Source organism: Tenrec ecaudatus, chromosome 10, assembly GCF_050624435.1.
Source record: "Tenrec ecaudatus isolate mTenEca1 chromosome 10, mTenEca1.hap1, whole genome shotgun sequence".
Classification (NCBI taxonomy): Eukaryota; Metazoa; Chordata; class Mammalia; order Afrosoricida; family Tenrecidae; genus Tenrec; species Tenrec ecaudatus.
Genome location: NC_134539.1, coordinates 114,936,411 through 115,006,863, shown reverse-complemented (window position 1 = coordinate 115,006,863; position 70,453 = coordinate 114,936,411). Strand labels below are relative to the sequence as shown.

The 70,453-nt window shown below is 53.7% G+C and overlaps 1 protein-coding gene and 1 non-coding gene across 2 annotated transcripts; both read right to left on the bottom strand.

The window, feature by feature from the left end:
- Positions 1–12,800: 12,800 nt before the first annotated feature.
- TRNAT-CGU (transfer RNA threonine (anticodon CGU)) lies at positions 12,801–12,872 on the bottom strand. The gene has a single exon. It is a non-coding gene; the product is annotated as a tRNA-Thr (tRNA).
- Positions 12,873–22,465: 9,593 nt separating this feature from the next.
- On the bottom strand, positions 22,466–65,801 carry RAB11FIP4 (RAB11 family interacting protein 4). Its single transcript, XM_075561362.1, has 13 exons — positions 65,549–65,801; positions 38,567–38,805; positions 34,655–34,849; positions 33,887–34,021; positions 33,557–33,592; positions 32,695–32,794; positions 32,376–32,479; positions 31,319–31,459; positions 30,002–30,083; positions 29,303–29,440; positions 29,070–29,228; positions 27,963–28,106; positions 22,466–27,594 (listed from the first exon to the last, which is right to left on the bottom strand). Exons 1-13 carry the CDS (start codon positions 65,576–65,578, stop codon positions 27,478–27,480), a joined length of 1,620 nt encoding a protein of 539 aa, XP_075417477.1. The 5' UTR covers positions 65,579–65,801; the 3' UTR covers positions 22,466–27,477.
- Positions 65,802–70,453: the final 4,652 nt, after the last annotated feature.

The window sequence follows — 70,453 nt, the reverse complement described above, 5'->3', positions numbered from 1 at the left end:
CCCCGACGTTCCGGGCGCACGCCGGGCTGGCGGCCGTGGCCTCCAGCAACCTGCCCGGGGCCTGGGGGCCGCCGCCGCCCCCTCCCCACGGAGGGCAAGCCCGGCGCACCCCGGAGAGGCGCGGGCCGGTGCGACCCCTTCGGACGCGACCCCTCGAAAGTTGGGGGGGCCCGGCTCGCTCCCGCGGACCGAGCTGGCTCCACGTGCTGGTGACACATCAGGAAGGCTGCGCACCCCACGGCTCCCGGAGGGCGGACGCGACCAGCGCCCGCCGGTACCGCCTCCCGGAGCCGAGGGGACGGCGCCCCGCCCCGGCCCGCCCTCCGCCCGCCCCTCGGCGGCGCCGCCCCCCAGCCTCGGAGCCCGCTCCAGCCTGCGGCACCCCAAGAAGGGCGTCGGGCTCGCGGGGGGCGGGGGGCGAGGCGGGGCCGAGCTGGGTGCCCCGGACCCGCACCGGGAACTGGGCACCCCGCCCCCGACCCGACATTACTGTCCCGAGTGCCTGCCTTCCGGTCACGCAGCCCTTCCAGCGCCAGGGTCCCTGTAATTTTCCCCGTTTTCTTCTCTGACCTGTCCGAGCCGCTGCCAGCTCGTCCTCCCGCGAAAGCCAGCGCGCGGAGCCCTCTGCCGGCCGCCGCGCTCCCGGCCGCCGCCCCCCATCTCCCCTTGCACCGACCTGGAAACCAGCCCTTCCCGTAGGGCTTTTTTTTTTACAAGACATCATCGAGTTAATCAATGCAAACCACCAAGTCTAGTTGGCTGGGGCCCTTGAGATGTTAATTTTGTTTTCAACTCCCTAGTTCCCCGGCTCCCCTCTCCCTTGCTTGTGCCATCCCCAAACTGCAATTTAAGGAAACTGCATTGGGCTGCTAATCCCAAAATCAGTAGTTCGAAGCCACTAGCCACTCCATGGAGGTAAGACGAGGCCTTCTACTCCTGTAAAGAGTTATAGTCTTGAAAACAAACTCACTGGGAGGGGGGGCTCTACCCTGTCCTATAGTGTCACTATAAGTCAGAATCCATTCGATGGCAGTCAAGGAATGGGGACAGAGAGCCTCGCAGGCTGAACAAGAGCTTTCCCAAGATTGGCAAGGGGTTGGAAACCTTGGTGGGAACCCGTGCCCCTACTCTTTCTGAAAACAGCAGGACACGGGGCCAGCCGCACCATCCATAGACCTCTGCCAAGATTCTCAGCTTCAAGAGGGACCAGCGTATCAGGGATCATGGGACCAGAGGGTGAGGGGAACACCCAAGTAATGACTGAGTTTGAGTGTCCCCCACTAGCCTCTCTGCAAATGAAGGCCAGGAGTCAGCTTTAATTGAAAGAAAATGATGTGATCTTTTTCTGGGCCTTACCATCCCAGGTGGTGACTTAAAACCTAGCAGCTGAGGTTGCAGTTGAGTGGTTTGCAGAATGTGCTGCTCCCCGCGTGCTCTGCCCTCTACACACACTCACCCACTCGCTTCCTCCCTCCCTGGGCAGGACAGTGAGAACTGCTCATAGTGGTCAGACACCTGCCAAGCTGTCCACCGGGCCCCTGTAATTCCCGTTTTGTAGGAGCTGGGATTAGGAGAGAAAGAAGGGTGCCCTGACATTGCCAGTGCTGCTACAGGTGCTGGAGGGGGGCCTGCAGCCTGTGCTAGACTCCCTCTTCCCCCTTTATTGCTCTCTCCAAATCTGGCAACCCCTTGGGGTCTGGGAGCCTGGAGGAGCTGGAGTCCTGGGGGGATAAAAGGACAGCGATGTAATGGGTTTACTCCAGCTCAGATCCCAGAGAGGCCCTCCAAAGATTAAGATTTGCTCCCAGAGTCTGAGAGCTCCCGGCTACCCCCTGACCCATCAAAGCACACAGCAGTGGGGGGCACCTAATCCCATCAATTGAATCAAAGCAGAACAAGAAAGGAGAGTCTGCAAAGTTGGGGCAGCAGCAGGACCCTGCTCTCAGGAGAAATGCCTGTGGCCCTGGCCTCCTGCACAGGCAGATCAGGCGACAGGCCCTGTCCTTTGCTTCTTGAAGTGGTCATTGTGGGAAAGCCAACCACAGGGGCTCAGGAAGCTAGGAGAGCTTAAATGACTAGGTTCCCCACCCCCTGCCTCCCCCCCTCGTGTACCGAGCCAGAAATGGATGCACAGAGCAGGTGGGGATCCCCAACATCACACAACTCTGCCTGCTGCAGGCTCACTGCAGGAAAGAGCTTTCACAAAGATACCTCTGGCCACGACCATTTTTCCAGAGTCTTGCTCTGCAAGATAGTTTTAGAATTTAGGTAGAAATGCATAGCTCCTTACCATTTTATTTTTAGTGTTCATTTTGTGAACACTGTTTGCCGATGATAGAGCCCAAAGGCAGATATTTAGTAGTTGAGGACAAATTATATTTTCTGATTTGGTAAATTCATTCAAAACTCACTGTCACGAGTTGATTCCTAGTCATTGTGACTCTTTAGGACAGAGCAGAAGCGCTCCTGTGGGTTTCCCAGACTGCATAACTCTTTGTGGGCATAGCATGCCTTGTCTTTCTCCCAGGGAGCAGCTGGTGGCTTCAAACTGCCAACCTTATGGTTAGTGACAAATGATGAGCATTAGGCCACTCCTGCAAACTGTCATTAGAGATATACTGCCTTAGAACTTGGGTTTCAAATGCTTAATCATGCTGCATGCTAGGAAATATGTTTTACACCACGAGACACACACACACACACACACAGTGGCTGTATTTGTGCATAAATATGTACGAAGCAGCCTAGGTGGTGCTCAGGGCTAGGTGATGGGTTGCTAGCCACAAGGTTGGCAGCTGCAACTCATCAGCTGCTGCACGAGAGAAAGGCCAGGCGATATACTCCTAGACAGATCTTGGAAACCCTAAGGCCGGGGTCCTCAAACTTTTTAAACAGGGGTCAGTTCACTGTCCCTCAGACCCTTGGAGGGCCGGACTGTTTAAAAAAAAACTATAAACAAATTCCTATGCACACTGCGCATATTTTATTTTGAAGTAAAAACACAAAACGGGGCAGAAACACCCGGCAGGCTGGATAAATGTCCTTGGCGGGCCACATGTGGCCCGGGCCGCAGTTGGAGAACGCCTGTTAAGGACTAGTTCTACTCTGCCCTATAGGGGCACTGGATTGGAATTGTCTTGATGGCAGTGGCTTGGGTTGATGTGTATGAGAATTGACTCCACAGCAACTGGTTTAGGGGTATGTTCCTTTATGTGTACAGTCAACAAATGTTTTATGGGACAACTCTATGATCACATTTTCACTTATCCTGTTTATTCCACTTTAAAAGTGTTGTGTGTCGAAATCAAGATGGTGTATGTTATGATAGGTTATGCCTCTTTGCACCATAATGCACCCCACCCCCAGGGCTGCCTGTGACTGGTGGCATGGGTTTCATGCATGTAAGGATGGCCTCCTGCAGCTTGAGAAACACTGCCGTAAACAAATGCAGCCTGTTGATATTGACCATACTCCGGGACAGACTGTTCCTCCTTACAGCCTCACAATGACCCTAGGGAGGTAGGCTGCCCTCAGCCCCATGTACAGATGAAATGACTGGTGGGCACCCCTGCACCAGTCAGAACAGACCTGGGGCCACCACCTCCAATACCTCATGCTCCAGGGCACTTTCCAGCCCCTCACCCTGTCCCCCGGTCCTCAGCAAACACCGGAAAGGCCCAGCCACTAAGTCCTTTATGCCTCTTTTTGCCCTTCCCACCACCTTTCCTGCCCAGCGTCTTCAGCCCTTCTGGTCCCCAAAACTGACCCCCACCAGGCAGGCTCCTCAGCAAGCCATGCACAGACCTTGAGGTGAGGGTGGGGGCTGTGTGCTACGACGTGGACAACTTTAACCCACGTCCCTGGCACCTTTCCCACCAGGGAACCAGCGAACCCGAGACACACAATTCCCAGAGCCCGTGGGGCCTACAGGGCCTCTCTGCGGCGGGAGAGCAAGAGACTCTGCAGGTCCCCCATCCTAGATATTTTTACCCGTTTCCCTGCCGCTGATCTCTGCCCTCAAAGCTCAGCAGGTAAGTTCTACCAGGGCAGGTGTTGGTGTCTCCTGCTCACACTGCTGGCAGCTGGTTCCCACTGGGGATCAAGTCGTACCTGCTGGATGCACTTCTGGGCTGAGACGCTACTGCAGAGCCCCGCTTTGCCATCCCGGGATGAGCCAGAGCCTCCCCGGCAGCCCCTACTTACTATGTCTAAGCAAGAGAGACGGGGGCGAGGCCGCCTCTTCTGCGCGTGTTCCTTCACCAGGCTATCCGCACAGGGTTAACCACAGGCCCCCCAGGACGGAGGGCAAACATTTGCTGTGGCTTCCCAGTCCCGGAGCCACACCGGCTGTACACGCGCAGTCTATCAGTCCTGTGCTAACGATGAGCAGACCTCTCCCAGCGAGGGCAGAGCCGGCGGTGAAGGGCAGGCAGCAGCGAGAAGCCCTGTTGGAGGGCTGGGGAATGAGATGACCAGACCAAGGGTGGTCCACGCTGCCTTCTTCTGGACTGTCCAGCCTGTCCAGTCTCACTTCTGCATTAGGCTCGTACTGTACTGGGCTTTTGCCCCTTTTGAATACATCCATTCGACGGGAGATGGGTGGGGGGGAGAAAGGGGCGAGAATCGTCTGCAGTGCTGTGTAGGGGTATATCCGCATGTTTTGCTTAGATGGCAGTTTATCTGGATGTGGATTCTCCGACCTCAGAGGCTTTGGACCTCAGGCGTAAGACCGGCAGGGGATGAAGTCTTCATTGCAGAAAAGCCACACACATGGCAACACCGGTGGAGAAGTACAATTCCCGCCCTCTTGGCCACAGGTGGAGTCCCTGGATGGTACAGTTGAGTGCTTAACTACTAACAAAAAGGTTGGCAGCTCAAATCTACCCCGAGTCACCTGGAAGAAAGGCCTGGTGATCCACTTCTGAATGGTCACAATCTTGCCAACTCTTGGTGTGTTCTATTTGTATTATCATCACCACCCACCTGGCTATTAGGTTTCTCAGGTGGGAGATACACCTCGGTTCTTGGCTTCGCACGAGAGAGAGTTCATGGAGAAGCCTCTCGCAGACAAAGGAGTCCAGACAGCCTCTGGGTTGTGGACTCTGAAGGTCTGTTCAAGGGGTACGGGAATCTCAGGGCAGCTCAGAGCCCGCATAGCCTCTTGGTCACCAGCCTGGTGCCCTCGGGGATCCCAGAACTCAGGATCCTGGACAGAGCAGGTAGTCCAGGCAGTCCCTCGGGCAGGGAGTTTATTATTATTTTTTTAATCAAGAAAAAAACCCCGAGATGACGCAGATCTGCAGCTTCTAAAATGTGGTCCACCTTTAGGGCCTTCGGCTGAGAGGCGTGGTCTACCGGACTGGTTGACCCCATTGGCTTGATTAAGCTCACCTGGCCTAGTTTGGACCAAACCAGGTAATATTGCCCACCTCCCTCTGGCTTGAATTGGCGCATGCCTCTTAGCCTTCCTTGGCTTCCAACCTCCTATAGGGGGCCTTAGGCATGGAGAGGAACAACCCCCCTATTCTGCTACCTAACAGTTGCAAAGTGGTTTTAAACGAAAACCCGAAGCAGCCTTGGCACATGTGGGGTGACCATGAATCTGAATCCACTTGACAGCAACTGGTTTGGTTTGTGCTGTCTCCACAGCACTATACTTCTCCGCTGAGTTTGATACTCCATCACAATGGCCACACACAACTCACATGGTGATGGGCGCCTCAGAGAATTTACCAGGTGACAGTTCAGTCAGGACAGTTTCTTCTCTGCAGTGCCCACAGACAGGCCTCTCTCCGACCTTCAGTCTCTTGGCTGGCCTCTGCCTTGATCATGCAGTGTTACAAACTCTCTTAGGGCTGCCAATACATGCCAAGAGGGTATGCCACTCCATTTTAAGCATCAACCGAAGGCACTCAACTTCAGTTCTATGGGTCAGCAAGCCCAGCTGCCCCAGTGAAGTGTCCAGAGGCAGGCACCCCCACTCCACAAGCCCGGATGCAGCTTAAAAGCATTCAGCGTTCTTTGCTCTCTGGGCTGGGACAACCATCGCGCTCTCTGGCTCCACCGTTGCTACTCCTCTGAGGCTCCTGTGGTGTCAGAGCGACCTTCTGGATTGAGGAGGTTCACAGTGCAGGGATCTCGGAGTCCAAAGGACCTGCTCTACTCCTGGCTGCCCTCTCTTGCTGGTGGTGAGAGCCTCCTTCCTGCTCTGCAGGCTGATCTTCCCAGCAGGATGGCAATCACAGTGAACTTGCTAACAAGCATTCATAGCTGAAGCATACACTGACTCCAGTCAGTATCCCTCCCACCCCGTCTGACCCAGACCCATCAGGAAGACAGAGGTCGATGCGCACGAGCAATGTGGGTTCAAACCCGATGGACTTGAACAACAGAACTGTATGTGAATGGATATGTTGGAATGAGTAAGATATACCAATAAGTACTATAAAAAACAAAATTAAAATCCCCTGTATTTCCCAGGGCCTTTGCGAAAAGAAAACCTAGCCCTGCCCTCAGGGAACAGCAGAGGGTTAATTCCTTACACAGGAGCTCTCTCCAGGTAACAGTGGCCACAGCAATGCCAAGGTCATTGATCAGTTCAGTTCAGTTCCTGGACTGGAGTGGGCAGGGGAAGGCCAGGTGGTGTGAAGCTCTCTGCTTCAGCTACAATCTCTGAAGGTGGTTTAAGGAGGGGAGCTGAGGGTGGCAGTTGCCCTGAGAGAAAGTAAGGTCAGTCAGAAATTATCTATCCTGACACAGGCTCTGTGTTAGTCTGGGTACTTTCTAGAAACAAATCCACAGAAACCCATGTAGGAGTTTCCACGAAGTCCTCCTCCAGCTCACAAAACACACACTGTGATGCCCACTACAGGAGGAAAGCCGAGTCAGTGAATGTGTAAGCATCTCAACACTGGCAGGGGTCTCCATACAACTGCTCCAGTACCCAGGGCTGCATCGGGGCAGGTCCATGCGGCTTCTCCTTGGGGATGTCTCACAGGAAATGAGCCCCGCCAGCTAAAGCAGGGAACTGGCTAAGGGAGCTGCACCCTAGTCTGATCATCACAAAGCAAGAGACCTGAGAACTAGAAAGGAGAGACTCACCAAGGCATTTATCTCTCCACCCTTCATTTAACCCCACCTGTGTTCACTGGCCAGGTTGGCACAATAAACTAACTACCTCAATCCACCCTTTGCCAACTTGGCACGTGTACATTATTCTTTAGCCTCACAATTGCAATTAAGTAACACCTACACCTTAATCCTATAATCCTGTGACTATGTTCCCCCACCTATGAAAGTTAGTAAGCCAACCACTTCATGCCTTTATTCCCCCAATTTGGGGTGTCCAATGTATATATTGCCCACTTACATCAACCTAGTGCTCTGAGGAGACAATCATTTTCCAACATGAAGAATCTTCATTTCAGTTGGAACTTTGTGAAGTCTGCATCCATAAGCAAAGTCAAATCTGGACAGGCTATCAACAATATGCACCAGTTCACAGGCTCAAAAATCTCCATCTGGTCGGGTTCTGGTCAACTCAATGTGGGCTGCCTCACTCAGCCTTCACAGGTGCCCATTGGTCACCTTGCCTTTAGACCATGGGCTCTCACCAACGCTCAACAAGTGTTTCCCCCTGGTGCTAGGTCATGAACTTTAGACCAGTCAACCCGCTCTCATCTTCTCTTTTTTCCTGTAAACAAGTCCACGGGTGTCAGTGGCCAAACTCAACCCTTCTCTTTATTGCTGCATTTCTCCCACTTCCACTCAACAAGTAGATCCAGGTGGTCATCTAGCAAGCATCTCAGCCTGCCCACAGGCTCCCTTTAACATTCAGTCCCAGAGAGGATCTTTCTTCATGATTCCAGATTTTTTCCACATTCTGACAAAGACCATTGGTTCCTGAGTACGCCAAAGCACTAGGTGGGGCATATCTTTTCAAAGCTTTCCTTGTAGGTATGGCCTAAACCCATCTAAATATCAAATTTTAATGGCTGAAAGCAAGTGGGCTTACACACTTTTTATTTTCATACTTCCCATATTTTCCTCAGAAAACAACCAAGTAAAATGTGGCTTTATCTGACCTCTGGCTAGACAAAGAAGAAAAACTACCATGAGGGAGAGGTCAAACAAACATCTACTCTCCGTCTTATGATTTGTTTCTGCAGTACCCCGCTCCTAAGGTATCATATAATGTGATAGTCTGGATACTTGAGAAACAAATAAATATAAAGGTTAAGTGCAGAGCAAAAAAATCCCACTTCTGACACCTGAGATTAATGAATGGCTTGGTGAGGTTTGGTGATCTTTCTATAAAACTCTCTCTTATACATGAGTTTCTGTGGATTTGTTTCTCTAATGTACCCAGACTATCATAGGCTCCCAGTCGTCTCTCTCACCTGCCTGCACGGGAGTCTCCCGAAGGCTTTCCGTGGTACCAAACCCACCCACCCGTAGCGGCCCTGTCTATAGGACAGGAGAGAGCTGCCCCTGTGGGGTTTTGAGACGTCAACTCTTTATAAAGCATTAGAAACTCTTTAGAGTAGAAAGCCTCATCTCTGTCCCAAGGAGCAGCTGGTAATTTTGAACAGCTAACCTTGTGGTTACCAGGCCAGCTTGTAACCATGATGCCACCAGGGCTCCTCCAGGGGTACCCAGGAGGGTCAGAAAGACAAGATCCAGTTGCCCTCCAGTTGTTTCTGACTCATCGCCCCCTGCCTGTGTATCCCAGTACAATTGTGCTCCACAGGGTTTGCCGTGCTGTGATACTTCTGCAGGCAACCACCAGCCCTTTCTTCTGCCCAGCATGGAGCAAGGACCAGCTGACAGCACCCAGGGGCTCCTGAATGCAGGTTAGATATCTGGGAAGCATTACAGCCCTTGGTGCAGAGTCGAAGCCTTGAGCAAGAGCCACAAGTCTTCTCTTGGCTGGCACTTACCTTCTATGACCAAGCTACATCCTGCCATTACATCCCCTCTGTGTACAAGGTCACCCCCAGCTGCTGGGGGTGCTGTCCAGACTTCCTTCTATTCCCTGTCCCTTCAGGGACTGCCTCAGGAGGAGAGAGCCCCTTGGTCCAAAGTCAGGCCCCTTCCCAAGCAGTCACGCCCAATGAGTGCTGGGAGAGGGGCATCTCCCACCTAGGTCCCCTCCTTCCACAGGTGGGATCAATAAGACGCCACATCAGAGTCTGCCACCTGGAACAGTGTGCCTGTATCCCTCCTCATCCCCACAGCCTCAACATCATAGTCAAATAACAGGATCTGGGTCACTATTTCTTCTCCTATTGGTCAGGAATGAATATTAGACAGGTTGAGTACCCTGCTGCCAGGCTGACCGCGAGAGGCCGTCTCCTGGGTCTGGGTCCTGTTCACAGTGAGGTGTCTCTCCCAGCAGCTTTGTGCCCATCCCGGGAAGAGCTCAATGTGTTTGGGAAAGGTGGGGCTTTCTGGGTGGTGAGCCAGAGAAGGACACCTCCCTCCTCTTGCTGGGCCTGTTTCTAGGTGTGTAAGTGAGAGGGCTGGACGGTCCTTTTCATTCCTATCCCTCCATTATTCCATTAGATCACCCCATATAATTTTTGGCCCCAGCCTTAAGGGTTTGCTATAAAACCATCTATAGAGAATGAGTCTTTGTTTATTATTCTGAAGCCACATTTGACGTGCAGCTTAAAGGGGCAGCAGGGCACAGAAGAGCACCTCAGCTTGCTTAAGGGCACACTCATGATCCTTGAGTGTGAAAGATGACTGAGTTACAGCAGAAGTACTCATCCTGCTCTGAGAACCCTACCAAGAAGCCATCTCCCCAGGGAAGGCTTTCCCGAGGCTCCCAGAAGGGACCCTCTGGTGGCAGGGCTGGGCCCCAGGCAGAACTACAGACATGAGTGAGAGCCCCACAGCCTTGGTGGGATCCCAGGGAGAAATCAGGTGACTCATTGCCTATGCAGGTTTTGCCAAGGCTTTGAACCAAACTGCTAATTTGCAGAAAAGACCAAGGACAGAGGAACTCATTGCCCACGGTGGGAAACTCCGCAAGTCTAGTGACCCTGTGCAGGCGAAAGGGGAAGAAAAGAACCCTAGTGATTAAAACAAAACAAAACTGAAAAAAACCCCAAATCACTCACTGCCATCGAATCCATGCCGACTCACAGCAACCTTAAGAGGACAGGGAAGAACCGCCCCTGTGGATTCTTGAGACTTTAAAAATCTTTACAAGTGTAAGCAGCCTCATCTTTCTCCTGAGGAATGACTGGTGGTTTCGAACCATTGACCTCGTGGTTGGCAGCTCAATGATGCCAACGCAGCTCCTTATTGATGATGATGATGATAAAGGTTTAAAGGGTGTCAATAATACACGCTCAACTGTTGCTAGTGTCCCCGTGAGTCCACCCGTGCGGGGCTCAAGAGGGCCAGCGCACAGCAGGGTGTGACCACTTTGATCCATGCGGTTCTCATGTGCTGGTCTTTGGAAGGAGATCACCAGGTCTTTCTTAATGCAGGGCAATGATTTCTGGTTACAGGATTGGGGGCTCGGGGGTCATTAGGAACACCTGGAAAGACTTCTGGCAAAATTCTCAGACCTGGCTCGCGGTCCCCTTGATCAGCTGTTATGCCCTTCCTTTGGCTTGTGAACCTTGAATCTGTGCTTTCTTTTACAATAAAAGGTGTTTTAAAAGTATGTATCTATCTCTAGTGTGGACTCTCAGGTCCAAACAGACAGCATGAGGCATAATGCATATAACTTGCCAAATTCTACTTTTAAGTTAAATAACATTCCTGCGCAGGAAGGGAGAGGCCCAACCTAGTGTAGCTTATATTTTAACAAATATTCTGGAGGTTTCTGCAGCCCACAAATGACTGTGTCTGCCTCGGTGGCTTCCAAACGGCAGTACCAGAGGCCCCTGTTCTGTACAAGACAGGGTCCGGAGGCAGCAAAGGGGAGGCCCTCTGAGTCCATGCAGACTGGTGATAGGGGTCGGGTGGAGTCAGGGTCATAGAGATCCCTTCCCAAGGTTGCAAGGCCAGGCCAGCTGTGAAAGGAGCTGCTATGGTCCACCACATTGGCAGCGCTGGGTGGGGTGACTTGACGTTCCCTCACCTCTCCCATGATCCAGGCCCTGCAGGAGAAACTGAGAATTTCATGCTTGTCTGAAATGTGCCCTTCACCTGCGGATTTTGCAGAAGCGGAAAGTGATGTCCAGGGAATGTAGGCGATTGGGACAGGGACCCTGCAGTGAGGCCCACACAGGAGTCCAGCCAGGTGTTCCTTCTGCCTCAGCTGAAACTCCACCAGCCTAGGGTTCCCATGTTGCGCTGGGCTCCAGGGCTGACCTTGTAGGTGCTGCTGGTCTCTCTCCCTGCCACTGACGTCAGTGTAGATAGCTGCTAGCCAATCCCAAGACCTTTCTCTTTCAGCTTCACCTTGATGCTTGTGTGAAAAACTGCCTGCACTTTCCTCTCTCCTGGATCTCGAACCGGGATCCATGCTTGCCCTCTGCCTACAGCCCTTCACCTTCGGGAACCCAAATTCCCCCAGTTTCTGTAGGTTGACCTCTGTAGCTTGACCGTCTTATGTTACTTGCACCTGGCTTACCGCCTCCCCCCTTGGAGTGGAGTTCTCTGCTTCACCTGGTCTGAGAGACTCAGTGTGTGCGCCCCCTGAGCTTCTCATCGGGGATCAGGAGAAAAAATTGGAGGCAATGTCCCTTCCAAGCACTTGTCAGAAACAGATTTGCCTTTCAGTAACAAATCCGTTGGGACACTGACCCTAGCTCAGCATTCTAAAGGTCAAGAGCATATTTCTTCCATGTATTGGAATCCGAATTTCCCTGCTGCGGAGCTCATCTCCTGTATTCTGACAGTCCTAGAGGCAGCCCCTAAGAGACCCCACCGGCCTCCCACCCACCCAAGGTTCCTCATGGCCATCCATGGGACATTAGGTAAAAACAAAAAATTAAACTCACTGCCATCGTCAGAGTGACCCCCTGTGGGTTTCCAAGACCAACTGTTTACAGGAGCAGAAAGCCCAGTCTTTGAGCGGGAGCTGCTGGTGATTTAAAATTGCCGAGCCATGCCGATTGCAGCCCAACATGTCACCACACCACCATACCCACCACCAGGGAACGTGAGCTTGGCCCACACTAACCGGAGCATGGTGTGCACACTAAGGGAGATGACGTTCTAAGTTCTGTTCTTTGCCGAGTGTCACACCTTAAAGCGGAAGACAGCTACCTGGGCTGTGTCAAAAAGAGCCTCGGAATGGGGACAGTCCGCAGAGTCGTTTTAAATGGGGCAGTTTATCCTGGAGGGGATTTGAGGCGTGGCAGCGCTGTTTGGGAGCCAGATTCCGCGGGTCAGTACACAGGGCTGGGAAAGCAATCAGCGCCCACCAGCTGAACAACGTGGCTGGGTTCCTGGACAAGGAGGCAGGAGGCCACATGGCCTGGAGAGCTCACATGAAAGGGGCATCCAGAAACACCATGTCCGAAACCCACGCGCCCTTTCTGGAAGGTCTTCTACCGCACTCGTAAAAGGCGTCGCTGCTGCGGGCAGCGCCACTGCTAGCCCGGGTCGTCAGCCCAGGTCTGTGTCTCTACCTTTCCGCGACACCGGGAGGCCCTGAGGCTGGGGCCAGAGAGCAGACCCCGAATTTCTGCGGAACCTGGGAACGGCGCCCGCGCCAGACGGACCTTGCAGTGTTCCGAAGCAGGATTCGAAAAGTTAAAAAAGCGCCGCAGAGCGGCCGAGGCCCCGAGCAAGGGCACCCCGGCATCACGGTTAAGACCCCGACATCGGGAATCAGGCACGGACGGGGTTCGAACCCGCGATCTTCGGTTTACGAGACCGACGCCTTACCACTTGGCCACCGCGCCTGACAGCCGAGCGAGCGGTGGAAGCTCTCAGTGGAGGGAGGTGGCGGCGGGTGCGCGCAGGGGCTGGCCCCGCCCCTGGCCCCGCCCCCGGCGGCCGCCCGCCTTCCAGACCGCCGCGCTCCGACCCCGGCTCCCAGCGCCGGCCCAGGCCCACCCACACTTCCCGCCCGCGCCCGGCGCCCGGCGCCCGCCCGGCCGGCGGCGGGGCCCGAACCCGCAGACTCGCGGGAGCCCGGCCCGACCGCCGCTTCCTCTGCGGGCGCCTTCCCTGCCGCCTTCCCTGCCGCCTCCCCCCACCCTCCCCGGGACCCGGCGGCCGCCGAGACGCCGGGAAAAAGACCAGCGGGGAACTCAAAAAAAGGAGGAAAGAGGCCCCGAAAATGGGAGAAAAGCGGCTCCTAACGCTTCGCTAGACGGAAGCGGAAGCAGGGGCTGCGGCCGCGAGTGCCCAAGGCCAGGTTGGGCAGCTCGGCGCCCGGGCGAGTGACCTTGGCCGCGTCCTTTCCGCCGTAGCCGGCAGGTACACTGGCCGCGTGGGTGGAGGCCCGGGAAGGGCGGATCAAGGTGCCCGAGGCCGATGCTTAGAGAAAGACGGCGGTCAGACCAGTGCTAGCGCAGGTCTTCGCTGACCCTCCTCTAACGCCTGCGTCCATCCCGCCCCCTCCCGCAGCCACGTGTGGGGTGGACTCTGGACGGCTGTTTGGACAAGATGACCGTGTACCGCAGGAACATGGTCGCACAGACATGTCCTCCCAGAGGAGTTCCTACGACTGTGCGCAGAGCATGAGTACCTGGAGAGAATGAATGGCTGGATCGCGAGCATGGATTCCAGGAGTGGTCTAGGCGCTAACGGATGCGTGTCCACTTGGACGGAGCGCAAAAGCACAGGAGCTTAACCGGAGCAAGACATAACGGTAACATACATTTGTTGAGAGCCAGGGTAAGGCACACGGAGTATGTCAAGGTAGGAACATCTCTTGGGAGAACAAGGCAGAGAAGGGGGCAGGCAGGAGAGAGAGACATTTGCTTTGCGGGTAATGTTTTGTTTCCACTCCAAAAAGAAGCGACGCAAATAAATTAGTGTTGGCGGTGGAAACATGAGAGTTTATGTGATTCTTTGTCTCTTTTGCAGATCTTTTATTTTCTCATAATTAAAAAAAGGAAATGAGGCCCCTCTGCCCTTTAAGGAGAACTTGAGAATGAGAATGGAGGCCCTGGGAGGGAGTGGGGACTGTTGGACTGCTGACCACAGGGTCAAGGTTTGAAACCACCAGCAGCTTAGGAGGAGGAGGCAGAAGCTGTAAAGAGTGACAGTCTTGGAAGCCCTCCACTGGGTCCCTGTGAGTTGGAATCCCCTCGGGGCAGGAAGTTTGGGTTGTTTGTTTGGGGTTTGCCCTTGTTGACCTGTGAGCACAGTCTCAGGTGGAGGCAGACTGGGTCAGGGAGGAACTCAGGAGGAAGGGTCTGGGGCTTCCTGGGGGCTGGCAGAGGGTGACCCAATACCTGCCTCCCGTGCACCAGCCAGCCCACACAGAATCGGGTGCAAACCAGCTGCCAACACCACTAGCAAATGCCTCAAGTATCCTTTGGGAAGGTTTTGGAAGACCTAAGAAAGCGTTTAAAAGCACAAGGAAGACCATTCAAAGAACCCGAGATCTTTCCATCAGAGAAAAGTGTATTTGTGTGTGTGTGTGACACACACTAAAAAACATACACCCCCACCCAGTGTCATCCAGCTGGTCCCAACTAGTTCTGAGGCTTTAAATCTGCAGGAGTTGACAGCCTCATCTTTCTCCTTGGAGTCCCTGGTGGGGGTTGAACTGCCAGCCTTACAGTATAGTTTCCCCAGCACCATCACCAGGGCTGTGATTAGTTTATTCAGAAATGCATCTTTTTTCCCCTTTCCCGTCTTTAACAAACTGGAAATCAAGATGACAATATCAAATGATGATGGAGTCTTAACAATCGGCACTAATTCTTTCGATATAGATTTGGTGAATTTGTGAGAGTATCCTAATACAGCTGGCTTCCCTCCCACCTTTGCCATCCCCTCTGGCCTTCCCTTGGTAGTGGCCGAGATAGCAGGACAGATCGCCATCCCTGGCTTAGCAGGCCAGGGAACTGTGTTCTCAGCAGTCTTCCCCCAGAGGGTCACACCCCGATGCCCCTTTGTTGTTGTACATGGGGATGTTGTAGTGCCCGAAGGCCCTGCTCAACAAGACCACCACCCTGGTGCAGGTGGCAGTCAGGCCCAGGTGGCCAGGAGCCTCCTCAACAGGCACAGCTGCATGGGAAGCAGGTGTGCATTGCACTATCCAAACAGGAGGACCGGGACCTGATTGAGGACTATGGCAGCAAATTGGGCTCTGAGAATGTCCAGAACTACCTGCCTGCCTGCACCTTGCCAACACCCTGCCCTCAATTTCTGAAGAGGACTTTCGTTTTCTCCAGTAATGGCGGCTCGGTCAGTGGTCACCATCCAGGTGCCGATCGTGATGCACCACACCACCCTCGGGAGAGCCACCATCTGCAGGTGCCCTCCTCCACAGCCACCTTCTGGGGCTGCCTGTGTGCCAAACCCATAACCGCTTGCATCAGTCCAGGGACTTGCCACCTGAAAAGGCAGCTGGAGTGACCTTGCCACCAGAGATTTTATTATTAATCAGTTGACCTCTTTTTTTAATCATTTTATTGGGGGCTCGTACAACTCTTACCACAATCCATCCATCCATCCATCATGTCAAACACATTTGTACATTTGTTGCCCTCATTATTCTCAAGACATTTGCTTTCTACCTGAGCTGGTGGTATCTGCTAATTTTTTCCCTCCCTCCCGACTTCCCCCTCCCACGTGATAATTTATAAATTATTGTTTTGTCATATCTTACACTGTCCCAACATCTTCCTTCACCCACTTTTCTGTTGTCCTTCCCTTGACCTTTTTTTTTTTTTTAAATTAAAATTAAATTAAATCCAGCCTAGTCTAACCTTGTGGTAGAGGGTCTCACTGCCTGGCACCCGGCCCTCAGGTCTCACTGGGATGGGTCTGGAGGCCCATGCCCACAGAAGAGACTGGACAGGGCAGTGCCCCTCTGGCCCATCTAATCCCCCCTCTCCCCCTCCCCGACCTTACTCCACACCTTCCTGTCAGATGCCCTTCAGTGTTATTTGTGGGTTTTTTACTCCCTTACAAATGGTGGGTCAAAGTAATTTCTGTTTTCCGTCTGTCTCTGGGGCTGGGGGTGGGTGGGCCAGTTCTGTCTGAACTGGCTGCCCCCCCTGCCCTGCCCGCCGTGGGCATCAGCCATGTGGGTTCCACCAGCAGCAGGGACCCCCCATGCCCTGTGTATGCAAGGTGAAACACGGTGTGAATAGTTGTTTTATACTTGTGCGATGTTGGGGCAGCGGCGGGGGTTTTAGCGGTGACACACATGCATACTTTGATAGCAATTACAGCCGCAGCATTGTAACGCGGGGAATTGCGCCCACTCCGACCTGGGGCCACCAGCAGCTGCCATTTGTGAGAACAGAATGATTTCATAACACGGGAATCCCTGAACTCTAAAGGGGCAGGGGGAGATCATAGGTGCATCATGGGATACTAGGCCTCTTCAGAACCCCACTCCCGACAGACAGGAGCTTTAGAGGACATTGCCCCCAAGCAGCGACATCCTGTGATCCCTGAACATGACCCAGCTGTGGTGGACAGACAGGATCTCCCAAGGTGCTCTACTGGGCTGAGGCCAGGGTGCTTCAGTGGACTCGGCCACTCCCCACGACTGTCGGGTCTTGCTAGGTTATAGATAACCTCCAACTTCCGATGATTTCTTATGGTTTAGTGGGTTGACCAGGCCTTGCTGCTGCAGCACTGCAGGTAGCTGGGGTGCTGGGTCCCTGACACAGCTGGCACTGGCGGGCTCAGCAGAGGCCCTGGTTCCCCAGGCGGCTGCTTGGGTTTCCTCTTAGCAGGGCATCTAGGTCCCAGCCAATGTCCAGGGGAGAGGAAAGAAACCCACCTCTCAAGGGGTCACGGTCTGTGCCTACAGTACCACCACCCCGCTGCCATCCCGTCTCCTCACAGGAGCACAGGACCGAACTACTCCTTACAATCGAAATCTTTCCAGGAGCGGACAGCTGCATCCTTTGAGGTGCAGCCGCTTTCCTCGCTGCCCCACACCAGTCGCTCGCTGGCCGGCTTTGTGACCCGGGGCAGGTCTCTGTCCACTGCTTGGTGCTCAGCCCTGGGCTAAAATAGGAAGCGGATCCTATCCGTTTCCATCTCCACTGACTAGTCAGACAGACTAGACTTCCTTCCAGCCCTGGAAGCAGGACGAGTTACCCAGGCAGCTAGGTAGACGCGCGGGCTGACTTCCTAAGCGGTGGTGACCAATTCACCTTTGCCCACCACATCAGAGATCCCGCTTTCTAGGTCTGGCTGGCGTCCGTCTCCTACTCCCACCGCACCTTTCCGATAGAATACAAGCCTCTCTCCAAATTCACAGTCCCTGACAGGCACGGAGGATGCAACAAGCAAGCGGAGCACGAATCTGTAATGAATCGTTACATGATTGCTATGATTTACCACATGGTGAAACCCATGTGAGATTGTACCCTAGAGAGTAGTCTCAAGTGAATGAGCCCCATGCAAAGACAGAAGGCTGGCCCAGAAGCTGCTGTGAGAAACTGGCAGAGCCTGACTTTCCATCAGGGGTAGACCGCTGGGAGACCGGTTTTCAAATCATGCTGAAGTTTTGTTCTCAGAAGGGACCCACTGAATTAGAAAGCAGAAGGTGGGGCTCCCCTCAGCTTGCCACCAAACAGGTTACTGGATGTGGGCTCAGACCCCAGTACCTTTGCTCCCTTGTTCAGATCTTTCAAGATCACTAGTGGGTTTGTTTGTTTGTTTTTAAGGTTCAAATCAGCCCCATATAAAAGTCAGAATTTGAAGTGTGGCATGGGGGCTGGGGCCTCTCCAGGCCTGGCAGAAGGGAGGATTCCCTACAGCACACCCCTACTTACTGGTTTCCAGCTTGAAGCTGGCTCCTGGGTTCCTGGGCCTAGCACCCCTAACTTTGCCCCAGTGGGCTTGGAGAAGCACCCATCTTTTCAGGTCACCTGGAGGCAGAAAGACCAGCAGGCTGTACAACCACTGCTGTGAGTTGTCACCATGTCAGGGGTTGGCTGAGGGTGATCCCTTGTGCCACAGAGTTGAACTGCTCTGCAGGGTTCTGTTGGCTGTCATCTTGAGAAAGACACGATTTCTACTCCTGTCGAGAGTCAGTCTTGGATGATTGCTGAAGACAAAGTGGGTACATAAGCAAATGTGAAGAAAGCTGATGGTGCCCGGCTCTCAAAAGAGAGCATCTGGGGTCTTAAAGGCTTGAGGAGAACCAAGAGGCCATCTAGCTAAAAAGCAACTAAGTCTGCATGGAAGACGCACACTAGCCTATGTGATCATGAGGTGTCGAAGGGATCAGGTATCAGGCATCAAAGACTCAGAACAAAAAATCATATCAATGTGAATGGTGGGGAGCAGAGTGGAGACCCAAAGCCCATCTGTAGACAAATGGGCATCCCCTTACAGAAGGGTCACAAGGAAGAGATGAGCCAGTCAGGGTGCAGTATAGCACTGATGAAACATACAACTTTCCTCTAGTTCTTTAATGCTTCCTCTCCCCCACTATCATGACCCCAATTCTACCTTACAAATCTAGCTAGACTAGAGCATGTACAGGGGTACAGATAAGAGCTGAAAACACAGGGAATCCAGGACAGATAAGCCCCTCAGGGCCAATAATGGGAGTAACCATACCATGAGGGCTAAGGGGAAGGTGGGGGGGAAAGGGAACAGATCACAATGATCTACATATACCCACCTCCCAGGGGGACTGACAACGGAAAAGTGGATGAAGGGAGACGTTGGGCAGTGTAAGACATGACAAAATAATAATTTATAACTTATCAAGGGTTCATGATGGAGGGGAAAAATGAGGAGCTGATACCAAGGGTTCCAGTAGAAAGCAAATGTTTTGAGAATGATGATGGCAGGAGCCCTGCTGGCATAGTGGCTATGTGTTGGGATGTTAACCACCAGGTCAGCAGTTCAAAATCACCAGCAGCTCCTCAGAAGAGAGAATGATGATGGCAACAAATGTACACACAATGGATGTGTGTACTTAACACAATGGATGGATGGATTATGATGAGTTGTATGAGCCCCCAACAAAATGATTTTTTAATAAAATGATTTTTTAAAACATTTTATTAGGGGCTCATACAACTCTTATCACAATCCACACATATACATACATCAATTGTATAAAGAACATCCGTACATTCTTTGCCCTAATCACTCTCAAAGCATTTGCTCTCCACTTAAGCCCTCTGCATCAGGTCCTTTTTTCCCCTCCCTCCCCGTTCCCCCCTAAAATGATTTTTTTAAAAAGAAAAATTAATTTATAAATTATCAAAGATTCAGGAGGCAGGGAGAGAGAAGGGGGGAGGGGAAAATGAGTTTATACCACGGGCTTGAATAGAAAGAAAATGTTTTGACAATGATGATGGCAACAAATGTACAAATGTGCTTGACAAAATGGGTGTATGTATGTATTGTGATAAGAGCTGTATGAGCCCCCAATAAATTAGTAAAAAGAAGAAAAAGTTACAGTTTGGGCAACCGGAAGGAGTGTTCTACCCTGTAGGGTCGCTATGAGCTAGACTGAACCCAGTGGCCATGCATGAAAGTTGGAGACCCATGCTGGGCACTGATGGATCATTTAAGGACTGAATGAGATCTGCTCCTGGCTCACCCACCAGACTCAGCTTGGCCTGGCTGCAGCCCCCAGTCCCTCATCCCTTCTAATTCCACCCTTCTGCCCACCTCCTAGCCACAGTGCCTGAAAAACCGGGCATTCTTTCTACAAGGTACCCCACAGCTGGTTCCCCAAATCCTTCAGGGCTCTGCTGAAACGCTCCTTCCTTGGGGAAGTCATCTCTGATCCCAGGCTGCAGCCATGCTCTGCAGCCCCCAGCTCATTTCCTCAGCCCCCAGGAAGATAAGGCCTCCCATTTCTCTGCCAAACCCCCAGGCTTGGCACAGAGCTTGGCATGCACGGAGGGTGCTCAGAAAATGTCCTTGGGTTGGTTGAGTGGCCTCTGTGCCCAGGAATTTGTTTATTCATTAGGAAGACTTCTGCCTGAATTGTGCAGTCCAGGGTCTGGTTGGATGCTGGGCACCGGAGGTGAAGCACCTTTGTGGAAACTGGACTCTAGGGGGCGCAGGGCGACACGTTTGGACCAAGGTCGTGGGGTGGGGCCCATGCTGTGCCAAGGGCAGGACTCATGCCTACAAGCCATGCTTGCCCCCACTGCTCTGAAGAATGGTCAGCCGAAGCCGGCCCCCAGGGAGACTTTGCTCGTGGGCCTCCAAGTACCATTTACGGGATGCCTGATGGTGCGCCCGTGTGCCACAGAGTCAAACTGCTCGGCAGGGGTCTGTTGGCTGTCGTCTTGAGAAAGACACGATTTCTACTCCTGTCGAGTTAGTCTTGAAGCCTAAAGGGGAAGTTCTACTCTGACAGGGATCGACTCGGTGGCAGGGAGTTTGTTTCTGAATTTTCGTGGAGGCAGATGGCTAGACCTTTCTCCCACAGAGCCCCTGGTGGGCACCGACCAGCTGCATTTGAGTCAGCTGGGCCGCCCAGTCCCTGGGGCTGAGACTCAGGACATTTCCCCAAGAGTCTTAAGACGCAGCCAGTGCTTAGAAACCGTGGGATGAGGAGGAAACTTCCATTAATCAGTGCAGCCTCCCCCCCAAACCACGGCTCCCTCGACTAGAGTCCATCCTGTGGTGTCCCCGATCTGCCCAGGACCCAGCTCTCCACACACCTGAGCAAAGGCCAGGGGGGCACTTTGGGCAGGCCCCTTGCTTCCTTTGCCACCACGGAAGTTCCCAATAGAGCTCAGGAGCTGGGGACAGAGACACTGACTAATGGCATGGCTGGGTGGGGTGGGACCTGGCAGGCCGGCTCTGGGAATGCTGGGAGTCTAAGAGAACCGGAGCTGGTGAGTGAGAGCGGCCTTGGCCACAGGGAGTGTGCAAACGAGGAGCAGCATTCATTTGTTGGGGTGCCGCAGAAGCCTTCCTTGCATTGGTGGTGGTGGGGGCAGAGGGGGAGAGCTGATGCCTGGCTCTTCCCTCTGGAGGTTCTAGAAGCCCGTAAGGTGCAGTGCATGAGTAGGCTCTCTGAACGGGCCCACCTGAGCAAGCCTGACTTAGCACCTCCACCTGTCATCAGGGCCTTATGCCGCAGACACTGCCAGCGAGAGGACACATTTCTTACACTGAACATGCGCGACACCCTGCCAGCCTCGGCCCCCAGAACCATGCCCGACGTGTGGCAGGGACTGAGTTGGGCCTACAACTTTTGGCGGTCACCCGCACTCCCAGGGCCCTGTGTCCCCACCCTGCAGCAGGGGGTGGAGCACCTACCTGGCAGGGCTGGTCCTCAATCAGTGCTGACACTCCTCTCCAAATGGAACCGAATGCAGGAGTCTCTGCCACCTCCCTTCCTCCAGCTACAACCCGCCTTTTAAACCCAGAAGGAAGCAGAAAACGGATGCCCCGCCCTCCATCAGCCCTCTGCCCATTTTCTTAACACCCCTCAGGTGGACTCCGGCCTTCCCTGCAGCTGTTACACTCCACCCCTCCTTGCATGTAGGGCAGCGAGAGGGGGTGGCTCGGTCGGAAGCTCCCTCCACCCACAGCTCAGAGGATGAGCTAGCTATCGAGGGCCATGCTATCAGGATCGTTTGATGGGGAAGCTTCCAGAAAAGGTGCCCCGAGCTTGGAGGACAGGGTAATACCCCCCCGCCCACATTGAGCAGGTCAGAAGGGCGGGCTGGGTACAGGGTGTCCAGTTAAAATTGTATTTCAGAGATACAGCATTTTCCTCCCAGTACGATCTGGGGCAGACTTAAAACTACAGTTGTTTTCCCTAAACGCAAGTTTCATTATGTATTCTGTGTGTTTATTTGCTGACACTGGCAATCCCAGCTGGGACGGGCAGGTGCTTCAGAGGGAGGGAGGGCTACACAGATGAGCCCCTGGGGGCAGGGGCCTGGTCCTGCCTGGGGGTCTCAGCCAAGAGGGCAGGTAGGCTCAGCTGCAGATGCCAGGCTGCAGGAGCCCCTTCCAGACCTGGGACTAAGCTGAGGGACGAACCCAGAGAGGGCATCTGGGGATTTGGGCCCTGCAGCCCAGGCACCCGTAGACCGTGGGACCTGGGGAGATCTCGCTGATCGTTCTGATCAGGCTGTCGGGGAGGAGTGTGGGCACTGGGATCCTGCCACAGGACCCGGATCGAGCAGAGCCTGGGAGAGCTTGGGGGCCACGAGAAGCTGGCTACAGGGAGGACAATGCTGCCAAACCTTGTAGCCCCATGGCCAACAGTGGGATGGCAGGGCATCTGGGAGCCACCCCATCTCGGCTAGAGGCAGTGGCTGAGCCCGACCCCTGCTTCACCCTGTCCTGGGCCACGGCCCTCACTTCTCCCACCCACGACCCCATCACAGAAACCCACTTTTAAGTCGGGCAAGGAAAGCAAACTGTTTATTTACACCTGGGTCTCTCCATGACAGTTTACTAGAAGGCCCTTGCTTTCAGAGTCTGTCCCTTGGGGACAGCAGCTTTGGGGTCCTCACACCAGCCCCAAAGCCAAGCTTGTTTTCAGATGCTGCCTTTTGAGGCACAGTTCAGGGATACCCAGGCAGTCCATAGCCCAGCTGGCTGGCAGCGGAGGGTGGAGCATCTGGGGTGGGGGTGGGCAGAGGGCACGGCCTGGTGGCAGGGTCGTTACCGGTGGGGAATGTAATGGCACTCTGGTTTGAGCACCGCAGGTGCTGGGGGGAGCTCGGCAGTTGTGAAAGGCAGGCTGGGGTAGCAGCCCAAACCTCTTCTTCCTGTCCACATGGGGCCCTGGGCAGCTGAACCCCACGACCCTAAACACAGGCCCCATGCAGAGCTATCCAGCGGGGCCTCCTCTGGGGTGACCGGGGAGCTGCTGCAGATCTAGGTGTCCCCCGTGGGAGCATCACCACCAACACAGGGGGTAGCGGATCTGGGAAGGGGTGCTGGGCAAACTGTACCCCCTGCTGGAATGACAGGCTTCTAAACTAGCTTCAGGCTGCCTGTGGGGCAAGGTGGGCCTTCCCCTCCCCACCCCCCCCCCACAGGTTAAGACAATGAGAAGTGTGTACAAAAGTACCCACTCTGCCGGCCAAGTGCAGGGGGTAGGGGCCTGCTGGCTCTTGGGGGCCACATGCTGGGAGTCCTGGCTGGGGCGCAGGTTCCTGGGTCACTTGGCTCCCACCGTGGTGGCACATGGGGACAGAGCAGGGTGCTGGAAGTACACACGTATGGGGCTCAGGGAAGTCGGGGTAAACTTGACATAGAAGAGGAGCAGCAGGGACCATGGGTGATCCTGTAGAGTGGGGACAGGGCGGAAGGCACAAGGACAGACCCCGAACCATGCAAAGACCTGGTGTGTGCAGGGCAGCGGAGCAGATGGTGGGGCGGGGGGTGTCACTGAGATGCTGCACCAGCAGCCCTCGGAGGAAGTCCTTCTCGGCCACTACGCGCTGCTGCTGGTACAGCCACCTTGCAGAAGCGCCCCCACCCTCACCCCAGGGTGCAGGGGCTGGCCAGGAGGTGGCACTGTGCTCCACCAGGGTCGACACTTATCAAAGAGCCCCTTTTCTGGCAGGCAGCAGAGCGGACTCGTGGTTCAGGTTACTCCTTGGCCCTGCTCTGTGCACATGCAGCTCAGCTCGGAGACCCGAGGATCCAGAAGATCCCTACTCTGGAACAGGGCTCGGTCTCACGAGCTGGAAGCTTAGGGTGCCTGCCATCAAGTCCTAAATGGTACAGGACTCACCTCAGCCCTTCACCCATCTGCCAGGCAGCCCTGACCTGACCGCGACTCCTGACCTTCCCACCCCAGCCACATCTGGCGCTCATTTTCACTTTGGACTAGTGCACAGCCACACAAAACAGGACCCGAGAGGCCACCTCTCCCAGGCTCCCCCGGCCCCTGGGGACCCATGTGCCACTGAAGCACCCACCCTGTGCCCTGTTGCAGCACCAGGACCCATTGGCTTGGCCCCGTTTTGGAATGGGGACATGGCCAACATATCCCCATGCCTGCCACCCCCAGGCTCCACAGACACCTGGGAGGGCTCCTGCCCAGCCTCGCAGGGTTGCTACGTCCCAGCTGGTGAGAGCACATGGATTCATCAGCTCCTGAAAGCACCAGGCCACCTACCTACCTCACCATCGGCTAGCCGAGCTCTGTAAACTTGCCACTACGCAGCACCTGACCTGGCTCAAGCAGCCAAGCCCAGCAGCCTGGCATCAGCTCCACCCAGCGGCTGTTTGTTCTCGCCCTCTTTCCAGCACACCAACTGCGAGGAAGGCAGTGGGCTCAGTCTGAATCACCTGGGGTTTTAAAATCTTGGTGCCTGAGGCCTGCCTCACACCATAAAATCAGAATTATGCCCGAATTAACAGGTCTTCTAGCTGATTCCAGTGCCGCAGGCAGGAGCGGGCAGGCTCCCTAACACCAGCACTCTGCTTAACGGGTCAGAAATGAGAGCGGGGAAAATGGAAGTCTTTCCCTCCCCACCCCACCCCACCCCCAATTCTCAGAGAGAATAACCTCTGGTCCGTGCAGTTAAAAAGAGTGTTGTGTTTCTTTCACTTCCATTTTATTCCCTATGCCCGCCCATGGAGCAGGGTTAGCTGACCCTTTCCCATCAGATACAGAAGACCCACTGGCTGCTCCGGCCAGTTTGGTTTGGCTTGTCCTTGAACTCAAGCAGAGCTCAATGCAGGCTGACAAGGAAGTCTACAGCAAGGCCTCCCAAGCCCTGGAAGCCAAGGGAAGTTCAGATACGCTCGTGCCTGGCCTGCTGGGGCTGCCAGGTGTCACAGCAACAACTGAGCCCAGCCAGGGCAAGTCAGACTCACCTGGGGACTCTCAAGACCCTGATGCCCTGGCCACACCCTGCACCGGCTACACTTGAACCTCGGGGAGTCAGCCTCATGGCCCGGATTTTAAAGATATCTTTATTTCAACTATGGCTCAGACGTTGCGCGGAGCACTCTTCTTAAAATAGGTATTCTTTATCTGAGAGGATAACTGGGCACACTGATGACCCGACAATCCTGCTGCCAGAGGGGCAGAACTCCCAGCTGAGAAAGAGGAGGAGTCCCCCTCCCTTGCTAACCCTCTCCCCCAGGGTCAAGTCGGGAACTTGCCCAAGGCTTGTGGGAGCCCTGGAGTGTCTCTTGCCCCTCCCCCAGGTTGGATGTCAAGCTCCAAAGAGAACTGAGCGCAGACATGATCTAACACAGCCAGTCTGACGGAGGGGTCGGATGAAAAGTGCCTCTGGACTGGACTGTGGGTCAGGGGCACTCAAGTTCCCCTCCAAGTCTCAGACCTGACCTCCTTCCTCCAGCATGCCTTAGCCCTCACTGCACAGTCTGGGAGTTTGTCCCCATGGGACCCCCTGGAGGGGAAATCAGCAGGCTGGCTCAGGCCCCAGCTTTCCTGTCCCCTCCCCTGGCTGTGCTAGAAGTCAGTTGGCACCAGGCAGGCATTCCTCCCTCAGCTGACTCTATTACTTGGGCCTCGGCTGCCTTCTCTGGGCCTCTCCACCCAAACAGACACTCAAACCAGGTGTCGTCTGAGTTTTGATTCCAACCCAGAGACCCTCATTGGTTGCAGTAAGGCTGTGCTCCACAGAGGGCGCTCCAGGCCTTCCCGACAATGACGTGCCTCTGGGGGCTTTGATCTGCCAACCTTTTGGTTAGTAGTTGACCATTAATTAGCTCCTGAAGCGCACAGGAAACTTCACATGTGAAATGCATCTCTGAACTTCCCCTCACAGGCCTCTCCCTTGACCCTGGTGGCCACTCTGACACAAGACCTCTTCGGACACTAAACCCACACCAGTGCCACCTCCTAATCCATCTTCTTTCCTTTATTTATTCCTTCCTCCTGGTGCACTCTCCGGAGACCCCTCCCCCTCATTCCTGCTCTCTACTGCCTACATCTTCTCAGACTCTTGGAGAGCCTGGGAGGCCAGATCGCAAGGGACTAGACTCCCAGAAACTGACCCCTTGCCTAGTGGTCCTGCCGGGCATGGCCTCAAACCCGAGCAGAGGATTCAGCCCCACCACGGGCAGCACGGAACAAATCCATACACAGGCTTGAAGAGGAGCGGCCGAAGCAAGGCTGACAGCATGAAAGGAAGCCTGGTCCCGACGATGGCCCTGCCTTTGGGAGCAGGGGCACACCCAGCCCCAGGTCCCTCTCGGCCTCTCCGCCCTCCTCTCTCTCCCCATACACCGCTCCTTGACATGCCCAAACCTGCCGTCAACTACCAGAAGTGCCCAAAGAAACCAGGACCCACAGGGGAAGTCAGACGGAGGGTTTATGTAGAAGCGATGGTGAGGGAGGGGAGCCACAGGCCGTTAAGACGGAGCTGTCCTAGGACGCTGCAGAGTCCCGGACATGCCCCAAGCACACAGCCCTCGTGTCGGGAGGTGGGGGACGGGGAAGACTTGGCTTCCGGCTGGGTCTGCCACCGTGGCCTCCCCGTGAACTGGATAAGGGTTTCTGTAGCAGGCACGAGGGCTCCCACTGCACAACTTGGCCCAGAGCCCAGGTGTTGAGGCCTGACACTAGCCACGGCCCTCAGTAACCTTACTCCTAGAATGCCACCACTGCAGGGAGGCGACTGACGGATGGGGTCCTGGTCCTTCCCCAAGCCCCTTCTTTGGTTGTCCGATGCCCACGGCCACCATAGACACTCCACCCCACCATCACCCCGCTTCTCCGGCCTTCTCCATTTTCATTCGATGCCACTGTTTTCCTCCCAGTGTCTTAAAGGATGAAACGGAGGGAGGTGGGTAGGCCGGAGGAGTCGTGCTTGGGGAGCAGACGCAGGAACCCCGCAGAGAGCTGCTGTGCTTGGCAGCAGCGGGGCCTCAGCCTGCACGGGGCCCTGCCACCCAGAGGGTGCCAGACCTGCTGGAACAGCGACGTCCCTGGGCACTCTCCCCTCGCCTGGACCTGAGAGGTGGCCTGACCCTAGTCACCGAGGTTGGGAGCACCCAGCTGCTGGGCGGTCAAATGGCTGAGAGGCTGACTGTGCGGGCCCCTGTCCCGGAGGGGCCGAGGCCGGGCTGAAGGGCTGCGCTCCTTCGGGTGCTTCTAGCTCGTCTCCCAGAGGTAGTCACTCATCCAGTCTGCACACGGCCAGCATCCAGCTGGTGGCATTACAGTACCTCGAGAGAGCAGGCCCTGTGCCCCCTCCAGCACCCAGGCCCCTTGCAAAGGGCTCACAAAGTGCATGTGCCACCCGCCGGCAGGGCACACAGCCACAGCCCAGGAGTGGGCACGGGTGGCCCCACAGACACAGGACACGTCACGCACAGTGGCCAGACACATTTACAGTGGGAGTGCGAGGCTGGGCCTGGGCCCCTATTCTCAGGTGGGGCCTGCCCCTGGGCCCCAAGGCTGCTTGGCAGTCAGCCCCCTGCTCAGTGTTTGATCTCCAGGATGGAAGGGTTGTGGTCCAGGATGGCGAGGATGATCTTGTCCATGTACTGTCGCAGGCGAAAGTTGATCTCCTCCTGCTCCCTCAGGGCTTCCATGAGCTGCAGGGCACAGGAAAGGCATGGTCAGAGGGGCTGGGCCCAGGCTGGCAGGCTCAGTACTGGGCTGCAGGGGAGGAGTGTGACAGTAGCTCAGTCCAACGAAGAGGACAGGGTCTATAGAGGCCAAGCCCCAGGGGTGGGTGGTGGTGGTGGTGTGTGTTTGCCCAGTCTGGAGTGGCCCAGCTCCTAGTGTGCCCTGTACCCAGCTTTGCCCTGTCTTGGGGTCACTGCGGATGGTCTGGTGTACTTGCCCTGGGCAGCTAGAGCTGGCATTACAGCAGGTGGGGAGCAGCGGGAGGGGCAAGGGGGCCAGGACTTGCATGAGGAGGGGGTCTGGCCCCAGCACAAGAGTCAGAGAACACAGCTACCTCATCGCGTGAAGCTGTGTCTATTTCTGCAGCCAGAGACTGGGCTTTGGTCTGAGTGGCAAAGAGGTTCTTGGCTTCATAGAGGCTGAGGCTCAGGATCTGTCCATTCAAGTCGTCGTTCTGATCCCGTAGCTTATGGTTCTCCTGTCATGAGGGCGACAGGAGAAATCAGTTTCCGGGCGCATCCCAAATCTCCCTTCTGCACCTTTGTCTGCTTATCTGATCCGACCAGCCGCCAACACTTGTGTGTGTCAGACTGAGAGAGGAGGAGGGCTGGGTCCTGGTCTTGAGACCAAGTGCCCTGGGAGTTCATGTGCCTCCAAGGAGCTGGGCTCCTGGACAGGACATGGCCCTGGCTCCTTCCTCCTTGGGGATACACGAGCCACAGCATGAGCCTCCGAGGCCCATGGTGGGGCAAGTCCAGCTGACAGCCATTCTCCATGCAGCTCCCATGGTGAGGACACAGGGTGGCCAGGGGCTTGCGGGCAGCAGGGTGCCTTCTAGGGATGACCTTGCTCCACCAGCCCAGCCAGCCCTGCTGACCAGCTTGGCGCTCCTGTTTTTATTTGCAGAGGTTCTCAACCTTGCTCATGCTGCGACCCTTTCATACAGTTCCTCATGTGGTGGTGACCCCCCAACTGTAAAATTATTTTCGTTGCTACTTCACCACTGTCATTTTGGGAGTGTCCCCACCTGGCGAGGAGGAGAGCTCTGGGTTTAGGATCATGGGGGGAACCCTCCACCCATGCCACTAAGTTGCCTACCCCAGCGCACTCCTGCCCACTTGACCCCTGCCCTCCTCATCCCACTTCCCCACCCTGCGCTGGTGCCCAAGGCTGGCAGTGCAATCCCCAGATGTGGACGCTCAGGCTCTGCTCTGGGAGAACCCACTGAGCCTGGCACGTACCCGAGGCCAGCAGAGCTGTACTCTTGACCCAAGTGCCAGGACAGGGGATTCCCTAGGGTAAGCCCCCGGCCTGTAAAGTGAGGTGAGCAGCCCAGACATGAGTAGGGAGACATGGGGGTGGCAAGTGGGTGCCACATTCTTGCCGACTCACCAGGCCACAGACAGGGTAGCCTCACCACTGGACAGGCCCCCACACCCACCTGCCTGAGCCGCTTGACCTCATGCTCCAGCTCCACCTCCCGGGCCCTGGCACTGAACTCGCCCAGGCCGGATGAGGCGCTGCGGCCCCTGCCCGGCCGCTCGCAGTCCAGCTTGTACATCTGCAGGTGCTCCAGCTCCTTCCGCAGGTCCTCGATGAGCTGCAGGGGGAGAGACTGGTCGGCGGGGCGGGGGTGCTGGGAGGAGCCCTAGAGCCCTCTGGCTGGGGACCTACCTCCTGGGTGGCCTCGCGCTCCTTTTGGAACTCCAGGCGGTTCTGCCGCAGCTTGTCCATCATGCGCTTGTACAGGTCCATCTCATCCTTGAGCCGCAGGCTGGTGTCCTCCAGCCGGTCTGACATGCGCTGCCGCTCCTGGGCCAGGGGACCCCGGTCAGGGCTGAGGGCCCAAAGTCAGTTCCCAGAGAGGAACCACCTGGGGCATCTGCACCCCAAGGTGACAAGTGTGCAGGTGGCCCGGCCTCCCAGACAGCCCTCCAACTCGCAGCTGGGCACAGCCAGCCTGCAGGAAGCCCAGGTCTTTGCGCCACGGTGCTGGATGGAGCTTCAAAACATAGCAAAGTGAGCCTCTTCCTCCTTCCATAAAGACAGGGATCCCCCTGCCCCACCCCCTAGTATGTACAAAAATACATGCACTGTAGTAAACCTGAAGGAGGCCCGGTGGCACCGTGGGCTAGGCACTTGGCCGCCAACCACAAGGTTGGTGGTTCAAGCCCAGTTTCCATGCCACGGAAGAAAGATGAGGCTTACCTGCTTCTGTAAAGCACAGCCTCAGAAACCCTAAGAAGCAGTTCTGCTCCGCCCCAAAGGGTCGCTGCAAGTCAGAACTGAGTGGACGGCAGCGGGTGTGGGTGGGCACCAGAGACACACGAGAAGAGCTTGGCATGTGCTGTGTGGCGCAGGCCGGCTGCTCACCTCATCCAGCTTCTCCGTCTGGGACTTCAGCCGGGTCACGGTCGTTCTCAGTTCAGCGTTTTCTTCCTCGAATTGCTGCACCCTGGGGACAGGAGGGGACACAGCTCAAGCTGGAGAGTAGCTCACTATGGACCGACAAACCATGCCAGTGCTATGCTCAGACACCACGCACACGCACATGCACTCACACGCACACACGGAGGGAGAGACAGACTATGGACCGACAAACCATGCCAATGCTATGCTCAGACACCACACACACATACATACACACACACACACACACACACACACACACACACACACACACACGGAGGGAGAGACAGAGTGAGACTGAAAGAAAATAGAAACTTTCCCAACTGGTAGTAGGGTCCTGAGGAGCCTGACATCCAAGGCAAAATGCTCATGGATATGAAAGGCCATGCTTATTTTTGTGATTGGGGTGTTAAAATGTTAATTTGTGGGCTCGAGCATAATTTGGCTGCCGCCTCAGCAGGACCCGAGATATCACAGGGGCGGCCGTGTCCTACAGGTGGGAGGCTGCTGTGGCTGGTTGGGCCCCAGGCTGGCAGAGTGAGCACTGGGCCTCACTCCCCACGTGCTCATCAGCTGACTGGGTGCTGTGGGCACTGGGTTCCCCATCCTCCAGGGCAGCGGTCACAACGTGACTGGAGGAGCAGGTAGATTTGGTGCCCAGGTTGCTCCAATGACCTGAGGGATGAGGTGCAGCAGAAAGAGCCCATCAGTGGCACCAGACAGTGCTGGGTCATGGCTGGACACCCATTCCTGCAGGGTATCCTTCCCAGCCCCGCACCCCATGGGCTCCAGGAAGCTTCAGGAGGACCCTGAAGGGTCGGTGGAGATGCATTCTGGCAGCTGTTCTCTCTGTGGGCACCCAGTGGCCCTGGGGCATCATGACAGGGCTAACCCGTGGGTAGGGCTCTGTTTTGCAGCCACCCTTGTGGGGGAGACAGGGAGGGGATGGCATGGGAAAACCAAGGCCTGGGGATGTGACAAGGTCATGGAACTACTGGGTGAGCAACCAGCTCCCAGGCTCTTTGTCCTGCCTGCCCGGAGGCTCCAGCACTGAGGTCAGACCTCTCCCCAGAACCAGGGAGCCTGGGGGAAGGTTTTCCATTCAATCCAGCCCCTGGGGCCCTGGTTCCGTGGGCCCAAGTGTCCAGGGTCAGGGAGAACCTGACAGCAGGGGGAGCTCCAAGCCTGAACAGAACCCTCCTCTCCAGGGCTTCAGGATGGGCTGCACCTGGCCTGAGTGCTGAGTGGTGGAGGCCCGGGCACACCACCCGCCCAGCGCACCTGGTGTTGAGCAGCTCCACCTGGGTACTCTTCTCTCGCTCCAGCTTGCTATAGGCCTCTCGGTGGCGCCGCGCTGCTTCCTCCATGGCCTGCTCGGCAGTGGTCTCCTGGTCCTTCACCACCTCCTCCAGCTCGTGCACCCTGAGGACAGCAACCGACTCTGGTACCAGGCGAGCCTGGGGGCCCAAGTCTTCTTGTCCCGCCCAAGTTGTGGCCACAGGGAGCCCCTCTTGTGAGTGTCTGTGAGGCTCCAAAAATGTAAACAGATGTGGCCTGCCATGGCGATGCAGAGAGGGTGGGGTGTCCGGATGGGGGGGAGGGGGGCTGCAGCTGTAGGGGTGAGCCTCTTGGTGGCAGGGCAGGGAGGGACAGCAGACCTCATCTTGCCCTGGATGACAGTCTTCAGGTCTCTTCTATTCCCCACTGGCCTGGCTGGTGGCCCCAAGCACAGCAGGCCCTTAGGCAGGCATACACTGGCAGCCCATTGGGTACATCCATCTTCGGACAATGGCAAGTCTCCCCACACCCCATGCAGCCAACATGGGAACACAACAGGGTCCATCCTTGGGTCTGACCAGGCAGAAGACCAGACCTCAAGGCAAGGAAAATTTATGCATTCCATGCCACCTTGTGAAGGCAGCCAGCTCCCACCCACAGCTCACTGGCTGGCGTGGGGAATGGGGGCAAGGAGGAGGAGGAGGAGGAAGAGGAGGAGGAGGAGGACAGCAGAGCAGTGACTGGCCCTTCCACACAGGCTTATCCCTCTGCAGAGCCTGTCCCCCAGCAAGGGAAGCTAGGCCCTCATCACATGTGAGGGAGACAGGAGAGTCCATTCTGACTCCTGCTTCAGACCCTGTCTCCCTGGCCCCCAAAGACCTGCCCTCCTACATGGTCCCCTACATGGGCAGGATCGTGGGACAAGGGGCAGGTGGGCCACAGGCCCTCCCAGCTGGAAGAGACAGGCAGGTTCCCTCCTCCTGGGCCTTAGCCATAGGGCTGGGCCTCCCATTCCCAGGCCCAGGCCCAGCCGAGGGTCTAGCCCGGGCCCTGGCCTGACCTGTGCACCAGCTGTGTGTTCTCTTGCTTTAGCTTGCTCTTCAGGTCCCCGTTGGTCAGGCTGTCATTCTCCAGCTCCGTGACCTTCTTCTCCAGGAAGCTCACCTGCAGCCGGGGAGGGGGGGGGGGTGAGGGGCAGCGACAGAGACCTTGGAGGCAGTCCTCAGCCCTCTGAAGGCGCTGGAAAAGCAGTCTCATCTGGTGGGGTCAGGTACCTGGCCCACCTCATCAGCGCCACCTACTCCCTGTTCCTGAGCAAGAACCAGGGTCCCCCGACAACAGCCCGACAGGGAAGCAGCATGAAGCCCTTCTGTACCCACCTTCTCAGTGATGTCGTTGTCACAGGAGTCAATGCTGTCCCGGAACAGGTCCTCAGTGCTGCCCTGGCTGCTGCTGAAGTTGCTGTTGTGCAGGAGCTGCCTGCGGGGGCGGGTGTGTGTGTGTGTGTGACCAGGGACCACTCTAAAAAGGCCTGACCTCTGAACCTAACAGACCTCCCAGCTCAGGGACTCCCTGGCAGGCATGGCCAATCATAGCGCTCTTCCTGCACCCTTAACAACCTGCATCCAGTGGGGTTCCACCTCTCCCTGCAGGGCCCCAAGTGGCATGAACCCCCGGCCCCCACTCTCCGGCTCCCAACTGCGCCACAGATCTGAGAGGGCCTGGCTGACCTGAGGGAGGGAGAGCGCCCCACCCTGCCCTGGTAGAGACGGTTTGTGGGTGGGAGAGGAAACAGGTAGTGGATTGTTAAGATGATTCTCAATCAGAGGTGAAATCTACCTGCTCCCTGAGCCCGTCTCTGATGGGCCAGGCCCCAGCCCTTCTTCCTGAGAACTGAGCCAGGGTACTCAGTGCCACCTCCCCAAGCCCTGGGTGCAGTCCTGGGGCTGGGCTGCAGGATGCCACCTGGCAAAGTGTCCAGCTCCAGGGAAGAGTCACACCTAGGTCACCACTGCCAGGGGGAACCAGGGTCTCTGCCAGTGCAGCTCCCAGCTTCAGGGCAGAGGCAGGGGACCAACAGCCCAGGGATGGCAGTGGACTGTATGTCTTAAGGCATCCCTAGGAGTCTGCCTGAGGGGACAAGAGTCAGGGCAGGCCTCCCTCCCCTCTGCTCATCAGCAGGCCGGCTGCAGGTACACAGGGAAAGGGACTGCTCTTGCGCTCCTCCTGAGGGGGCCTTACCGTCCGAAGGCTGTGCTGGAGATCTTCCGGTTGGGGCTGAAGAGAATGAGAGAGAGAGGTCACTGAGCAGAAGTTCTACGCCATCCACTCCCTTACTGACACGGCGCTGGCTGCGTGGTGCCCAACCCCAGGCTGGCCTATACTTCCTACTCAGGGGGCTCACTAATCAGCTCGGCTCTGGGCAAAGACACCGACTTTCCTGCTGCCGCACAATTCCAGTCCCAAGGACGGAGCCCACCCTGAGGGAGCTCTGACCTGCCAGCGGATGGGCCTCCTGGCCTGCCGCTGCCCACTGTGACCTGCCTCGGCCTCCCGGCCCTGGGGCCTCACCTGTTGGCCTTGAGGTTTCTGAGCCGGGCTTCCAAGTCATTGAGGAGGTTGATCTTCTTGCAGCACTGTGAGCAGTACACATCCAAGAGTTCACTGCTGTATGTGTGCCGCGTCTTCCTCGGCGTCTGCCCCGCACTGGGTCACAACGGGAAGACGCAATGTCTTAACTGCGGTCCAGTCTGCTGTCGCCCCTGCTGCTGGTCACTGTAACCTTTACACTTTTAGTGAAGGCCCCTATCTCTGAACTTGTACAAGGAGGGCCTCAAAATGTCCATGGGAAAATAGCGTTAACAGATTAGAGTTTTTCCTACAAACTTTCTCAAGCCGTGTGTGGTGGGGGTGGGGGGTGGGGTAAAATTACAGCCATAGTTCAACTTGTCCCCAGTACTCTCAAAGAGGAGACAGTGAGCTAGTTAGACCCCTTTACGAGAGAAGGCGACAGAGAGTTTGTTAGAGTAGGTCAGGAATGCCGCAGAAGGGTGGGTAGGTGTCATGGTAGGAGACTAAGAAGGACACTTGAGACTGCAGTTACAGGGGGCAAGGCCATGAAGACCCCCAGGACACAGACCCTGGCTGGTTCCCTCTGTTTCTCAAGCTGGAAGGAGGGAGAAGGTCCCCAGCCAGGGTGCAAACACAGCACACCTAAGCCCCAGGGGGAAAGAACCCCTTGGAGGCTCAGCTCCCTTAGGACGGCACCCCTGGGATGTGGGGGAACTGATCCTGCCACTTTTCCCGAACTCCAAGCACCACCCCAGACCCAGGCGCCACCTGGAAGACACGGAAGAGCCCAGGTCTGAGTAGACGTTGGTCCTGGTTTCATCGTCGGGGCCGGGGCTGCTGGGGGCACAGTCCGCATCATCTCCCTCCCCGTAGTCTTCAAACTGCTCCTCGTTGCTGACGAGCGACGTGGTGGAGTGTGTGGAGAGGTCTGATGTCGTCATGGAGGAAGTGTGGCCCAGGGCCCTGAGGGCAGAAGGCAGCCAGGGCTGGAAGAGCTGGCTGTCAGCTGGGCCTTCCAGAGGGGGCGGGGCCTTACTAACGGGGAGCCTGATTAAGAGTGTGCCTTGGGGCACTGTTAGGACTTGACCCCAAGGGGAAGTTCCACAGAAACTGTCTCTGCTTAAGAGCTACTGAAATAAATGCGACTCTACAGCTGCAGAACACAGGCTGCCGCCTCAGCCTTGACCTGCCCCAGGGCTAAATTAGAGCGACCGGTTGCCAGCGGCTGCCTAGTTGACCCCAACTCAGTGTGGCCCCAGCTCTGTCACAGTAAAAGTGTCACCACGGGGCTCCCAGGGGCTGGCTGCTGCAAAGGCCAACAGGCCTTGAGTTGGTGGGACCTCACAGCAGACCTGAAAACCCAAGCTGGCAGTTAGAGGCCAAGTGCACTGACTATTTGCACCCCATGAATAAGTTACAGCATACCCGAAGTTGCTGAAAGCTCGCAAGGACGCCTGGCAATAGTGTGGTGCAGCATGTAAATCGTAGCTGCGGCCAGACCCAGTACTTGAAAGGCCAATGGAGGAGGAGGAGGAGGGCAGGGGGACCCTGGAATGGTGGTGGGCTGGTCGTGAGATAGGCTGCGCGAGCAGAGGGCTAGCATGTGCACAGAGTTTGCGCTTCTCAGGGCTCCTTGTCAGATTAAATGAGACGGTTAACTAGGGGCCGCTAGGCGAGATGCTCCTCTCTACTCCGGGAAGGGATCTGTGCTCCAAAGCAGCTGAATCCCACGTACACAGACTCGAGGGTCCTTGTGGTAACCCAGTATCCCCGCCCCCACCCCCCAGCTGAGCCCAAACAGCTGCACAATCCGTTATCTGCCCCAGTAGATTCCCCTTTGGTCCAGACTTGAGGGTCCTTGTGGTAACCCAGTGTCCCCGCCCCCATCCCCCAGCTGAGCCCAAACAGCTGTACAACCCGTTATCTGCCCCCAGTAGATTCCCCTTTGGTCACGATGCAGTAGCTTCTGTGTGCCATTACTCATCGTGAGGGTTTTTCCAACCTCGATGAAGTCCACCCTCAGAAAACAGGAAACACAAAGTAGTAGAAGTCTGTAAAGGGTTAAGGCAGCCATTCTCAGTCTGTGTCCAGAAGAGCCCTGCTCCTTCCTAAGATCACAGGGGAAACGCCTCCTTGCTCAGGATCAAGGCTCTCCCCACCCCTGCTTCATTCACTTCCCTAGGTTCCTTACTGCGCCGGGCGGGGTTGGGGGGTGGGAATGACGCAATCATACCCCTCAGCACATTCTCCAGTGGATTTTACAAGAATGCTCTTGACTCCTGGGGCTTGAGTTTTGCTGATGGGCCTCAGAGAAAGAGGTCTTTCCAACCGGGAAAGACCAAGGGGCAGATTCTTTGCGCAAAGGACAATAGGTCTGCTGCCCATGACCGCTTGCCCTGGGGCTGCTTAGTCATAGGACAGCTGATGAGCTTCCTCATCAATAAATAACCCCCAAAACCCCACTGAGGACAGAGAGACACCAGAATCACTGGAGTTGGAGCTCCTACATGGAAAAGCACGTTATTATGGAGGTAAAGACTCATTTACTCTCATGAGCAATTTCATATGGTTTAACCCCTCCCCTTCCTTTCCATATTTCTGTGATGGGTGGGGGGCTGCTATGGGATGACTCCCTTCTGCTGACACCCAGCTAAAAGGTGGCAAAGACATTTCCCATTGGGCAAGGTCACTACGGTGATTTTTAATAGCATTTGCTATTTTGAGAGTATACATGACAACCCGCAGTGAGGAAGTTACCACAGTTACTGGCCTTCCCGTCCAGGGACAGCAGCCCCAAGTTTCTGTTCCAATTCCTTCCAGGCAGCACCTCCCAGTAAGAGGGGGCTTCAGAAAGCTCATGGAGAGCTTCCATCATCTTTCAATTCCATGTTTCCACAGCCTTTTGAACCCCCCTCCTAGGTCCCAAGCCAAATCTCTAGCATTGAGTCCAGTCAACTCTCAGGGATGCTATAGGACAGCCCAGAACTGCCCTGCTAGGTTTCCAAGGCTGAGGATCTTTATGGAAGCAGGCTGCCCTGTCTTTCTTCGGGAGAGTGGCTGTTGGGTTTGAACTGTTAACCTTTTGATTTTCAGCTGAGAGATTTAACCACTGCACCGCACCACCAATGCTCCTCTTGCCCAGTAGAAGGTATGTGTTTTTAACAAACCTAAAACTGCTACTCATGGCATCTTGTAAAAAATCATTTATTCCATTATCATTAAAGTCTATTAAAATAGACCTTAATAAAAAATAGATCTTAATCATTTTATTGGAGTGCTCTTAAAATCTTATAAAAACTTATCATTCAGTTGTATTAAGCACACTTGTACATATGATGCCGTCAACATTTCCAAAACATTTTCTTCCTACTTGAGCCCTTGGTATCAGCTCCTCTTTTTTCTCCCACCCTTGCGAATCCTTGATCAATTATATATTATTGTTGTTATTTCTTGTCTTATACTGTCCGTTGTCTCTCTTCATCCACCTTTCTGTTATTCATCACCTTTGGGGGGTGGGTTATATATCCAACCTTGTAATGCATTCCCACTTCTCCACCTCTTCCCCCTACTCCCACTAGTGTTCCTGAGGGTTTTATCTGTCCTGAATTCCATGTGTTGATAGCTCTTATCTATGTCAATGTGTGTACTCCAGTCTAGTCAGATTTGTATGGAAGACCTGGGTCTTGGTAGTCAGTGGGAGAGAAGCATTCAGGAACTAGAGGAAGGATATATGTTTCTTCAGTGCTATACTGCACCCTGGTTAATCGTCCCTTGTAACCTTTCTGTGGGGGAATGTCCAATTGTCTATAGATGGGCTTGGGTCTCCACTCCAACCCCTCTTTCACATTGATATAATAGTTTGTTTTGGATCTTTTGATGTACAGGGACACTCTAGGACAGCAGTTCTCAACCTGAGTTGGGACCTCTTTGGGGGTCGAACGACCCTTTCCAGAGGTCGCCTGATTCATAACAGTGATGAAGTAGCAACGAAAACAATGTTATGGTTGGGGGGTCCCCACAACATGGGGAGCTGTATGAAAGGGTTGCAGCAGGAGGAAGGTGGAGAACCCCTGCTCTAGGACACAGCAGAACTGCTCCGTAATGTTTCCAGGCTGTATCTCCTTTCCAGAGTATCATCTCCCTCGGAGAGCCTGGCGGCTTTGAACCACCTATCTTTCAGTTAGGAGTCCAGTGCTTAACCCTTGGGGCCATTAGGGCTTGACACTGCATCAAAAAAATGAGTGAATGAACAAACACCCACCCACTACGATCAAGATGATTCTGACTCACAGCCACCTACCCCACTGAACAGGGTAGAACTGCCCCTATGGGTTTTTGGGGTTGTGACTCTTTATGGGGACAGACAGCCTCATTTTTCTACTGTGGAGCAGCTGGTGGGTTAGAACTGCTGACTTGGCAGTTAGCAGCCCAATGCATATGCCACGACACCACCAGGGCTCCTCTGATTTTACATAGATGCCTAAAATTCCAGAAGTATCCGTAATAAATATTTAGGCTGCTTGGAATTTACTGCTGTTTTAAACACCCACAAAACTAACGCCCACAATGCAAATCTCAAGCAGGTCTTCTCCTGTCTACTTCCTGTAGAGATGTTCTGAGGGCAGGACTCCGGGCCCGCGGGCCACCTGCTGGTCATTGGCTTGGACCACTTTAACTCACTTGTCCTCTGGTAGAAACAGGCCGCCGAGCCCCGCATCCTTCTCCTCAGCTGAGCTCCCGACTGACCCCTCCAGGCTCTGGGTGCTCTCCATGGGGCTCTCCATGTCTGCCTCCTGAGGGCCCTCAGGAGGGGCCAGTGTCATCGCCTCCTCTTCCTCCTCCTCTTCCTCAGGAAAGAAGCCAGGCTCCCTGCAGACAAGCTCGCCATCAGCAAAGGTGGGGCCTGAAACCTCGCTGCCCTGGGAAACAAGAGGGGCAACAGTGAGGAAGGTCGGCTCTCCGGGGCTCAGAGGCCTCACCAGACACAAAGGGGGCAGCAGGGGCTAGGCAGAGGGAGGCCTAGACCTAGAGACCAAGTTCAAAATTGATTTTATACCGGCAATCCATCTCAGTGGTGTTGAGAGAGAGAGAGAGAGAGAGAGAGAGAGAGAGAGAGAGTGTGTGTGTGTGTGTGTGTGTGTGTGTGTAAGGGGGGGGTGTCTTTCACGTGGGCCAACTCCTGAGAATCCAGGGAGATTTGAAAGCTGCGAGGAAGACCGTTCATAGGACAGCCAATTAGCACCTGTGAGGAAGTTGGTTGCTCCCTCCCACCCACCCACCTTAAGATTTCAGGGAGCATGCAGGAGAAAAGAGCTTGGCCAATAGGGATCAAGGCCATCCTAGGGAGCTGGTAACCAGAGGGGGATGGGTGACCACCCACAGCATTGGGTAAGTAGGCAACCCCTCTGGGGGGTCTACTCCACCAGGAGATCTGAAGACTAAAAGCAGAAGTGACTGATGAGCTTGGCTCCACCTGTGCCGGGACACCAGCCTCACACCAGATGGACCAGTAAAATCGGCATCAGCCAGCTCCAGATGAGGGGGCCGCGGGGCTGTGCGCTGAAGATCACCCACGTTGTTTACATGGGCCAGTCCTCCATGGCTCTCAACCTATCATACTGTGCCCTGGTCACGCTGCTCATCTGCACCCTGAGTCCCTTCACGACACAAACAAGAGGACATCGACATTCATGGGGCAGCCAGTGACCAAGGTCTGGAGGCTCTGAGGTACCATCTCATTTATGACTCATGCCGCCTCTTCTGATTGCTACTGATGGGGCCAGTGGAGGTTGAGAGCTGAAGCAACTTGCCAGAAGTCCTCAGGCCAGTAGGGGCAGTCCTTGTCTGCCGTGAGCTGCCACATGCTTGTTCTATGTATCACTGATGCGACATTTCACGGACTGTCCAAACTCACAGGGGCAGTGGGGCAGTGAACTTGATAGGGAGCTATCATGAAGGCTGAGCACTCCAGCTCCTGTGGCAACTTTCTCACCCTGCCCACTTCCCACTCCACAGGCAAGCAATCCTAAGAGCCGACTGTGCCTACGGGCCACAAGGCTGCGGACAGCTTCCACTCTCGGAGAACCAGAGCCCAGCTCCTTCTCCAGCACACCGCCTACCCTCCCAGCCCCTGGGGGAGGAGAAGAGTTAACCCCTTGCTAGCAGTGCTCAGTTTGTGGCTTTCTCAGGACCGCTTCCATTTTGCAAGTCACAACCCTATGAACCGGCTATCCGTAGTTGACATGACTTGCCTTGGGCTGTGGGGGAGTCAGCGGCCAGCCGCAACAGACACTTGAAGGACTGTGTGTCCCCAGAGCCCACGCTCTGCCCAGCAGCGTGTCAGCTGGGCCTGCGGAAGCTGCATCAAGTCACTCCAGAAGGCAGACACAACGCCAAGCCAAGCAGAGACCAGCCCCCACGCACCCCAAGTGCCCAGCATGGGCTTTGGTCAACCTACCCTTGGCTAACTGGACACCAGACACACCAGGATGTGTTTCTGACCGGCACTCTGCCCGGAGACACCAACTTGTGTGGTACAGGTAGGAGCTTGCTGGCCACCTCCACCCCACCTTCCACAGAAGTATGCCATGATCCTGGTTGCTGGCCTGAGAGCTTGAGCTGCGTGGGGAGTGGCCTCATGTGGCTGGTCTAACCACCAGGCAGTCAGAGTCAGGACTTCCCCAAGTTACCCCTTACTCCCATCCAACAAGCTCCTAAGCCCCCCTTTAGATGGGGAGTCCTCAGGTGGAGCCCACTTCCACCTGGTCCCTCATATTTGACCAAGTGTCCTCAGTCACGCATGCCCGTCCTTCGTAACAGCCCTACGAGAGCTGAGGGGGATATAGAAGGCGGAGGTGAAGGTACCAGTCCCTTGCCCTCACTGTACACAGGAAAGATGGGGCCAAGAGCAGGAGGGCTGCTGCCCTAGGGCTTCTGTACACAGAGGACTCTGCTGAGACCTATAGCCAGGCTCCTGAAGCCAAGTCTCAGCCCCCAAAACACACACACACACACACACACACACACACACACACACACACAAAATCTTTCCCTCTGAAACGGAGTTGGTGCCCACAGTAACACCTTCAGTCCAACCTGTGCTTGTCCAGTGCAGGTAGGAATGTCAAAGCCAACTCTAGCAGTTTCCTTGAAAATTCAAGTGGTACAACATGGTACAGAGAGTGATCAAACGGGTGGCACCACCTGTGCATGAATTACAGAACGGAAAACGGATCTGCTCTGTAAAACTTTACCCATTTTCAAAAAATCACCATAATACATCTCGGCCTGTCCAGGACAATCAATACATGTTTGTCCATTTGGTTTGGCATCTGCTCTGGGCATGGGGGCCATGGACCTAGTGACCCCAAGGGCTTACTCTGGCCCTGGAGAAGGGGCTAGGTGAAGCCCTAAGTCTCCCACTGGGCCCAGAAGTGGGTAGGCAACGGGCTCCATTCTGACCACCTCAGGGAGGGAGGCAGGGCCTGGGCAGCCCCTTGTGGGCTCCCAGCCACTCCTCCCAGCTGAGAGGGCTTCTTCCTGTCTGCACCTTAGGAAGCTGGCTGATGGACCTCACTGAGATGATTTCTCGGAGGCCTCCCGACCCACTTATTCCAGAGAGCACGTGGCTTCCGAGGAGAACCTACGGATTCCTCTGCCCTGCGGCTGGGGAGGCAAATGCTCATACTGCTGGCAAGATTTCGGTGGAATTCAGGACAAACTCAAGGTAGATTCCCAGCATCCGGGAACTCTCCATACCCCATGGGGCTCCTTCCCAAGAGAACCCCGGAAGGGGGAAGGTGTGTGGACAGGGTGGGAGAGCTTCTCCCTTGCCCCAGGCCACACCATCTGTTTCCACAGCCATACTCTCCTTTCCTGAGAGGTCAAGAGACACCCCTTCCCCGCTTTGGAGGAGCACGAGGGGAGGGAGGGTGAGGGCAGTAGAGAGGATGGAATGCGCGCCCAGCAGCCTAGGTGCCCATGACTTTGGTTTTTTTTTTGTTGTTATTTTGTTTTCTTTTGTTGCTTTGTTTTGCTCTGTCTTGTTTTATTGTGCATGTTATTATCTCTGCAGGTCTATCTAGATAAGATACGGGGGATAAATAATCTGGATGAGAAAACAAAGGGACCTACAGTTCCGGGGGAACATGGGAAAGGGGGAGACAGGGGAAAGGAAGTGGGTGTTAACCCAGGAACAAGGGAACAACAAGTGATGCAAAACCGAGGGTGAGGAGGATGTAGGAGGCCCAATAGGGTTTGATCAAGGGCAATGTAACTGAGAGGAATTCCTGAAACCCACATGAAGGCTGAGCATGATAGTGGGACAAGAGGAAAGTCAAAGGAAATAGAGGAAAGAACTAGGAGGCAAAGGGCATTTACAGAGGCCTAAACATAAGCATGTACATATGTAAATATATTTATATATGATGGGGAAATAGATCTAAGTGCATATATTGAGGGTTTAGTATTAAGGTAGCAGATGGACATTGGGCCTCCACTCAAGTACTCCCTCAATGCAAGAACACTTTGTTATAATAAACTGGCATTCCATGATGCTCGCTTTCCCAACACGATCGCTGAAGACAAATGGGTGCATAAGTTAATGTGGTGAAGAAAGCTGATGGTGCCCGGCTCTCAAAAGATACAGCATCTGGGGTGTTAAAGGCTTGGGGATAAACAAGCAGCTATCTAGTTTGGAAGTAACAAAGCCCACATGGAAGAAGCACACCAGCCTGTGTGATCATGAGGTGTCAAAGGGATCAGGTATCAGGCATCAAATAACAAAAAAATCCTATCATTGTGAATGAGGGGGAGTGTGGAGTGGAGACCCAAAGCCCATCTATAGGCAACTGGACATCACCTTCCAGAAGGGTCGTGGGGAGGAGACGAGCCAGTCAGGGTGCAGTACAGCAATGATTAAACATACGACTTTCCTCTAGTTCTTTAAAGCTTCCTCCCTGCCCCAAATATTATCATGACCCCAATTCTACCTTATAAATCCAGCTAGACCAGAGGATGTATACTGGTACAGATTAGAACTGGAAACACAGGGAATGCAGGACAGATAAACCCCTCAGGACCAATAATGAGAATAGAGCTACCAGGAGGGTAAGGGAAAGGTGGGGTAGAAAGGAGAAACCGATCACAAGGATCGACATACAACCCCCTCACTGGGGGACAGACTACAGAAAAGTGGGTGAAGGGAGACATCAGACAGTGTAAGACATGACAAAATAATAATTTATAAATTATCAAGGGTTTGTGAGGGGGTGTTGGAAGAGGGGGGGGGAACAAGGGGCTGATACCAACGCTCAAACAGAAAGCAAATGTTTTGAGAATGATGATGGCAATGAATGTACAAATGTACTTGACACAATGGATGGATATATGGATTGTGATAAGAGTTGTACGAGCCCACAATAAAGTGATTTCAAAAAGAAAAAGTTACAGTTTTAGAAAAAAAAGAAGAAAATGATGATGGCAACAAATGTACACATGTGCTTGACACATGTATATATGCATGTATTGTGATAAAAGCTGTATGAGCCTCCAATAAAATGATTTTTAAAATTGCACAGAGACAACCTAGTGACCAACAGTGACCAACTCCAGGACACATCCTCCGGCCTGGAGTTTAGCCTGATTCCTGCAGCAAAGTGTGTCTGGTCTTCTGGGAACTCTTAGGCAGTGGTTCTCCACCTTCCTCACGCCGAAACCCTTTCATACAGTTCCTAGTGTGGTGGTGACCCTCCAACCATAACATTATTTTCATTGCCACTTCTTCACTGTCATTTTGCTACTGTCATGAAATGGGCAACCCCTGTGAAAGGGTTGTTCAACCTCCAAAAGGGTCGCAACCCACAGATTGAGAACTGATGTCTTAGGGACTTGGAACCATCCCTGAGCCCAGAGGCCCCTGATCCCCAGAAGCACAGGGAGAGCTCCACGGTTGGTACTGTATTCAGGCCACTTCCAGGGCCATCTCCTTTGCCCGCCCCCGCCCCTCTTCCTGCCCCTGCTGAGTGGCCCCCAGGAGTGGAGGGAGTAATACAGACACCATGTTTCCCAGGTCAGTTCCAGGAGTTCCCTGGGAGGGGATGGAGGCCGGGAGCCTTCAAACTGGAGGGTTCAGTGCTGGCTGGCCCTGTGACCTGGAGTGAGTGACCATCACTCTGGGCCTCCATCAAGTGGGGACAATCACCTCTCCCACATAAGGCTGCTCCGTGGGTCACACATGGTCATGTACACGGGAACCAGAGGGTTGGCTTCCAGGGCGGTGATTTGCTGCAGGGGGAGGAGCTGTCTCTGCAAAGCCTGGGGCCTCTGCTGGTCTGCCAACACGGTCCTCCACAGGCAGGAGGGGTGCTCTCCACAGTGAGGCTGGCCTTGGGGGCAAGCTAGCCTGGGATTCTGGGGATCCCTGGTCCCTGCCACCGAGTCTGCCTCCATGCCCCACCTCCCCCACAGCCCTGTCTCTGTCTGCAACTGGCAGTGGGAACCCAGAGGCATGTGGCCTGTCCCCAGGGCCTCCCCAGTCTCAAGAGCCTCATCACCCATCAGCAGGCCCCCAAGGCACTGCTTCCTCTGTAGGAAGTTGGCAAGGGCTGAATTCAGCGCAGCTGGAAAGGCCAAGTTATCAAGACGCACAGGGGAGCTGTCCAAGCCTCAGAGTGGCTGACAGTGCCCACTGTCCAAGCTCCGCTGAGGGAGTGTGGCAGCGCCTCACCCACCTCAAAGCCGCACGCACTATTACCCTGCATTTCCCCGGTGAACAACCTTTTCGGGACCCATGGGATATCTACTGCGCACTAACGCTTGGAGCCTTTCAGGTTTCTTGGGAAGATGCAATCCCAGTTGTGGTGGGCACTGCTGCCTGGACCTTCGTGAATCTGAAGAAACGGGCCCCACTGCCAGACTCCACTGGGGACATAATGAAGAAGCTTCAAAAAATTCTTGGAAACATTCTACGATCTTGTAATTCCATTTCCCCACCAACTTTTTGAAGCCCCCTAATGTGTGTCCCACAGAATTGTATCAAAGTCCACATTACTTAAAAAAAAATTTTCCGCTCTTGTTTTCACTATGCCTTTGAATACTGAAAATGCTATCAACAAAAAAATTGTGGTAGGAAACAATGCAGTCAGGCGAGCGGTAGTACAGAGGGTGCTGGTCCTGGGAGACAGAACGTCTCCTATTCCCTGGGAGAAGGAAGACCCAACACGTGTCTCCAGGCCTGGACCTCGGTCACTAGCATCACGGAGTGCACGTGAGCTTCAGATTGAACTGTGCTCCCCCAGAATCCTATGGAAGCCCAAACCCAGTATCTGCAACCATGACCTCGTTTGGAAACAGGGTTTTTCTTGCAACATTAATGAGTGAATCTAATTGTGTCTTAGTGATGACATATAAAGAGTATGTTAGACCTGGATGTGTGTGTGTGTGTGTGTGTGTGTGAGTGTGATGCCTTGGGACAATGGACACAGGTGTATTAACAAGCGTGATGAACACCACGGATCACCAGCAGCTACAAGAAGTTGAAGAGACAAAGACCTCAGTCCTCCTCAGCCCGCGCCCCAAGTTTAGACTGCAAGCCCTACAGCACCACTCTGCAGAGGCACCCACTTGTGATAGGCACTTGTTGACCCCGGCTTCGCAGCAGTATGATGCGCGGGGTGGAGCGTCCACACACAGGAGCCCCCAAGACGGGGGTCAATTCTTTCCTGGCTACTTGCTGGCTGAATTCCCTCAGTTACGTTGGTCGATTTCTAACCATCACCTGAGCTGGCAGCGTTGCTGCAGAGCACCTGGACGCATGTGTCTCCCTGTGTGGATGCTACTGACGGGGCAAAGACCAGCGGGAGACAACGTGGTGCTGAGGACAGGCTCTAGAGGTGAACTGGCTGGGTTCAAGCCCCGATTCCACTACTTACTAGTTCTGCAACTTTCGGTAGTTTATTGACCCTCTCAAGTGCCTCAGTTTCCCCAGCTACAAAATGAAGTGATCATTAGGATTAAATAAGTCCTGTTTTAACCACTTTGCACAGTGTCATCTTCATCGTCAGCATGTGGCCTCTATCAGTCCCCGGAGCCCACTCCCTGCCCCACCCCCAAGTGGCACTCTGGACTGCAGGTGGGCTGGAGTCAGCTGCTGGAAGCCAAGTCCCAAAGCGTGCTCTTCAGAGACTAGTGCCTCTTTGTGGCCTACCAGGGTCCCTGCCCACTCTGTTGGCAGATCTTTCTGCACTTTAATTACACCCTTGAGGAAGGGCTAGAATGGGAAGCTGCTGAGGGAAAAGTGTCCAAGAGGCTCCAACGCTCCGCTCAGCCACCCCCAGCCTGGCAAGGGCTCCACTCCCCAGGCAGGAGCTTGGAGCCAGAGAACAGCTCTGTGGGGACAAGGCTGGGTAAAAATAGCCTGGGCGGGCACATGCCAGCCTCCCTCGCGGTGAGGCAGCAGCGGACACACTTGGGGCACCACTGCAGGGAAGACAGTGTGGGGAGAGTGGACACAAAGCCAGCCTCATGCGGGGAGGTAGCCCAGCAGAGCAGATCAGCCCAGGACAGAAGGGCCTGGGCAGGCACTCACTGGGTCTTTCCAAGGACAGCAGGTCCTTAGTTAGATAACTCATGGGGCCAACGCCCCAGGTCCACAGGGAGGGAGCAGGTCGGGTTACTTGAGCTGGGATCTTCCTCATACAAAGATGCTGGCAGCAGAAATCAGGAAGCTGTCCAGAAGGTGACCCACTCTTCCTGCGTGCGGCTGCTAACCCGGGCTGTGCAGTTCAGCCCTGCCATGCTAATGAGCTGCTGGGTCAACAGCGAGTGGCCCAGGTGCCACCCAAGGAGGCTGGTGTTCCAACTTAGCCTCGGTGCAGACGAGGGGCCTTGGCTCGCTCCTCTCTACCTAGGCAAGCATGGGGGGTCCTGGAACACCAAGCCACCAGGGTTTGTCCCTGGCTCTGCCAGGCCTGAGGACTGACCTCATACTCCAAAGCCGTGTTTCCTGCTCTGTACAGGAGGCCTGGGTCACAAAGACAGGACAGGCTGCCCACTTCCCAGACCCAAGGGACCACCTCGGAGCTGCCACAGCCCCTCTGCAACTGCCTGCCCCCCTGCATGCCACTCCCACCCCCCTTTTTAGTGTGTGTGTGTGTGTGTGTGTGTGTGTCCAGCGGGGGAACTAGAGGCGGCAACTAGGCGCTCACTAGGCTCAGTAGGACAGACTACAAGGGCTTTTGTCCTTAAGGTACCCCACCCCCACCCTGGAGGAACTAAATCACCACCTTCCACAGGTGGGGAGACCAAGGCTCTCTCTCGGGCAGTCCGGAAGCAGTGCCCACTGGCTTAGGGGCCTCCTGCTGCAACTCAGCCGATGAGAAAAAACAAGCCTTGCTCCCTGCGCTTCTCACCAACTCCGCGCCAGTGACACAAAGTGAAACCCAGTGAGATGCTGGCTTCCGCTAGAGCCTGCAGCACCACACGGAGCCACGGCGAAGCCCACGTGCTGTAATGGCAACTCTTGCGGTCTCTCCTCGGTGCCACACGCCCCACAACACACACAGTGCTGATGCACGTTGCCATCCGCAGTGCAGGGGCAGGCAGCGGTGGAGGGTGCAGCTCCGAGAGGCCTCTGGGATGCGATAGGGTGAGAGCTGCACTGACATCCCCCGAGGGCAACAGAAGGAAGGAGGGTTCTGAGAGGACATAAAGATAGGGAGTCCTCAGTAAGGGCTGGGAGCCAACGGTGTTCTGGCAGCACCAGTAAGAGGTCTCAGGTAGACCCTGGCGACATCTGCTAGCTCCTGCTAGTGTACTGACCAGTATGACCAGCCTGCCCTAAAGGCTGTGGGGCCTTACTCAGTGAGTGTTAAGAGCCTAAGGTCCTGTAATGTCCATCAAAACCTCTAAAGAGCTCCCCTCTTTTCAAGTCACCCTGCCACCCTTCTGATGAGAACAAGCTGCCCAGGCCTGTCTGAGGTTCACACCTGAGCAAGACCTCACTGCGGATGAATCCCTGTCCATCTAGGGTGCTCAGTGGGTCAAGTGGCAGCTTAGTTCCAAGGGTACACAACGTGCCAGCTAGCCTGCTAGGCTGCAGGCCAGGTCTGGACTACAGTGTGTCCCCATAGGAAATGCCACTTGTGGCTAGCTGTCCACCCACCCAAAGCCACCAAGACTCCACTATCTCACCAAGCCTTTTCCATCTTGAGTTTGTGAAAGGGGGCGGTTAAAAAAGTAAAGGGGTATTGCTAGAACTCTAATAGAAGGATGGGGAAAAAAAAGACTAAGAAGTATTAGAGTAATCCTAAAGAATATAGAACAAGGAGGGAAAAGGAGAGGGTGGCTAAAACACATGTCAAGATGATAGACTTAAACTCAATCACTTCAGCAATATACTAAATGAAAATGCACTGAACAGTTGTACTAAGAGAAGACAAACACTGTCAGATTACACACGCATAAAACACCTTCAACCACATGCCATTTATAAGAGGCATAATTTTAACATAAGGACATAAACCCAAAACCAAAGTTAATGCCATTGAATTGACTGCGACTGATAGGGAACTACAGGCAGGGTAGAACTGCCCCTGTGGATTTGTCACTTTTTGGCGGGGATGGAAAGTCCCATCTTTCTCCCAAGGAGCGGCTGGTGGTTTCCCATGAACCTTGCAGTCCGCAGCCCCACACGTGGCTGCTGTGACACCAGGGCTCCTAAACAAGGGCAGACGGGTTGAAAATGAAAGAGTAAAACAAGTCACCTGGTGTAAGCACTTGCCAAAAGAAAGCTGGCAGGATTAATTAACACCAGACACAGCAGGTGTTGAGGCATGAGCGAGAACATTTCAAAACGATAAAGGCATCCATTAACAAGATAACATTCCGAACGGTTTAAACAAGAAATCCTGGCAGTGCAGTGGCCAAACAATTGGCTGCTTAACTGAAAAGTCAGCACTGGCCACTCCACAAGGGAAAGAGGTGGCAGCCTGCTTTCGAAAACTTCCAAATCAACTCGTTCCAGCTCATCGTGATTAGACAAGATGGAGCAGAACAGCCCCTGCGGGTTTCCGAGCCTATTGCAGACAACCTCATCTTTCTCCCTTGGAACCACTGGTGGGGTCAAACTACTGACCTTCCCGTTCGCAGTCCAATGCAATCTACCACGCTATTTGGGTTATTTTATGAAAAGATTCCCCAAACTCCAAACTCATGGCCAGTGAATGGATGCTGATTCACAGCGAGCCTGTAAGACAGGATACACCTGCCCCTTATGGGAGTAGAACTCTTTACAGGAGTAGAAAGCCTCATCTGTCTCCCCAGGGAAAGGGCTGTTTTAAACTGCTGACCTTGCAGTTAACAACCTAACGAGGCGCCCACCACATCACAGCCTCACAAATCCCATGGGCAGTTCTACCCTGTCCTACAGGGTCACTGTGAGTTGGAAACACTGGCAGCACTGGGTGTAAATGTCTGTGCATCTGATGACGCTTTCAAACTATAGAAAGCAAAAAACTGAGAAGCAACAATGCCGCAGAAACCATGGTGATGTTGAACACAGCGTACAAGGACAGCGCTGTGGGAAAAGCTCAAGTGTGTGACTGGTTTTCTCGTTTCAAAACAGATGAAATGTCGATCGATGACAAACCTCATCTGGACGACTGTCTACTTCCTGAAAGGATGAAAATGTTGACTCGTAGTGCATTCCGAATTTGTTCCACCAGGTTACTGAGGCTTTCTCTTTAGAGGTTCTGAAAAAATAGCGAGCCTAACAGTGTGCGACAAAAAGGGCCTGATTTGTGGCTGACAGGGGACTGGTTTTGTGACCATGACAATGTGCCTGCTCACGCAAACATCTCAGTGCACCAGCACTGCTGCCTCTCCTGTCTCCCACACCTTACTCACCTGACCTTATTCAGTGTGACTTCTTTTTTTCCTCGAATATAGAGGGACATGGAAGGACAGAGTGATTTGATGATGTAGAAGAGGTGAAGAAAAAAAACAAGGAAGGTGCTGTCAGCCATCCAAACAGATGAGTTTGAAAAATGCTTCCAAGATGGAACAAATGAAGGGGGAGGAAGAGAGAGTGGAGCGCATCCTGGCCCACCAAGCCTGGAGGACAATAGTCCTGCTCAGAACAGACAATCCACAAAGAAGACCACATGGCTGGCCCCACTATGAGACACGGCATCCCTCACTGACCCATAGCCCTACATGGGACAGACAACACTGAAGACACAGTGTGGGAATTCCATCTGATCTGATCCTACCACAACGAGGCAAAACACTAAGGGCGTGCAACAGAACAGCAAGGGGAACAGAGCAACAAGTTCCCAGGGAATACTAAGAAGAGACTTTGGGGCCAGGACTTGGTGCCCCAACAGACTCAACGGGAAAACACTCCTAAAGGCCAACAAATAGTCCTTGAACTAACTACAAGCTTTTCTTTCTTGTTTTGTTTTGTAATTGGTTTGTTGTTGTTCTGTTTTATTTTGTTGCTTGGTTCTGCTCTGTCTTGTTTTTGTGCATGCTATTCTCTCCGCAGGTCTGTCTAAATAAAATAGGCTGGATGAACAATCTGGAGGAGAAAACAACGGGACCGACAGTTCCGGGGGACTTGGGATAGGGGGAGGTGAGTGAAAAGGTAGTGGTGTTAACAAACCCAGGGACAAGGGAACAACAAGTGATCCAAATCGATGGTGAGAAGGGTGTAGGATGCCTTAGGGTATGATCAAGAGTAATGTAACCAAGAGGAATTACTGAAACCCAAATGATGGCTGAACATGATAGGGGACAAGAGGAAAGTCAAAGGAAATAGAGGAAAGAATTAGGAGGCAAAGGGAATTTATAGAAGTCTAAATACAAGCATGTACATATGTAAATATATTTATATATGATGGGGAAATAGATCTATGTGCATATATTGAAGGTTTAGTATTAAGGTAGCAGATGTACACTGGGCCTCCACTCAAGTACTCCCTCAATGCATGAACACTTTGTTATAATAAACTGGCATTCCAGGATGCTCACCTTCCTGACACAACTGCTGAAGACAAAGCAGGTGCATAAGCAAATGTGGTGAAGAAAGCTGATGGTACCCAGCTATCAAAAAATATAGCATCTGGGGTCTTAAAGGCTTGAAGGTAAACAAACGGCCATCTAGCTCAGAAGCAACAAAGCACACATGGAAGAAGCACACCAGCCTGTGTGATCACGAGGTGTTGAAGGGATCGCTGAAGACAAATGGGTGCATAAGCAACTGTGGTGGAGAAAGCTAATGGTACCCAGCTATAAAAAGATATAGCATCTGAGGTCTTAAAGTCTTAAAGATAAACAAGCAGCCATCTATCTCTGAAGCAACAAAGCCCACATGGAAGAAGCACACCAGCCTGTGCGATCACGAGGTGTTAAAGGGATCAGGTATCAGCCATCAAAGAACCAAAAAAATCGTATCATTGTGAATGAGGGGGAGTGTGGACCCAAGGCCCATCTGTGGACAATTGGACATCCCCTTACAGAAGGGTCTCGGGAGGAGACGAGCCAGTCAGGGTGCAGTGTAGCAATGATGAAACATACAACTTTCCTCTAGTTCCTAAATGCTTCCTCCCCCTCTGCCCCCCACCACTATCATGATTCCACTTCTACCTTACAAATCTGGCTAGACCAGAGGATGTACAGTGGTACAGATAGGAACTGGAAACACAGGGAATCCAGGGCAGATGATCCCTTCAGGACCAGTGGTATGAGTGGCAATACCGGGAGGGTGGGTTCGAAAGGGGGAACTGATTACAAGGATCTACATATAACCGCCTCCCTGGGGGACGGACAACAGAAAAGTGAATGAAGGGAGACATTGGACAATGCAAGATATGACAAAATAATAATTTGTAAATTATCAAGGGTTCATGAGGGGAGGGAGGGGAAAATGAGGAGCTGATGCCAGGGGCTTACGTGGAGAGCAAATGTTTTGAGAATGAGGTCAATGACTGTACAAATGTGCTTGACACGATGTTTGTATGTATGGATTGTGATAAGAGTTGTCCAAGCCCCCAATAAAATGATTTACAAAAAAAAGTTGCATGAGCCCCTAATAAAATGATTTAAAAAATAATAAATTCCAGTTGTTTTGGGTAACCCCTTGTATGTGATTATGACGTAAAATGGCCTTAGTTTTGATGATGGTATTGCCTGATAATATTCATTGTTGGCTCTCGATAGTGAATATATGAAGTACTCATTTTTCAGTTCTTTTTCCCTCACATTTCAAACGTATAACAGTGTTTTCTTTCCTATTAAAAGGAGCAGCAGCAGCACTGAAAGTGAGAGGTGCTTGAAGATTCTTCACTGTAACTTCCGTGGCCGCGGGAGCGCCTAGTCCTCGGCGCTGCTCTCGTGGCTTGCTTTGGGAACCCAGGCGGTGGTGACGTGGGGAGGGGTTTCCCATACTGCGGGCTTTGCCCTGAGCAAGCCCACGGAGAGCTTGCAAGATTGCTGGCTGGGGGCTGCAGCCTCCATCAGCCTTCTCATGGGACTCATTCTTTGTTAGAAGTGAACTTTATATCTGATGTGAAAGATAGCTTGCCTCAAATTGCTGAACTAGTTAAGAAAAGTGCAGAATCCTGGACACGTTTAGCATCATTTCACATGACTATGAAAACAAAAGAAGTTATTCTTAAGAAATACGTAGGAATTCTAGATGGAGACTCACTAGAAATGTGGGCCCTGAGGACCAACTCGTTTGCTGAAAATGAAACAAATCCTCCACAAGAGCTGAAGGATGAGTGATCTAGGTTACAAAAGATCAGTTCAAGGAAGAATCCACAGTTAAAGAGATAAGAATGATACAAGCTCCAGAAGACTCATGAGATACTGCGGCAAGACAAACCTTTCTCCAGGGAGCATTTGGTCAAGAGCCATCTCCCACAGGTCCCTTGGTCTGAAAGCAGTGCCATGCTCCCTCCACTCAGGGCCAGCATCTAAGTCACCTCTAATGCCTCTGGGCATTCTCCTCCACTAGGAGGCCTACACGGAAGACCCCAGTAGGGTGGGGTCTGAATTTTTTGCCGAAGAATACCTTCAAAGCTAATTTGCCGTATACACTCAAGTATAAGCCAACCCGAATATTAGCCGAGGCACCTAATTTTACCACAAAAACTGCATTAAAAACGTGGTGAAACATACCGGCATGAAGCAGGGAACCAGTAGAAAAGTCTGAGGGGCCGGTCCCAATCCCAACTAGGTGAACAGTCGCCCCTCCCCGCAGAAGAATTTACTTCAGAGGACAGCAATGAAGCTACAGCTCAGGGAGAGAGACATGTCTCATCAGAGCACATGAGAGCAAATGAAGGGGGAGGAAGAAAGAGGGGACCACATCCTGGCCCACCAACCCTTGAGGACAATATCCCCGCTCAGAGCAGTCATAGCACAGAGAGAATCATAGGGCTGGCCCCACTATGACATATGACATCCCTCGCTGAGCCATAGTGTCATGGGGGACAACACTGAAGACACAGTTTGGGAATTGCACCCAATCTGACCCCACAACACCGAGGCAAAACACTAAGGGCGTGCAACAGAACAGCAAGAGAACAGAGCAAGGAAATCCCCAGGGAACACCAAAAATAGACTTTGGGGCCAGGGCATGATACTCCATCAAACTTGACTGGAAAACACTCCAAAAGGTCAACAACAGACAAACTATTTACAGGCTTTTATTTATTTATTTTTGTCATTTTGTTGTTGTTGTTTTGTTTTGCTCTGTCTGGTTTTTGTGCATGTTATTATCTCCGCAGGTCTATCTAGATAAGATAGGTGAGATAAACAATCTGGAGGTGAAAACAATGGGACCAATGGTTGGGGGGGGGGAACCTGGGAGAAGGGGATGGGGATGGGGAAGGAAAAGGTGTTAACAAACCCAGGGATAAGGGAACAAGTGATCCAAATCACTTGGTGAGGAGGGTGTAGGAGGCCTGGTAGAGCTTGATCAAGGGCAATGTAACCGAGAGGAAATACTGAGACCCAAATGAAGGCTGGATATGATAGTGGGACAAAAGGAAAGTAAAAGGAAATAGAAAAAAGAACTAGGAGGCAAAGGGTATTTATAGATCTATGTGCATATCTTGATAGGTTTAGTATTAAGGTAGCAGACGGACATTGGGCCTCCACTCAAGAACTCCCTCAATGCAAAAACACTTTGTTCTATTAAAGTGGCATTCCATGATGCTCACCTTCTCAACACAATCACTGAAGACAAAGAAGACAAAGTGGATGCATAAGCAAATGTGGTGAAGAAAGCTGACATAGTGTCTGGGGTCTTAAAGGCTTGAAGATAAACAAGCAGCCATCTAGCTGAGAAGCAACAAAGTCCACATGGAAGAAGCACCAGCCTGTGTGATCACCAGGTATCAATGGAATCAGGTATCAGGCATCAAAGAACAAAAAAATCATATCATTGCGAATGAGGGGGAATGCAGAGTGGAGACCCAAAGCCCATCTGTGGGCAACTGGACATCCCCTTACAGAAGGGTGGCAGGGAGGAGACAAGCCAGTCAGGGTGCAGTGTAGCAACGGAGGGGATAAGATGAGGAGCTGATACTAAGGGATCCAGTAGAAAGCAAATGTTTGAGAATGGTGATGGCAATATGTACAAATGTGCTTGACACAGTGGACGTATGTATGGATTGTGATAAGAGTTGTATGAGCCCCCAATAAAATGGTTTTTTTTAAATGTGCTGGAAAAAAAAAACGCCAGCTTCTACAGGAGTATATACGGTAACTTCCTAAAAGAACCTTCACTGCACTGACCTCCAGGACCTCATCAGCAGAGTTGGGGCATTTTTGCCTCTCCTTTAAAAAAAAAAAGGTGTTGTGGGGAGACAGGCAGAGAGGGATGTAGGAGGAAAAAAAGCAAGAATTACTTTTCATGATAAGTTGAAGATATTACTGTTACCTAAGAAACTATGTTTTGTTTGGTGGGTCTATAAGTATCCGGATAATGCTTGTTTTTTGGGTTTTTAAAATTGGTTTATTGGGGACTCGTACAACTCTTATCACAATCCATACATCCATCCATTGTTAAGCACATCTGTGTATTTGTTGCCATCACAGGATGATGTTTTTCTAAGTATCATTTATATAAAACTCTTCTAAAGAAATTATTTCCATTTTTTTATGTTTTCAACACGCTAAGGATTGCATTTTAATGTAAAGGAAATTGTTCAGCCAGAGACATTTAGAACTGCAAAGGCAATGTTTTTTTGTCCATAAAATGTACTTTGTCTCCAGCTATAAGACAAATATAAAAGTGATTTTGCTGGGGGGGTGTTCTAAAATTGATGTGGCAATAATTGGACAATTCTTGATATGACTGAGCAATTGAATTATTGAATTGTATGATATGTAAATTATGTGCCAGTAAAACTATTGTGGGGGAAAAATGATTTTTGCCTAACGCATGGTCTACAGAAAGATAAGCCATTAACCCACCCCCCAGACATGGGGCACTCAGTAATTGAGAGGGACACTGCCAGCCTACCCATGCCGGGCAGTGTTTCTGGCTACTTGAAATCTAAAGCAGATTTCTTCCTGCTGTTGTGGTCAGTTTGGGGAAGAAGGCCCCTGCCATTCCTGGGACATGTGAGCACTCCACTTGGCTGTGAGGCCAGTCTCCCTCTGACATGACCAGAACTGAAGCCTTCTCCAGGCTGACTGTCCAGGGGCAGTGATGGAACAAGTAGAGGGGCCAAGATGCTGCTGCTTCTGAATTTGGCTAAGTGAATCCTCACCACAGGGGAGGTGGCCCCACGGTCACTTACTGCTCCCAGGAGGTAAACTTCTGTCCCAACAGAGCCCTGGCTCCCAGCTCTGACTGGACCCCGGAAGCCCATATTCTAAGTGAACAGGCTCAACGCAGTTCGTCCTGCCTCCCAAAGAGAGCACTCGGCCTGGGTTTTACATTAGAACGCGGGCTGCAGAGGCAAACGGTTGGGGATTATGGAAACAGAACTTAAATTGTTTCCACATCTGGAAATGAGACCCAGCCGCCAGCCTCAAGCATTCCAGGCATGTCAATGGACAGAGAAAAAGCAAGTCCAGGGAGGTGTTCCTGTGAGCCTGGACCCCCACATTCCACACAAGACCTCCTCTCTGAGGGCTGGATGCATGGGCCACCCTGGGGATGCACAGGTAGTGGATACAGCGGGACACCCCTGTGAGCAATGGGCCTGCTCTGTGCTCTAAAGGGTGGTCCCATTTCTGCTCCAAACAAGCCTGGCATCTCGAGCGTTTCATCCATTTTCTCTAAGAGTCCAGCTGAGGTTGTTTTTCTCTACTCCTCTTTAAAACCAAACCAAGAACCATCTAACCTCAACCAGTCATCTAAGGTCTCAAAAAAACAAAAGAACACATCCCAAGTCCCCAGCTGGTAGACTTCCATTCCCACCCAACCACTGCCTCCTGGGCTTTCCCGAGAAAATCAGGTGGCCAGGTGTCAGGGTAACTCAAATGTCAGAAGCAGAATTAGCATGCTGCCAGTTGAAAGGGGTACACATCAAGGGCTCCCCTGGTTCTCTGAACATGCAGCTATTTTGGGCTAGAAATTATAGCTTTCAAAGATGTGGCTGCTTAAAGCAAGGGTTTAATTACTCACACAGTCAAGAATTTGTGGGGTTTGCTCTAGGGGCTCCATATTTTATCATCATGATGTCCCTAACCCTCCCCCGCGACCCACACACCACCACCACCCCCCGCCAACTCCCTGCTGTCAAGTTAAAGGACAGAGCAGATCTGTCTTATAGCGATGCCAGGGTTGTAAGTTTTAACTGAAGCATCTTCCTCTCCTAGAGTGTCTGGTGGCTTCAAACCTCTAACCATTCAGTAAGCAGCCTGGTGCTTTAACCTCCATGCAACCAGGGAGCCTTACCATCATGATGAATCCAAAACACCAAACTCGTCACGGAATTAATCCAACACACAGGGAAGGTTTAAAGGGTTTCTGAGACTACACCTTTATGGGAGTAAACAGTCTCATTGCTTTCCCAAGGAGTAGCTCATGGGTTTGAACTGCTGATCCTGTAGTTAGTTCATAGTCCAATGCTCGCCTGCCTGAGCCACCAGGCTCCTTTACCATTATGGTAAGAGGAGCTGTAGACACAGAGTGAAAGCTGGGGATGGGGCAACAGCTGCTGAGGCCAATGCTCCCTGCCCTGCAGAGTTCAGCACGTGCATTCTTTCAGTGTGATGAAAGGCCACAGAGAGGCCACTGCAGCATTGTTGGCACTCTGAAGCCAGAGGGGGCTACTCTCCCCAGTGTTGATTAGCCACAGACATAGAGTTCTTGTACGACCACCCAGAGTGCTAGTGCCTGCCCACAGCCATGGCCAGGGCTCCACTGGACCCAGTGCTATGGAGCAAGCAGATGGAGGTAGGCACCGGGACTCTCTCATCCTGCCTGCACAGCCTGCTGCAAGAGGGTCTTGCTCTCCTCAGGCTCCCCTGCTGCACCTGCAGCACCTCCTGTTCACCCGGAGCCCTGGCACTGTCCCAGCAGGGTTCCTAGGGTGGCTTTGTCCTATGGCTTTTGTCATGTTCCAGGAGCTGCTGTCACACACTCAGTATCACCAGAATGCAGCTGGCCAGAGCACAGTGTGGGGCCAGCTCTCCCCCTCTGTCCCAAGGGAGGCATAGGTCAAGCTATTATGGCATCGCTATAAGACAGATCTGCATGCCAGGCAGGAAGTCCCCCAGGGGAGTTCAAGGTTACTGACTACCCATCAGGACCCCCTCCAAGAGCCTGTGACCTCCACCGCTGTCCCAGACCAAGTATGGGCTCAGCAGCCTAGCACATGAAGCCCTTCAGAGGCCAGCCCTGGACATGGTACTGCTACTTCCTCATCACCTGTGTCTTGGTACATTTCCCCACTTCTCTGCAGATGTCCACCTCTAATTGACCCAGAAGGTCACTGTATCTGGAAGGCCCCTAGAACGCTTCCTCACCCCAACTGTATGGGATAGGCCCCACCTAGGGCCTAGTCAGTTCCAGCCCACAGTGCCTGCAAGGGCTGAGGTAGGCACCTGTGCTTGAGTTCCACCCAGCCCCTGACCACCTGAGGCCATCAACACCACCTGACTCCCTGGTGCTGGACACACAATTGAGGGAGGCGGGCTCCTGGCTTCATCGGTTCTGAAGTTGAGAAGGGAGTTTACCACCATTGTCTCTCTCTCCAGGCAGTATCTTGGCTCCGGAGTCCTGCCCAGCTCAGGGTGGCTCGGTAGGCGAGACTCCCCTAGGGCTGGTCTCCCTGTGCCTGGAGCTCAGTCAACCTTGTCCTCCCTCCCACCCCCCAGCACCACTCCTCCGACAAACCACTGCCCAGCTCCAGTCACACTCGGGCAGCTAACGTCAGTAGTCACCTAGTTCATCCTATAGTTCTTTCTGTTTCCATCGCTCTCGTCCACCTGCAGGCCAGTCACCTGACCTGCTCACACAGGACTGTGCTCCGCAGCACTGAGGGGCCCTGTGCTGGAGACCCAGCCCTCCCCCGTCTGTCTCAGGGAGTGTACTCGGTACACCCCAATCGGCTGATGGTCTCTTGTCTCCCAGCACTGAGCTACTGAAAAAATGACAACCAAAATCCAAACCCACTGCCACAGAGTGGATTTCAATTCATAGGGACCGTATGGGGAAGAGGGGTTTGGAGGCTGTAAATCTTTATGGAAAGAGCATCTCCGCTTTCTCCCACTGGGTCACCAGAGCAGTGAGGGCACTGCCCCCAGGGCTCGCAGAGCAACTCAGGGTGGCATTGGGCATTTGAAAGTGACGATGGCGCACCTTGTGTACCCGTGCCGCATCAGCCACTGTTCACATGAGAAAACAGAGACTCAGAGAGGTTGAAGAACTTGCTGAGGGTCACGCAGCGATAGCGGGGTTGAGATCTGACCCCGATGGTTTTAGTGAAGGTCTCAGAAACCACTCTGCCAGCGCTCCTGGTAAAAGCAGTGCTCAGCACCCCACTGGCAGCACCCAGACTCAGGCTGGACCTGGCAGGCCACAGGAAGAGGCATGTCCAAAGCCCGTGGCACCAGAATGGAGCTGAAGGTTTTAAGGACCGAGGCACACTAGGCTCCTGGGACTTATGCCATCCCAGCCCTGGGGCATAACCTACCCCCACTTCCCACCACAGGCAGCTTCAAAGAGGCTGCATGTGGGAAGGCTTTACAGAAAGGGAGAGGAGAGAGGTTTGAGAGAAAATTGCTAAAAGGAAACACATGTGAAAATGAAAACTCTGGCAAAGTGGGAGGAGGAGGAGGGAGGGAAGGCACAGCAATGCTCAGGCATTAGAAACCAAGTCAGGAAGCCCTGGGAACACCAGTCTCCCTCTGCCATCTTGGGGAGGTCAGTGACCTCTTCTTTGTCCTTGCTTTCCCTCTACCCCAGTGGAATGTGACCTGCAGTGACCCAGCACGAGGAAGATAGGGAATGGTGCCCCCTAACGTGATCCCTGATCCCGATGGCTGTGGAGCCACCTCTGCTAGGGAACAAGGAGAACTCTCCAAGGTCACACAGCTGGGGAGGTAGAAAAGCTAGAGTCTGAGCCCATTTGTGCCCGCCATCGGCATTTGCGTGTCCCTCATATAATCCAGCCAAAGTGTACCTGCCCGTTTCCTGAAGGAATGAATGTAAGGTCTCCAGAGATGACTGCTCCTGTGTTGCATTAAGCCTGTGAGTTTACGAGGCAGCCTTTCTTTTAAGAATCACCAGGAAGGAAAGGCACAGTCAGTGAAATAAAACACCGGCAAGTGTACAACACTTGACCATTTGAGCTGGGCAAATGGGGGGAGGGAGGGTCCAGAATCTGTGGCTACTGAGGGTGGGAGCTGAAGGGACTGCGACCCGTGCTTGGGCTGCGTGCCGGTGGAAGGGCAGTCCTTCATGCCACGCCAGCGCGGCCCGCTCACACACCTGCTGCAGGAGCCTTCTTTAGCTCCTACCTGATGCAATCCTGCACATAATCACACACGAGACGCCAGCCAGAGCTGCCTTGTCAACACGAGCCCTCATTCCATGGGGAGCCTATCGATTCAAGGTTATGTAAAGCTGTGGAAAGAGCCGGCCCAGCCCGGGAGGAGCTGTTGACCTCTGAGCAGCCAAACTGGCCGGCAGGTAGGCTTGGTCCTTGGAAACGGATCTGGGCCCAGCACCCAGTGCGGCAGGCTGCAGCACTCCTCTGGCCCGGCTCCAGACCTCCTGCGGCTGCTGCCAGCCAGAGCAGTGGCCTCCTAATGAGGCAGGGTACCTGGCACTGGAGCACTGCTCCAAGCCGGCTTTTCCAGGAGGGGGGCAGGTGAAGGGCGGGCTGGCGGACAGAGGCCCACACTCCCCATGGCAAACTGGCAGCCTGCGTGAGGAAGGGCCAGATGCAGCCCCACGCCCAGCTTTCGAGTCTGCAGAGCTAGCTCACACCTCGGAGTGCACTTTGCATCGAATTCACAGATTGCCGGGAGGTGCCAGTCATCTCACTCAAGTGGCCCTGCACCTACACCTGCAGAGGCCAAGGTGGTTTATTTAAAATCACAGTACTCGGCGGAACTGGAGGTTTGCTTCTCCTGAAAAGGCCCTCGCGTAACAGTTTTTCGCTGCCACCTTCCTGTTCAGTCCTCCTTGCTTGCTCCAGGTAGAAATTTTGGGGAGATTGGAGGTTATCAGCCACAAGATTCCAAGCAGCAGAAACCTGAAGGAACTGAAAACTACAGCTCACTTGGGGGTGGGGCTCGCACTGTTGGTGGTGCTTCATCTACACTTAAATATCCAATGCATAACCGTAAGAGGCAGATGCTAGCACTCCCTTCATTGTATGAAACAAAAACAAACTCACTGCCACCAAGTCAAGTCTGACGCATACATAAGGAAATCGAGGCAGAGGGGCTAAGTAACTTGCCTTAAAAAACTCCCCCCCCAAAACCAAACTCACTGCCGTTGAGTTGATGCCAACTGATAGGGATCCTGCAGGACAGGGTGGAACTTCCCCTGGGTTTTCTGAGACTGTAGCTCTTTACAGGAGTAGATAGCAACAACTTTCTCCCGGGGAGCAGCTGATGGTTTTGAACTGCTGGCCTTCAGGTTAGCAGTCCAACACACAACCACCACACCACTTGCCTAAGAAGCCACAAATTTCAAACAGCAGAGCCAGCTTTTGAGCCCAGGCAGCCTGCCTCCTGGTCACCACAGGACTGTACATGACGGAGTACAGTGCCGTACAGAGGACCTTTCCACACGTGGTTTGGTGCTACTCACTTTGGGAATCTCTGCCCAAACAAACCTCAGCTAATGGAGGGGAAAAGAGTGAACTTTAATGTAAACATGGACATTCATTCGTAACAAGTAAAAGCACTCCTCTATCTTGAGGCATTTCTAGACAGGGCTTCCAGGGCTGTCTTATCTTTCTCTCCCGGAGAAGCTAGCGGTTTTGACAGGATACTGATAATGTATCACCATTGGTTCATCAGTGGTAACAAATGTAGCCCAAGAATACAAGATGTTGACAATAGGGAAACTGTGCCACAGAATAGATGGTAACTCTGTACTTTCAATTCTCTGTAAACCTAACATTGCACTAAAATATTAAAGAAATAAAAGTCAGTGTCCGTGCTTGGGGGTGGACATCTCTCCCAGGCTGGCACAGGGCTGGCAGTGTTTCCTTCTGTTGAACATAAGGTCGCTATGCATCAGAACTGCCTCGATTGTGCCCCACAACATTTTTCGCAGGAAACCAGTGAGCAGGAGGGAAGAAACTTGCTACGCCGGATCCAAAGAGCAGACTCCTCTGCTCCCTGGCTAGGGCCAAGCCTCTGCAGCCAGCTGTGGCCCCTTGGCAAGCAGGTGTCCTGGCTGTGATGTTCAACTTGCAGAGTGCAGAAGGGTGGGGTGACAAAAGACGACTCAGGGTGAGGGCACTCCCACCCATTTGCTCATGACCCATTTCTGTTCAGGGCTTCCTCTTTTTGGCCTCTTAAAAGAGAAAGGCTCCCACGAGGCCAGTCACGGATATTATTAATAAGAACTTCCACAGAGCTTTGTTTTCCTTTAAGTCATGTTTACATTGTTGGGAAAGAACCCATTTATCTGGGGAGATGGGGAAACAGGTTGAATCAATTAAAAGCACACCCAATATTCAGAACATGTCTGTTTGTTTTTCTGAAAGGAAGCAGTGGGGTTAGAAACATATCACAAGTTCCAGCCAGCCTGCAAGAGTCACCTGGACCCCACAGCTCTGGGCCACGGCCACCTCCTCTACCCTGTGGAGTCAGCTGGGTGCCATTTCCTCCTCCTGGTCTCCTCCCCACACCTAGACCCAGGGAAGCCAGGAGGAAGTGATCTGCCTGCTGAGAGGCAGGTTCTCTGCACTCAAGCTCTAGGGCCTGTGTGCTCCTGGGACAATGGGCTCAGCTCTGGAAGAACAAGGCTGGCAGGTATGCTGCCTCCTCTCTTCCACCAACGAGGCTCAAATCCTCCTCGGGGGTGAGTGCTGTCACCTGTGGCCGGGCACCTGGCATGAAAAGTGACTTCTTCAAATGTAATAGCTGACACAGAGGCAGCTCTGGTGAGTTGTGGGAACTGCCTATCCATGCCGTCAGGCTCACTCTCTGCAGCCCCCCACCCAGCGTGGGACTCAGGACACACTGGCTGGAAGTGCTGGCTAACCTTTTGGCAGGACTATGCACTGGCCAGGAGATGTGGCTACAAATTCACACCAGTTGTCGCCCATCCTCTGCCCAGAAGCTGGTGCTCTGCAGCGAGTGGCTTTGGCTGTTATTGATTTGTGTGGTGGAAGCAGTTCATCTGTAAGGCCTATTTCCACATTCCTGTGGGCAGGCTTCTCTGGCATCACCCGAGCTGAGTGCAGAGAAGCCCACAGCAGCAACAGCCACACGCAACACACCCTTGCTCCACAACATGGATGCAGCCACAGGAAGGGCTTGAAAAGGGTAGAGTAGTGACAGGCATTTCTGTGAATCTAGTCAGCACTTGACCTGTGCCAGGCCCTGCGCTGGGGCTAAATACGTAGAAACAGGAAAGGGTGTATACCCTGGAATGCTGTCCCACGTCAGGAGAACCCCCACAATATGCAGTAGGACACAGGTGGGCCATTAATCCAGCTGTGAACCCGGCAGCAGGGGACAAGTGAACGCACGTGGCTGCACAGCCTCCGTCACCTGGCCGGTGATGTGAGGCCGTCAACACCCAGTTACTCTCAAATCGGAGGCCTGCACATCTGACAAGGCCAGGGCACGGTGTCCCAGTGCTAGTACCAGGCATCGACCCCACCAGATAGTGAACCCAGGGCCAGGAGACAGAGCACAGGGTCAGACTGCTCTCCCGGAGTCTGACATCTGCTTTCCAGAAGTCGCTCACCAGCGGTTTCACCGAGAGCCTATCTCCTCAGCTAAATACCAAACCCAACTCAGACACACTGCTATCTAGCTGGTTCCGACCCACAGGGTTTCAATGCTGGAAATGTTCACGGGCAATAGCTAGCCTCTCCTCTGTCTCCTGAAGAGTGCGGCTCAAGCCTTACCCGCTCTAACACCAAGACTCCCAATACACACAGTGAGGTGACATTCAGAGCAGGATCAGAGGGGGTTCCCAGAAGAAGGGCTGCCAGTCTCAGGAAAGGAGGTTTTTAGTCACCTGGCAGGCAGGGAAGGTGCAGGAGGGGGGACTGAGGAGCCCCAGGTGACCAGCTACAGAGACAGCTCTAAGCCTGGGGGGCAGCCCCAGTCCCGCCTGGAGGAGAGGTGCTGAGAGACCCTCCAGGGACCACTGTGCTTTAGGAAAGGGTACAAGTAGTCTGGGAGGAGGAGGAGCAGGGGCCTGCACCCAGCCACCAGAAAGCTCTCTAGTCAGGGGGGTCCAAGGGAGAGGGCTTAGGAGTCTCTGGGCTCCCAAATTTCTTTCTTCCTCTCATTTTGCTTAACTCCTTTCCAAGGACTGGTCACAGGTAGGCGCTCCTACACAGTCAGGCTTCCTTGAGGCAAAGGTCACGCTCCTAGTCTGCTTACCTGGCCTGGCTACTCAGGCCCCCCTCCCCCACAGTCCAGGCTTATCTCTCAGGCTGGCCTTAGTCATACACCAACCCCTCCACCAAAGCAGGACCCCAAGCCCAAAGTTCTTCTCCTCTGCATATCTGAGCTGTGGACTCAGCTCAAATCCACAGATCTTCAGAGCCTCCCTCAGCCGCCAGGGCACAGGAGCTGCACAGACTCCACCATTAAATCCCAGGGACCTCAGAGGCGACCCAGATCAAAGCAAGAGGCTCCAGAGTTGGGCAGGGCCAAATTAGACCCAAGTTTTCTGTCTTTGTAAACACCCTGTGGGCAGGGGAGATGTCTGAGTTCACAATATCCCCTGGGCATGTATGTAATCAGCATACCGTAAGGGCTGGCTGAGCCAGGAAAGGCCTGGGCTACAAGGGCGAGAGACAAAAACAGAGAGGGACACCCTCCACAGAAGTCTGGTAGTGCTCCCTGCTTTGAGACTCCTTTTCCCCATCCTAGCATGCACAGAAACACTGACACCTGAGGAGGGACCTGTGGGGTCCCTGAGGATGCTCCAGAAGTGCCAGGTGACCCCTACTGCCTCCTCTAGAGAGGTGCACAGAACTCAAGTGGTGGTCACCAGCTATCAGCCGGAAGAGTCTGCCACACAGGATGCAAGTTGATTGGGGGGAGGTGGGTGCAGGAATCCAACCCCACCTCACCCTGCTTTGGAAAGCAATAAACACCTAAATGCATGCCAGCCCCTCAAGGCCAAGTGATGTGTTATTTCCAAACACCTGTGGGTGTGGGGGCCCAGGAACAGGGAAACTGAGGGATGGAGCTGCTATCAGCGAGGTGTCCCTAAGACAGGGGGAGGGAGGGGATTAATCCGTGGAGCACAGGGGATCCTCCTGGGGATCCTCCCCCAGGGCCTCCAAGACGCTGGTAGAATTGTTGTGGTGACAACCTGGGTGGATCAGCCTGCTCCTGGGGCACCAAGGGCGAAGGGAGGGGAAACTGCGCACACCTCGAGCCTCAACCGATCTCTCCAGGGAAGGTGCAGGGCGCGGTCCTCAAACATCGAACTATGCTTGCCCTCCCCCCTTTGAAGCCGGCGTACTTCCCCCTGCCCCCCGCCGAAGATGAGGGAAGCGGGGTACAGGCTCCGTGCAGTGCCAAGAGCTACGAAAAAACTTAGCCCGCTCACAGCCTCTTTGGGAACCTGAACGCGTCCAGGGCAGGGCGTGGGGGCAACATTCGCTCATGAGCTGGAGCCCACGAGAGGCGGCCCGGGGTCCACAAGGTGCCCCTGAAACACTTTGCACCAGACCATCTTTCTCTGCTTTCCGGGCGAGTCCCGCCCAGCCGCACCTGAGCGCAGGCAGGGGCCGGGCAGGCGGCCACTTCCCCTCTGTTGGCCTGGCAAGCCCGGTCGCAGGTAACCCGACCTCCCAGGCCAGGGCCGAGAGGGCGCTGCTCCCAGGGCGAAGGTGGCGGAGGGAGGGGGGGAGGGGGGACGCCGGGTTGCGAGCGAACTTCTGAGCTCCGGTAACTTCCCGGCCGGGAGCCGCGGACCCAGCCAGGTGCGCGTAGCCGGAGCCCCGCGAGCCTGAGCCCCTCAGCTGTCCTTACCTGGCTCCCGGGGGCCGGCGGGCTGCGCATCCCCTGTCCGGCCGCGGGTCCGGGCGCTGGGGAGAGAGGGGACGCCGTGTGAAGCGGGAGAGAGGGAGCTAGCAACCCGGCCGGGAACAATCCCCGCTGCGCGCTGCCGCCGCCGCCGCCGCCGCTCGCACAGTTCGCACAAGTTGAAGGCACCGGCCCCACCCCCACCCGCGCCCGTTGCCGGGAGACCCGCGTGGGCCGAAGGGCTCTTTGTATCAAAGCGGCGGTGACATCACGAGGAGCTCGGGATAAAGGGGCGGGGTATAGAGGGGCGGGGTCTCGACCTGGGGGAGGGACCCGAGATGGAGGAAGCAGAGGCTTGGGAACCCGAGCCGTCTGGGAGGCGGGGCCCAGGTAACCCCGCCCGCCGAAGGTAGGGCGGGAAGGCAGGTGCTGAGGCGGAGTTGACCAATGGCTGCGCGGCCGCGGGGCGGAGCTTAGGCAACCCCGCACTCGCCCCGGGAAGTGGAGCTCGCCTAGGCCCGCTAGAGCCCGCGCCCGCCGCAAAATTAGTGCATCGTGGGTTGTACATAGTGCGAGTTTGTAAGCTCACGCTTCTGCCCGGCGGCACTGTGCCCCGCCACTGCCAAACTTTTCTCGCTGTACGCTGTCACCCGTATTGCAGGGTTCCGGCCAGAGCTCCCCGGTTCACATTTGCCAACGCTTGTCTTTCCGATTTCTTCTCACAACTTTTTTTGCTCTTTTTATGCAGTCAAGACGTGTCTTATAATCCATCCAGAGACACTAAACAACCCAGTGGTAACTAAAAGTACGTAAAAGCAGATCCTAGTAAATGTACGTGTAATTAAAGTCAAGGGAAAAGGGACCTCCCTGAAACCCCTTCCACGATCCCACTAAAAACCAGAATCAAACGAATAAAAAACTCACTGCCATGAAGAAGACTCCGACGCACAGTACCTGCCGGGACAGAACAGAACTGCCCCTGTACACTTCTAAGATAACTCGTTGCTGGGGTAGAAAGCTGCAGGGTTCTCTGAAGGAACAGCTCGGGGAGGGGGCGTTGGATGGCAGATCTTGTCGTTAGCAGCCAACACACCACTACACCACCAGGGACCCCACTGGAAGAAGGCACAGTGATGTGATGAAGTCAGGCAGTAGGCTGCTCTACCTGCAGGAGGCCCTGGTGGATGGAGGGGGCAGTTGGGGGTCTAGTTGTATGGGATATGGGAGAGGAGGAAGTTGCGAGCAAAGAGCTAGATGGAGGGGGCAGAAGGTAAGTGTGTGTGTACACATGCGTAACCCCCTCCCCTGCCCCATGGTAATGAACCAAAACTTCCTGGTCCCTTTGCCAGCCAGTAAGGGCACAAGGAAGGAAGGCAACAGTGGAGGCCGGCTGATTCTCCTAGCTGTCTGGCTCAGGTGACCTGAATCCAGCCCTAAGGCAAAGCAGCTCACAGGGTCTCCTAGGCCTGCTGAGGACACTCCAAAAGGAACAGCATTCTGGGGAGAAGGGGTGGGGCTGCCTGAGAGGGGAGCCTGGATGGGCGGGTGAGAGAGGAAAGCTGCTCCTCCTGGGCCTCCCCCTGCTGGTTCCATGCAGTTCTGAGACCTGTGTGGAGAAGGTCCAGGCTGCCTCTTGCCCACCTTGTCCTTGTGTCCACTCTCACAGTTCTCACGCACCCACCCCACCCAGCAGCAGTAGTGTAGCAGATCATAAGGAATGTTGTTTCATAGTCAGATAGGCCTGCGTTAAAATCCTCTCTTCCAGCTGTGTGTCTCGGGAAGAAGTCACTGAACATCTCTGAGACCCTGTTTCCTCATCTCTAAAGTGAGAATGGCACAGGCCACCTCGGGGGCTGTTACTTGCCTGATTCAGTGAGCAAGCACACCTCATTCTAGGCAGTCAGCCAAAGTACAGTGACTCACCCCAGCCCCTCTGGACCTGTTCTAACTGCCTTCCCCTGCCCTCGGAGACCACCCACCAGGTTTTATGGTTGTGACTCCATCCAGGAACTCCATCTCAATGTCCCTTTTTCCTCTCAAGTCCCATGCTGCCCTTAAGGACGGCTGGGATCCATAAAGTAGGCCACACAATAAGACAGCCCAGAACTGGGGAAGAGAAACAGAAACCAAGGTGACCTCTGCTTCTCTGGGCCCTGGTTTTCACCAGCAAAGGTCAGCAGAGGCAGACCTGTCCAACCTGTCCTGCCACACAGGGCAGCCTGACCAGCAGTTTTAGAGTTCTGTAAAGGAGGTACAATGCTAGTGGGCACCCTTTACTGTCTCGAAGCTGAAGTGGGAACCATCTTCAGGTATTTGTCTTTCAAAGCAAAGTGAGAGAGAGGCAGATTAGAGAAGGCTGCCCAATTTTAGAATGTACTAATGAACCCTACTTTCTATCTGCCTAGCATAGGCATAAAATGTTTTCTTTCGGTGTATGATTTAAGTGAAATAATAAAACCAAACTCACTGCCATACAGTCAATTCTGACTCACAGTGACCCTGCAGGACAGAGAGAAACTGTCCCCTGTGGGTTCCTGAGACTATAAATCTTTTTTAAAAATCATTTTATTGGGGGCTCAGACAACTCTTATATCAATCCATACATACATAAATTTGTGTAAAGCAAACTTATACATTCATTGCCCTCATCATTCTCAAAACATTTGCCCTCCACCTAAGCCCCTGGCATCAGCTCCTCATTTTTCCCCTCCCTCATGAAACCTTGATAATTTATAAATTATTATTTTGTCATATTTTACACTGCCTGACGTCTCCCTTCACCCACTTTTCTGCTGTCCATCCCCCAGGGAGGAGGTTATATGTAGATCCCCGTAATTGGTTCCCCCTTTCCAAACCATTCTCCCTCTACCACTCTCAGCACTGGTCCTGAAGGGATCATCCGCTCTGGATTCCCTATGTTTCCAGTTCCTATCTGTACCAGTGTACATCCTCTGGCCTAGTCAGATTTGTAAGGTAGAACTGGGATCATGATAGTGGGTGGGGAGGAAGCATTTAGGAACTAGAGGAAAGTTGTATGTTTCATCGTTGCTACACTGCACCCTGACTGGCTTATCTTCTCCCCATGACGCTTCCGTAAGGGGATGTCCAGTTGCCTACAGATGGGCTTTGGGTCCCCATTCCGTATTCCCCCTCATTCACAATGATATGATTTTTGTTATTTGATGCCTGATATCTGATCCCTTCGACACCTCATGATCACACAGGCTTGTGTGCTTCTTCCATGTGGGCTTTTAGCTTCTGAACTGGATAGCTGCTTGTTTACCTTCAAGCCTTTAAGACCCCAGCTGTTATATCTTTTTTTTTTTAATGTTATATCTTTTGATAGCTGGGCACCATCAATTTTCTTCACCACATTTGCTTATTCACCCATTTGTCTTCAGTGATTGTATCAGGGAGGTAAGCACACAATGATATGATTTTTTTGTTATTTGATGCCTGATAACTGATCCCTTTGGTATCTCGAGACTATAAATCTTTATGGGAGTAGAAAACCTCATCTTTCTCCATCAGTGTGGCTGGTGGTTTTGAACTGCCAACCTTGCGGTCAGCACACCAAGGCATAACCCACTCCACCACCAGGGGTCCTGGGAGTAAAATGATAAGCACCTAGGCCATCGGTTCTCAACCTGTGGGTCATGACCCCTTTGGGAGTCAAACAACCCTTTCACAGGGGTCGCCCAATTCATAACAGTAGCAAAATAACAGTGATGAAGTAGCAACGAAAATAATGTTATGGTTAGGGGTCACCACCACATGAGGAACTGTATTAAAGGGTTGCGGCATTGAGAACCACTGACCTAGGCTAGTGTATGGTGCCATAGGACTCAATGAACGATAGCTCCCATCACTACCAGTAGCATTGGCAAGCCCCAGTCTGATTCAGTGGTTGTGTGATGACGGACTCTCGACCCATGGGGGACTGTCTTGGCTCCCTCACCGTGAAGTTGGATGCCTTCAGGCAAACTCAATGAAATTCCCCGTGCTTCCATGTCATCAACAGTAAATTGGAGGTAATAATAATTGTACATCTTTAGGACTATTATGAAGAGCATAATAATCAGGGCCTGTTAATTACTTAGAACAAGGTCTGGAAAAATAAACAGTAGCCTCAATTAATTACTGTCACGGACAAGGGGCTGGGAGGAACCGGGCAAGCCCCTTGTAGAAGCATTGGGCCACTGCCTTTGCGAGGAGGCTCTGACATTTTGCAATAAGGCCCAGGGAGACGGTGACGGGTGGGGGCAGGTGGGGGTCAGGGTGGGGGTGGAGATCGGACCAGACAGAATGTGGGAATAAGGCTCCAGCCCAGGCGAGGCAAATGACATTATCATTGTTTCTATCATTGCTGCTGTGTGTTTCCAGGTCAACTTTGACTGACAGCACCCCCACATGACAGGGCAGAACTGCACCATGGGGATGTGAGGGTGTAGTCTTTAATGAGGCAGACAGCAGGGTCTTTCTCCCACAGAATAGCTGGGTGGATTCAAACCAACAACCTTTCCAGCAGCTGAGCATTTAACCACTGCCCGACTAATGCTCCTGAATGTAGACTAACCAAAAGACCCAAACCCACCGCCACTGAGTCAATTGTGAATCATCGCAGCCCTATACAAGGTTTCTGGGACTGCAAATCTTTCTCCTGAGGAGCAGCTGGTGGGTTCGAACTGCTGACCTTGTGGTGAGTAGCCTAATGCCTAACCCATAGCACCACCAGGGCTCCTACATGCAGGCGGGAAGAGGGTTAGTAGGAAGTTTAGCTAAGCCTGTTGGGCACAGCTCCACCCACAAGGCTTAGAGCCAAGGGGGTTAAGCATGTTTTCTGGTCCCTTAACAAAGGTGGACTTCAGATGTCATGGCAGCAAACCATTTAAGCGAGGAAGACTCTCTGAG

Excerpts from the sequence above, each read along its gene's own strand:
- RAB11FIP4 (XM_075561362.1), bottom strand. The coding sequence starts at position 65,578 with ATGCGCAGCCCGCCGGCCCCCGGGAGCCAG. Across the intron at positions 32,795-33,556 it reads TCCAGCACAGCCTTCGGACG|GCAGCTCCTGCACAACAGCA; the intron begins GTAAGGCCCCCT and ends CCGCCCCCGCAG. Across the intron at positions 29,441-30,001 it reads AGACGGAGAAGCTGGATGAG|GAGCGGCAGCGCATGTCAGA; the intron begins GTGAGCAGCCGG and ends CCCCTGGCCCAG.